The 72,089-nt window shown below is 37.9% G+C and overlaps 1 pseudogene; it reads right to left on the reverse strand.

Moving 5' to 3' along the window:
• Positions 1–24,963: 24,963 nt before the first annotated feature.
• LOC149236550 (BTB/POZ domain-containing protein At3g05675-like) lies at positions 24,964–57,154 on the reverse strand (annotated as a pseudogene).
• Between the last annotated feature and the right edge of the window lie 14,935 nt (positions 57,155–72,089).

Consider the following 72,089-nt stretch of genomic DNA (forward strand, 5'->3'; position numbering starts at 1 on the left):
AGTACTTTGTTCACATGCATGACATGTTCATCTTTGGATTTGCTGAATATGAGAATATCATCTACGTAAACAATGACAAAATCATATAGAAATGATCTTATTCAACATAATACTGTGGATAATGTGGATCATACTTTTCAAAAAATCTACCACAGAAGCTTAAAGTCTAACATAATTCCTAACTCTCATGAAAGTAGCTGGAGCATTTGTAAGACTGAAAGGCATAACAAGCCACTCAAACAATCTTTGTTTAGTTTTAAATGCAGTTTTCCAAATGTCCTCTTGAGCTATTCTAACTTGATGATAACCACTTCCTAAGTCTAACTTAGTGAAATACTTTGCATACCTCAACTGATCAAGAAAACCATCAATTATTGGGAGTGGATAACGATTATTTATGGTTATTTTGTTCAGTGCACAAAAATCCACACACATGCGCCAAGTCCCATCTTTCTTTGGCACCAAGATAATAGGTGAACCACATGGTGAAGTATATGGGTGTATGATACATTTTTTTTAGAAATTCTTGAATTTTCTTCTTGATTTCCATTCTCTCCATAATCGACATGTGATACATGCCAATGTTTGGAAGTGTAACATCCTGCTGCAATTGTATCTCATGTTGAATTCCCCTCTTGGGAGGTAACCCCTTTGGTTCTTGAAACATTTCGCCATGCTTTCTTACCACATCACACAAATAAGATTTTAAGTTTTCATCACAACCTTCAAAAGATTCATAATCAATAGCGTTCTTTTTCTTGATCGTGAGAAGCACAAAAGTTTTACTTGCATTTACTAGTCTCTTCATCTACCCTGCATTAACCAGAGAAATGTTTAGCTTTTTGTGATGGGATTTCACAATGTATTCCACTCCATACTTGAGCAACAGATATTTTTTCTCATGGAAATAAAACATTGCTTTCCTATCATACAAATAAGGCTTCCGAAAATGATTCCTGAGCTGTCAAGTGGAACTACATCTAACTCAACTTCATCAATGAACTTTTCAGTAATGGCAAACTTGAATAAGCACTTCCTTGTAACCTATAAATTTTCATTACTAACTATCCAACCTAATGGACATGCCTTATAATGAGGTACAGTTTCAAGGTTAATATTTTTGACCAAGTCTTCTGAAATTAAGTTTGATTCTGACCCACTATTAAATAGTACATCAATCTTTGTATGATTTGAAATTACCCTTACATGAAATGACTCTATTCTTGATTCTTCATCTGGAGTGTTGTTATGACTATGTGAGGAACTAGTGCTTGCAACAACTTGTTTTACTTTTGTAACCATGGATGAAATCTTGGTTTCATCACCAGAAACTGATACAAGATCATGTTTTGTGGTAACATAATTCTTTTTTTTTGCCTTATTTTTTGGTTCCATAGGCCTTAGTTCGGGATGTAATTTCCAACAATGGGTTTCATCATGCCCAACTTTGGAACAATGTTGGCATATAGTTTTCTCCTCTTTGTTCTTCACACTTGCATTGTTCTTTCCCTTCCATTTTCCACCCTTCTCTTTCTCCTTACCCTTGAATGGCTTCTTCTTACCACCCTTTGCCTGAATGTTCTTTCCTCTTGATTCAAGGTGCATGGCTTGTGCACATACCTCATCCAAATTCTTGGATTGAACATAAGGATAATATGTTTTAAGTAGGAATGTAAACCCCCAATATATTTCAACTATGTATCATGGGAATTCAAGTTTACTCTTAACAAAAAATCCCTCTTCCTAAACTCTTGGGTATATTCTTGGACTATTTGGCCCTTGAGTTGTCTAAAATTCTGCCAACTCATAATGAATTTTTGCATATAGACTAAAGGATAAAACTTTCTTTTAATTGCATAAACAAATTCAACCCAAGAAATGGATATCTTACCATGAATTTGAATTTCCTCTTGAGTATTTTCTTCCCACCAAACTAATGCTGCTCCTTCTAGCCTCAATGAAGCCAACTAGATCTTTATGTCATATTCTTGAAGGTTCTGAATTCTGTAATAAATCTCCAATTGTCAAATCCAATTGTCTAACCTTTCTGCATTCACGTCTCCATTGTACATGGGAAGTTCAAACTTAATGTCCAATTTGAGTAAGGGAGCTTTTTCCTTCGGTGTTTTTGAATGAGTACGAATATTTTTGTGGTGGAAGTGGAAGATGGTGTTGTTTGAGATGTTAGGGATGATGAAGATGATTAGGAAGATGAATATGGTGGAGATGGAGGAGGATTTCCTCCATTACCCTTTGAATCCTTCTTTTCATCCTTTTTTTATCTTCTGAGCTTCCCTCTCCATGTGGAGGCTTAGAACTCTCTCCAGCCATTCTAGTATTCCTCTCTTCATAGAGGACTCTAACCATGTCAGTTAAGTCATAGAAAGCTTTCGTGAATGCTTCCTCTCCTAACAGACCTTCAATCTCTCTTGCTCTAGACATGATGGCTTTTGATTCAAGCTCAACTTCTGGCACTGCTTGTACCTCCTCAATCTCAATTGAAGGTAAAACTTGAGGTGCTTCAAGTGCAGTTGGAATTGGAATTTTGGGTGGAGATTATGGCCTTTTGGATCTCCTTCTTCTGGGCGTTACCTTAGGAATTGCAACCAATAGTTTCCCTTTGCCTCTCTACAATTTTAACCTTGTAAGCATCACAAATTTGAAACCATTAAAACCCTACTTGCACAAAACTCAAGCAATCAAGAAAATAACCTTTTCTTTGTTACCAGCTTGATCTGTTATTGAATGTTAGTTTTGATGTGCTAATTTAACCTCCATATTTATAAACAAATGTTTGTCAATTGCTTCATGTGCATAGGTTCCCTTATGGTGTTCATGATTGAAAACATGTAAATTTTATCAGGTTTTATGCTATGATCATGAAAAAAGTAGCATGAGAAACAAGTGTTGAACAATAGATATTAAAAGTACAACAAACCATCAAATTGAACACTTAACACAGTGTTTTGATGAAGGAGTTCACCCCTCCTGGGCTACATCTCCTTAGTCTAACTTTTATGGTTTGGGTCTTTGTATTAGCTCAACAATGGCAAAAGTGATGTTTAAAATACTCTACTTCTCTTGAAAACTACTTTAATGTGTTCATAATGCTCAAATTAGCTAGGTACACCTTTTCCCGATCTCAATTTGGTCGAAATTTGCTCCAATTATGGTCAAAACTATTTTCCCTAGGAAAACTCTAAAACTGGAGGAACTCTAGTTAGTCTCGCTAAAAATGGAGTTAGTGCCAAATTTGGTGGTACCACAGAATTCTCCACCAAGTTAACTGCAGTTTAAATGTGAATTTAATTAATAATTACATATTTAAAGAAGCACTAATCATTCTTAACAAAAATCGTGCGTTGTTTTCATAACTGTTGACTTGGAGGTTTGAGTGGAAAGCAAACACATATTGCAATAAGTGTTAACGGTTATTGTTGGGAATGGGATCCTCCAAGGATAGTTTTGGGGTTAAAAGCCCATGTTTTGGGTCAAATTTTGTAATAAAGTTGTAAAGTCTCCACATTTTGTGGTCGCGGAGCGCGAAGATGTCATGAGTCATAAAGGGTTGTCCGCCCTTATTTTGTAAAGTAAAGTCAGCTGTAAAGATCTACCCATGGTCCACAGACCATGGGATTTTATAACAAAAGCTAAGTAAGCTCTAATTATTTTTTAGTCATGAGTAATAAGTTGTCGTAGAAGTCTTAAGTGATAAGGAGAGAAGTCTAAGTTTTGGGTCGTAGCGTAGGTAGAGGCTCTGTAGCTGAGTGCGCAGGGGCCTAGGGTGGAAGTCTGCAGCTGAGTGCGCGGACCCTTGCAACTGTGTGCACATGGAGGATATAGTGTGTAATCTTCTGAAGATATCAATAAAGAGAAGCATTTTCCAAATTCTCTGTCTTTGTTTCCTGTTAATGAATCTTGTCATATTGTGTATGAATTTCATTTATAATGCTTATGTAATGCGCAAATGTATGTAACTACATTGGATAATTGAATGCAAGTAAGGATTTCTGTTTACGTGGTGCTAACTATCACTGTTTAATAAGATAAGTAAGACACTTAAGCTATTTTTGAAATCTGCACGATACGTTGCCCTAGCAGCGTAGAAGTACTTGAACCACAGGTTAGGGCTGCGCGAAGCTCAATCGTACCATTTCGCTGAGGTATCTAAGGACGGAATAAAGGGTTAAATAGACAGAGCCATAGAACTTAACGATCTGTGCGAAACCATGAGCAGAAGGAATAAACCGAAATCACAACCATCTCAGGGTGTGGAAACTTGGTTCCAGCATCCCCCCATACTACTTTGGGTGAGACTTCGGTTCGCGCTTCGCGGGTTGATGCCGAAAGGGCCAGTAGTGTAGGGATTTTTTTGGCTAACTAACGCTGAACCTGGGTTAGGCCCCACGCAGCCAACAAATGGTTCCATTGTCAGGACCAGAATCCGCATAAGAGACGTGTGATGTCGTATCACTAGAATCCAATGAAGAAAGAGATCAGAGACTAGTTGGATAAGAAGATCCACAAATTCATGGCATATGAGAACATAAATCTGCAATTGGCAAAGAAACAACGGCTGTTCAGGTACCTATACACATAAATCCATGATATATTTTTCTATTCCTTTATGGTTGAGCTATACGAGTGGATGGCGAAGATAGTGGATAGCCAAGGAAGGTGGAGACTTGACGGTCCTATTGTCTGGACCCTAGAGTTAGTACAGAGATTGAAAGCCTTTGAGGATAAGATCACCTGCATGGTCGATCATTGGCTCGATTGCATCATAGGAGGATTTGTGACTGAATTCATAGCCAATACCTCAGTTAGTTATAACGAGGTGAATTGGCACTTTTTCGAAGGTCTGCGAGGTAAGTACTCGAAGTCTTTGAATACCTGGATTAAGATGTTATTGTGAAAAAAATGGGTTATGCAGCTACCTTGATGTTCAGAGCTACACAAAGCGGAAAGACTTACATGAATGAAGGGAGAAAGGGTCCTGAATATAGTCCATTGATTTCACCTCCATTGGGTGACAAAGAGGGAGTAGCGCAGGCTTCTCTGTGAAGTGCTATTCAGTTAATAAGACAAGGATTCCCGCAACTGCCACCTCCACCCACACCACCTCCAACTTCACCACCATCACCTATGACCTCACCCATACCATCACCAGCTCCACTGTAGTTCAACATGGCAAATTTATTGAAGCTGTCTTTGTTCAAAAGCTTGGGAAATGAGGATCCAAACCAATTTTGGTTCATTGTGAAAGATGTGTGGGAAGCTCAGGGCATTACAGATGATCACATGAAGAAAGAAACACTGGTTAGTGATCTATAGGATCACGCGCTAACCTGCTACATTAAATACTCTAATGATAACCCAACCGCGGGAGTGGAAAACATCCAGACTGCGCTGAATAAAGAATTTAGTAGGCCTAAATTTGAGGTAGAGTCAATTGTAGGGTTCAAGGAAATCATGATGAAAATAGGTGAGACACCTTGGGAATTAGATCAGAGATTGAAATGTAAAATCCGGGAAGCTAATATGAACTTAATAGATGGACTACACCATGAATGATTCGTGGCTTCGCTCCTACCACACCTAAAGGTTGCGGTATCACAATAAAAGATAACGACTCAGGTAGAGGCCTTGGAGATTGCAATGAGACTGCATGAAACACCGATGCAAGATTCGAATCTTGGGGTTCAATAGATCCATGCGCAGTTGCAAAATATTTGTCTTGGAATGAAAATTTTGAAGCAGGACAGGACAATTCGACCAGAGGTGTGCGAAGAGGTACGGTGCCTGAAGTGCAAGATTCAGGGGCATGACAAAGGCCATTGCTCGATCTTTGCGAACTACATTGCAGGAGGGGGAGTGATGCATTTGAGCCCATAAGCTCAGGTAGGACCAAGCGCGGGGCCTGCATTGTGGTGCGCTATATGTCAAGTAGTAGGAAAACATACGACGAATAACTGTCATTTGCTGCAGAAGTTTGTACAAACACCCCAACAATTGTTCTATAATTTCTATAGATCGGTAGGGCATGATGAACGCAACTGTAGAAGTTATGAATTGATGATGGATAGAAGAACCTTCTATAGGGTTCAGGCAGAAATGCGGCCCCCTGACCAGAGCGCGTGGATGGCACGAATATGATTTCAGGGTCATGGACGAGGCCGAGGCAAAGGAGGAGCTAGCAGAGGTCAGGGACATCTAATCTGCTACAATTGTGGAGGACCATGACACTATGCCCGTGATGGCACTAACTTGATGCATCCGTCTTGCAAATATTGCACTCTATTTGATCATGAGATCGAGGAATGTCTTACATTGATAGCGAGGATACCCGACAAGGGGCATTACAACCTCAACCGACTTAGACTCTACAGACGATGAGGTCTAAGCCTTGTGAAGAGGATCTGAATGTGAATATAATGCTTCGAAGTGGAGTTGCAACAGGGTATGATAAGGGGAAACAACCCAAAGACAATGCATGGGTTTGCAAAGCTCCAGTGAAGGAGGCTGAATTTGATTTGGAGCACACACGTGAAATGTTCATGGAAGCAAAGAAGAGCTTCGCTGAAGCCTCCACCGCAGGGAGCAAGGATAAGCCTGATCAAGAAATGGACCCTTCTATGCTTACAACCTTCCTAGAGACCTACATGAAGTTTCTTCGTGACAGCAAGGCTATGAAGGGATTATAGGAGCTTATGAATAGATGCGATGGAAACATTCTAGTGAACCACGTGTGGTATGAAAGATTGGTAAGCATAAAACAAGGATAGGACGAGAGATGAGGCTAACCACGTTGATAGGAGAATAAAAAATGGATCAGGTTATTTTGGATTTGGGGTTAGACACGAATGTCCTACCGAAGTAGAATTAGGAATAGATGGGAAGACCTGCACTGCAGTGGTTTCCGATTTAGTTAAGGATCAAAAATCAGCAGAAGATCATCCCCATGGGGCGACTGCAAAGGGTGAGTGTAGATATTGAAGGCGCGAGCGTGTTGGCCGACTTTGAGGTAATAAAAATTGTAGATGACAACAACCCTTACCCTGCGCTCCTTGGAATTGATTGGTCTACTGATATGAACGGGTTAATCAACTTAAAGAAGTGAAAGATGATATTGAGAAGAAATCGCTCCGCGTAATAGTATCTCTAGATCTTGTTGAGGGATCACGCTATACAAAACCCATTTACGATTATGAGAGTGATGACGATTTAGACTGCATATATAAGATAACAACGCGAGACCAAGATTGGGTGAATCCAACAATACATGGAAGAATTACATGGGATCACGAGAGTCCTGCACCTCAGACTCTGATGAAGAATTAGAGCGCTAGTAGAATCGGTTACATGAAGTAGCCACGCTAAGCTGTAACATGATGACCCGGTCGCTACACTGTGTGGTCAGACATGTTGTAGCTTATATGGTGCTTGAGGTTTATTTATCAGTTATATCACTATCGGGAGTTCAAACACAATAAAAATCCTTTATATTCTTTACCCTTCTCGAAAAGTCTAAAAGAAATGAAATATTTTGTTTGTTATATATTGACATCGCTAAAGGAAGAAATGTAAAAGAATCAGATATAAAGGGTTATATGGAGCTAGACCTGATATGTATATATATAAGTGCGTATCGAAACGAGAAAGAAATAAAGAAATATATCGGATTTACAAAGGAAACAAGTGTTAAAACATATATAGCCTGACCTGAAATATATACATTGTGTTTAAAAGTTCGGCGGGTCCGCAAGCCCTTTATATACATGCATACGGGTTCTGCTGATCGCGATTTGCGATGAGGGACCCAAAAAGATATATATTATATTTATAATACCGGCGAGTCCGCGATAACGATAAGTCAGACCCGATATTGATTATGCCATGATTTATAACTCTGTCGGGTCCGCGATCATCACATAACGTTTATGACTTATGCCAATTGCGATTTACGATCACGGGATGGACCTGAAAGCATATATATTATGTTTTATAATTGCGGTGGGTCCATCATATCACATAACATATATATATATATATATATATATATATATATATATATATATATATATATATATATAGATATATATATATATGGGAAGCGCCGATTGCGATGAGCGATGGGAATTTTGGACCCGATAGTTTATATGCTATATTTTATAACTCAACGCGTCTGTCTTATCGTGAGTTGTAAAGGTTTTTATTGATATATCAAAAAACCTTCATATATATTTTGTTTACACACTTTTATATGTATTTCTATTACAAAGAATTATAATAGAAAGGCCGGACCTACATATATATATATATATATATAGATATATATATATATATATATATATATATATATATATATATATATATATATATATATATTATGATTTATAAGCCTTGCAGGTATGAGAGACATACGAAAAGGCGGATTTTAAGCTAAAAGGTATAATTTCGAGCGGATGCAAAGGGGTAAGCGTTTTTAGTGGAACTCACCCAATTCCACTTATTGTTCAACACATAGTAGCTAGGTGGAGAGAGAAAACCACCCATTTCGGGTGAGTATTCTCCGGGCTTATGTCCCACCCAAAATCTTTGTAGACCGTCTGATCTGCTAAGTGTAGATCTACAATGGGAATCTATCGTGGGAAAGGTATGCCTTGATAGTTGTGCGGAGTCCGTATTAAAAGCGAAAAAAGCATGTTTATGGCATATTTTCATTATAAAAGGTATATAATAGAAAAGCGCAAATATGGAGGATTTATGCATAAGTCCAACACTTCCATAGTTATGTGGCCTAGGGGTGCGTAAGTTAAGTTTTACAGTGATTATCGGGCCGATTATGATTTGCAATGGAAGTCAAAGGAGCGCTGAACGGGTGAATTTGACAGGCTTATAAAGCAAGATTAACTCTTTTGAGTTTTGTATTAATCAAATGTTTGCGTTAATTTCGATGTGTAAAGTGGAAAATTAGGGCCGAAGCTAAAGAGGAAGACAATCCGACATGTTTCTTTGCATTCTGGCCAACAAGAATGCCCATGTAAGCCCAGGATTACACAAACTAAACATAATTTCATTACGGCTAAAGTGAATTAAGAATCATTAGGGAATTTACAGAGGAATTCAACAGCGGATCAACAAAGCAAGCCAACAATTATCATCCCCTTCTAAATCCAGTTATGTTTTTGTTATTTCATGTTCTTTGAGGTGTCTTTTACCCTCTGTAAAATTATGTAATAGGTTTTACTACATATAGTTAGAAAAGCAGTTAGATAATTTGGGCAGTTTCAGAAATCAATAACTATTCCACAATGTATAAAAAGAGGAAAATTTACTAAGAAAGGGTTGGAATTTTGGAGAACCTGGAGACTAGGCCACTGTATTCCTGATATCATCATTGATTAATGAAAGAATCAGAAGTTTCTAGGAGTTTTTTGGGTATAATTTTGTAACCTTCTCTCTTATGCGTCATGATATGCTTTCTTCTTTCAAGTATAATAATGAAGTTGCAGGTCTTTATTTTCTTATGTAGATAAAGTTAAAATTCCTTAAAATAGAACTCCTATACTTGAAGTTCCCACCTTCTTTTCTAAGTTATAGATAATAGTTTCTGTGAAAGACCAACATATTATCTTTAACTTCTCCCAGAGTCACAGATGGTAGTTTCTGTGTTAAGCAGCATATTGTCTACGATTCAATTCTCATTTCCATAATTTTTCTAAGTGATGGATAGTAGTTTCTATGAAAGATCAACATACTATATTTAGCTTTTCCTTCAAGCTTTCTTCATTCATCATTTATATCTAGCAACAAATGACATTTTGAGATGTTTTGGTCATACATGTACTGAGGGTTAAAGACCAAGTTTCCAGGTCCTTCATTTAAAGACACTACATATATCTAAGTGACAAATAAGTGACAGTAAATAATATTTATTAATATCTTAAGCACAATTTCCAGGGGCCCAGGAAATTGGTTTCTTAAGGTACAACATTAATTGGCACTATTGCTGGGGAGAGAAGAGAAGAACACTTTTCCCTGGGTTTTTCATGTTTTCCTTTGGTTGTTCAGTGAGGAGGAAATACTTGGCTGTTTTGAATAAAAGCAATAAAAGGTGACTCCATTGTAACAAATACCACAGTCTGAAAAGCATTAGAATAAGAACGCTTTTTATTAGATTCATTAAGTTTGAAGCTGATTCTTGAGAGTGACAAGTTTCAACAGTTGGTTATACATTCACACCTCTGATTTTCACTTACAACATTGATTGGAGACTCACTGTACTTTGAAGTTTTATTTTCTGGATTTTAATGGCTCTCCTTGCATTCTTAGCCCATAAATTTGATCCATTTGATTTTACTGGATCAGAAACTATCCTCATGGTGTGCCTGCATTTTATGTCTGGGATGAGTATCTTCCAAAATTCAGTAGAAAGGAATATGAAGATCCAGCTTAGCATCTCCAAGAGTTTCATGAATGCATGGAGTAGCAGGGCATTATTCATGAAGATATTAAGATGAATTTGTTTATGTTTTCTTTGGACCTAGAAGCTAGTGATTAGTTCAGGTCTCTGCCTTCTTCAATCATTTTATCTTTGAAAGATTTCCATTCAGTATTCAATTCTTCTTGTAGAATTTATTATCCACACAAGTTTATTTTTGAAGGTTGTTGTGAATATTATGAATATAAAGAAACTTTAAAAGCTCATGATAATCCTGTTGAAGAAATTGATGATCTCGTTGATGATATATCAAGCATTAAAAGAGATTATAGCCAGATTAACTATGAGAAAGTCTCTGAAAGTGAGGAACTATCATGTTCTCAAAACGATGCAGAGAAGTTTATAAAGAATTCTTCTTCAATGATCTTCCAAGCAGAGAATTGGTTGACTATGGTCCAAGCAGATCGAGCATCATTTACTCAAAATGATATGGAGAAGTTTATAAAACATTTCTCTCCAATAATCTCCCAAGAAGATAATTGGTTGACTCCGTTCCATGCAAATCAAGAGAGTATTCAGATGGAATAAAGTTCAAGCATGCATCAAGAATTTCTGCTCAGCAGTCGAGAGGAGGAAGAAATAATTAAGTTGCAAATAAATCCCCAGAGTTCCTATTTTGTTAATTTTGATGATTCTCCTATATATAATGAAAATGGTTTAAATGGCGAACAGGATGAAGCTCTTCAAGTTCATCAGTTGGGTGTTGAACATACAGGAAGAAACCAATAAGTGGAATATGTTGGACAACAATATATTGAACCATCTATCATAGCAAAAGAGGCTATCTTATGTACGGGGAAAGCTGATAAAGAGATGGTATATCAATGCATTGAAGAACATAAGGATGCCCATGGATCATAGGTAATTAATCTATTTGAAGTTGATCATATGTCGTATAATAATGATAATTTTTTTTTCTCCCTGAAGTTAGAACTACAAATTATTTTCAATCAAAGCTTAGAGATGAAAAGTGGAGACTTGAAAGTGACATAGATCATTTTCTTAAAGATGTTGCTGATTGTTCTATTGAACATATTATCCCAACAGAAGGTTTAATTGAGCAGGAACCTTCAGACATAGAGAATTTCTTTTTTGGAGCTGATCAAGAACATATTTTTTTCTCATATTTTCGAAGATCCTATGGCAGATTACATGGAATAATTTATCAGTAGTTTACACATATCATTTTGTGGATATACTGTTAATTTTAGTTGTGAGTTGCTTTTATGCATAATTTATCATTTGTTCAGGATGAATTGCATTTTCAAGACTCATTGGAAGAATGGTTATAGATTAAGCATTCAAATGCTAACCTGGTACCATTGGAAGATTGACTTCACCTGATGGAGATCAATCATGTACATATGTAGAACTTGTACATAAATAAGCTCATGTGTTGAGCATTTGGTTTTCTGTTGCAGTTCTTCTGTTTAATCATTAGTTGAGGAATAAGGGTGACTTTCCTAGTTGGAAACTGGTTTGCAGAAGTTTTAGACTTCAAGATTGTCAGGTTTTAGTTGTCAAATTTCAGGATTTTCACAGTTTTGGACTCCATGCCCAACTAAGGCTACTAATCTATGATTTTCAATATTTTGCTATCAAAGAGCAAGCATCTTATCACTGCAGATATCGGGGTGGGATCACAGTACAAAATTTCCACACAATTAAGTTTGGAGAAGCAACATATGACTCCATGCCCAATGGATAAGGCACTGATATGTGGTTCTTAGTGCTTCTATGGCCAAAGCAATATCCCCAGTTGGACCTAGATGTTGTAGCTTATATTGTGCTTGAGGTTTATTTATCAGTTAATCACTATTGGGAGTTCAAACTCAATAAAACTCCTTTAGATTCTTTACCCTTCCCTAAAAGTCTAAAAGAAATGAAATATTTTGTTTATTATGTATCGACATTGCTATAGGAAGAAATGTAAAAGAATTGGATATAAAGGGTTATATGGAGCTAGACCCGATATGTATATATATAAGTGCATATCGAAACGGGAAAGAAATAAAGAAATATTTCAGATTTACAAAGGAAACAAGTGTTAAAACATATATATATCCGTAACCTGAAATACATACATTGTGTTTAAAAGTTCGGCAGGTTCGCAAGCCATTTATATACATGCAGACGGGTTCCGCCGATTGTGATTTGCGACGATGGACTAAAAAAGATATATATTATATTTATAATACCGGAGGGTCTGTGATAACGATAGGTTAGACCCGATATTGATTACGCCACGATTTATAACTCCGTCGGGTTCGCGATCATCACATAACATTTATGACTTATGCCAATTGCGATTTGCGATTGCGGGTTGGACCCGAAAGCATATATATTATGTTTTATAATTGCGGAGGGTCCGTCATATCGCATCTCTCTCTCTCACACACACATAAACACACACATATATATATGGAAAGTGCCGATTGCGATGAGCGATGGGAATTCCGTACCCAATAGTTTAAATGCTATATTTTATAACTCAGTGCGTCTGTCTTATTGCGGGTTGTAAAGGTTTTTATTGATATATCAAAAGCCCTTCATATATATTTTGTTTACGCAGTTTTATATGTATTTCTATTATAAAGGATTATAATAGAAAGGTCAGACCTGAATATATATATATATATATATATATATATATATATATATATATATATATATATATATATATATATATATATATATATATATATATAGATATTATGATTTATAAGCCCCGTGGGTCCGCGAGACGTATGAAAAGGCAGATTTTAAGCTAAAAGGCAGAATTTCGGGCAGATGCAAAGGGGTAAGCGGTTTTTAGTGGAACTCACCCGATTCCACTTATTGTTCAACAGGTAGTAGCTAGGTGGAGAGAGAAAACCACCCATTTCGGGCGAGTATTCTCCGGGCTTATGTCCCAAATGAAATCTTTGTAGACCATTTGATTTGCTAAGCGCAGATCTATGGTGGGAATCTATCGCGGGAAAGGTATGCCTTGATATTTGTGCGGAGTCTGTATTAAAAGAGGAAAAAGCATGTTTATGGCATATTTTCATTATAAAAGGTATATAATAGAAAAGCTCAAATATGGAGGATTTATGCATAAGTCCAACACTTCCATAGTTATGCGGCCTAAGGGTGCGTAAGTTAAGTTTTACAGTGATTATCGGGGCGATTGTGATTTGTGATAGAAGCCATCGAAGTGCTGAATGGGTGGATTCAATAGGTTTATAAAGTAGGATTAACTCTTTTGAGTTTTGTATTAATCAAAGGTTCACGTTAATTTTGCTGTGTAAAGTGGAAAATCAAGGTTAGAGTCGAAGTTAAAGAGGAAGACAATCTGATATGTTTCTTTGCATTTTGACGAATCAAAATGCCCATGTAAGCCCAAGATTACACAAATTAAACGTATTTCATTACTGCTAAAGCGAATTAAGCATCATTAGAGCATTTACAGAGGAATTTGACTACGAATCAACAGAGAAAGCCAACAATTATCATCCACTTCTAAATCTAGTTATGTTTTTGTTATTTCATGTTCTTTGAGATGCCTTTTACCCTCTGTAAAATTCTGTAATAATTTTTACTTCATATAGTTAGAAAATTAGTTAGATATTTTGGGCAGTTTCAGAAATCAATAACTGTTCCACAATGTATAAAAAGAGGAAAATTTACTAAGAAAGCGTTGGAATTTTGGAGAACTCGAAGACTAGCCCACTGTATTCCTGATATCATCGTTGATTAATGAAAGAATCAGAAGTTTCCAGGAGTTGTTGGGTATAATTTTGTAACCTTCTCTGTTGTGTGTCATGTTATGTTTTCTTCTTTCAAGTATAGTAATGAAGCTGTAGGTCTTTATTTGCTTATGTAGATAAAGTTAAACTTCCTTAAAAGAGCACTCCTATACTTGAAGTTCCCACCTTCTTTTCTAAGTTATAGATAATAGTTTCTGTGAAAGACCAGCATATTATCTTTAACTTCTCCTAGAGTCACAGATGGTAGTTTCTGTGTTAAGCAGCATATTGGCTACGATTCAATTCTCATTTCCATAATTCTTCTAAGTGATGGATAGTAGTTTTTGTGAAAGATCAACATACTATCTTTAACTTTTCCTTCAAGCTTTCTTTATTCATCATTTATATCTAGCAAAAAATGGCATTCTGAGATGTTCTGGTCATAGATGTACTAAGGGTTAAAGACCAAGTTTCCAGGTCCTTCTTTTAAATACACAACATATATCTAAGTGACAATTAAGCGATAGTAAATAATATTTATTAATGTCTTAAGCACAATTTCCCTACAACTAGGAAATTGGTTTCTTAAGGTACAACATTAATTGGCACCATTGCCAAGGAGAGAAGAGAAGAACACTTTTCCCTAGGTTTTTCATGTTTTCCTCTGGTTGTTCAATGAGGAGGAAATACTTGGCTGTTTTGAATAAAAGCAATAAAAGGCGACTCCATTGTAACAAAGACCACAGTCTGTAAAGCAATAGTATAAGAACACTTTCTATTAGATTCATTAAGTTTGACGCTGTTTCTTGAGAGTGACAAGTTTCAGTAGTTGGTTATACATTCACACCTCTGATTTTCACTTACAACATTGGTTGGTGACTCACTGTACTTTGAAGTTTTGTTTTCTGGATTTTAATGGCTCTCCCTGCATTCTTAGCCGATAAATTTGATCCATTTGATTTTACTGGGATCACCGGCTATCCTCATGATGTGCCTGCATTTTATGTTCGGGATGAGTATCTTCCAAAATTCAGTAGAAAGGAATATGAAGATCCAAATCGTCATCTCCAAGAGTTTCATGAATGCATGGAGCAGCAGGGAATTATTCATGAAGATGTTAAGATGAAGTTGTTTATGTTTTCTTTGGACCTAGAAGCTAGCGATTGGTTCAGGTCTCTGCCTCATTCAAGAATTTCATCTTTGAAATATTTCCATTCAGTATTCAATTCTTCTTGTAGAATTTATTATCCACACAGGTTTCTTTTTGAAGGTTGTTGTGAATATTATGATTATAAAGAAACTTTAAAAGCTTATGATAATCCTATTGAATAAACTGATGATCTTATTGATGATATATCAAGCATTCAGAGAGATTATAGCTACATTAACTATGAGAAAGTCTCTGAAAGCGAGGAACTATCATGTTCTCAAAATGATGCAGAGAAGTTTATAAAGAATTCTTCTTCTATAATCTCCGAAGCAGAGAATTGGTTGACTATGGTCCAAGCAGATCGAGCATCATTTACTCAAAATGATATAGAGAAGTTTATAAAACATTTCTCTCCAATAATCTCCCAAGAAGATAATTGGTTGACTCTGTTCCAAGCAAATCAAGAGAGTATTCAGATGGAAGAAAGTTCAAGCATGCATCAAGAATTTCTACTCAACAATCGAGAGGAGGAAGAAATAATTAAGTTGCAAATAAATCTCCAGATTTCCTATTTTGTTAAATTTGATGATCCTCCTATCTATAATGAAAATGGTTTAAATGGGGAACAGGATGAAGCTCTTCAAGTTCATCAGTTGGGTGTTGAACATATAGGAAGAAACCAGCAAGTGGAATATGTTGGACAACAATATATTGAGCCATCTATCATAGCAAAAGAGGCTATCTTATGTAAGGAGAAAGTTGATAAAGAGATGGTATATCAGTGCATTGAAGAACATAAGGATTCCCATGGATCAGAGGTAATTAATCTATTTGAAGTTGATCATATGTCGTATAGTAATGATATATATATTTTTTTCTCCCTGAAGTTAGAACTACAAATTATTTTCAATCAAAGCTCAGAGATGAAAAGTGGAGACATGAAAGTGACATAGATCATTTTCTTAAAGATATTGCTGATTGTTATGTTGAACATATTATCCCAACAGAAGGTTTAATTGAGCAGGAACCTTCAGACATAGAGAATTTCTTTTTTGGAGTTGATCAAGAACATATTTTTTCTCATACTTTCGAAGATCCTGTGGCAGATTACATGGAAGAATTTATCAGCAGTATACACATATCATTTTGTGGATATACTCTTAATTTTCATTGTGAGCTGCTTTTATGCATAATTTATTTTTTGTTCAGGATGAATTGCATTTTCAAGATTCATTGGTAGAATGGTTCTAGATTAAGCACTCAAATGCTAACCTGGTACCGTTGGAAGATTGACTTCACTTGATGGAGATCAATCATGTACATATGTAGGAACTTGTATATAAATAAGTTCACGTGTTGAGCATTTGGTTTCCAGTTGCAGTTCTTCAGTTTAATCAATAGTTGAGGAATAAGGGTGACTTTCCTAGTTGGAAACTGGTTTGCAGAAGTTTCATACTTCAAGATTGTCATGTTTTAGTTGTCAAATTTAAGGATTTTCGCAGTTTTTAACTCCATGCCCAACTAAGGCTTTTGGTGGCCAACCCTCCATCAGGATTCAAAAACTTACTACAAAGTGTGTGATGTGTGTCAAAGGACTGACATGCCATCTTGGAGGGATGAACTACCTCTGAATCCAAAGATGACATTACAACCCTTTGAAAAATGGGTGATAGATTTTGTGGGACCCATTCAGCCGCAAGGGAAGAAGATGGGAGCGAGATAAATTATCACTGCGATAGAGTATTTGAATCGATGGGCGGAGGCACAACTTGTGAAGGATTGCACAGGCGTGATTTTTGCAAAGTTCCTCTTTGAGCATCTACTGACATGATTTGGGTGTCCAAATATTTTGATGAGCGATCACAGCATGCACTTTCTGAATGAGACGATCACTGTGCTGACAGAGGAATTTCAGGTATATTACCAGAGGAGCACACCTTATCACCCGCAGACTAATGGGATGGTGGAAGCATTCAATAAAGTATAGGAGAATGCATTGACCAAGGTTTTCAATGCTCAACGAAATGTTTGGGACCTGCGCATACCCACAGTACAATGGGCCTATCAGACAACATGCAAGAAGTTGACTGGACAAACACCCTTTAGGATTGTATATGGCGTTGAAGCAGTGATGCCCATGGAATAAATTTGCCTATTCTACGCATAGCGGCACTAACGGGCATGAAGGAATGCGAGCCCTAGAAGAAAGGCCATGCAACTGGCTGAGCTTGAGGAAGAGAGATTTCTAGCTAGATTTCACCAACATGTCCAAAATAAGTGCGAAAAAGGGTGGCATGATTGGCACATTAAGCTGCGCACCTTTAAGGTAAATGACTTGGTTTTGTTACGTGACAACAAGTTTGATAAATTTCCAGGGAAATTTAGAATGCACTGGTTAGGGCCCTATGTCATTAAGGAGATTACCGATGAAGGAGTGGTACAACTGGTCAAATTGAATGGAGATCCCTTCCCAAGAAAGGTGAATGGTAGTCGATTGAAGCCATACACCAGTGGTTCGGCCATGTGACTACATGGAGGTAGCATAGTCTTAGCACTCTAGGTAGTTGAAAGGAGGCGCGAGACTATAAACTATACTGGCTGGGTTGGGGAGTTGCGCGATTAGAGGATTGTGCAAAGTGAGGAAATGTCATAGGGTTCATGACAGCGTGAAGGGAGCTACACTACCCAAGAAGAAATCATGCAAGTTGGTCGTAAAGTGACTGTTAAAGTCACTATTCATGATTTGACGTAGAAATGTGGCCAAATGGAGTGGGCGACCAACATTTAAGACGAAATTTATGGGTCATATCCTTTAAAATCTACTGCCAATCCGACATTAATGAATAGAATGTGGGGGGAATTCAAAATGCCCTATAAATTACAGGTGGTTGCCCAACAAAAAACACTTGGCATTTTGAGCATTGAGTTGTTGAGCTCTCAAGCGCACATGAACCAAGAATTCTTTAAGGATCTGATAGTGAGTCCAACATTTGCAAACTTACTAGAGACGTCGCGAGCACTGTTGGAAAGCATTATGTCGACACTTTCAATAGCTATAGATACTGAAGAAGTGATAACAAAGGAGTTGGTGCTGAAAGATGTTATGGAGGCAGAAGAAGTTGTTCCAGAGGTTGCTGAAATATTAGTGGAAGTCGCCAAATCACCAAGGACACCAACACCAAAGCCCACCCCAACCAAGGAGAGCACGAAGGATAAGAAGGGAAAGCAACCTACAATACTGGTGAGCACATTGCCAAGAAGAAACCCACCAATGGACAAGGCCACCGCACACGAAAAGGGTAAAGCCATCAATCTGGAGCCAGAGGAGGAAGAAATCGAAGACATCCTGATGGATGATGAGGATGTGGGGATAGACGTGGAGGAAGTTGAAGCCCAGGGTGCTGACCCTATCACTCGATTGCCTGAGTACGTCCCTTTGTGCAAGGGAAAGGCCAAGGTACCGAAATATATCGATGAGAGCAAGGTCCCCTTGAAACCCCTCTCCTTCCAGATGAGATTGTTTTTTAAGGACTGCTCTTAGCGCAGGTTCCTCTATTAAAGCTTGAAGAGTGGGACTTAGCTAACCACGAGAAGTTCCCACACTTGGTGACTGAGAAACTGATGCACTATAACAGTCGTTCGAGGTCCTGAAAAGCTTGCAGGAGGATCCTAATGTACAATGACAAGAGACATAAGTGTGCGAGTTACAACAACGCTATGATGAGGTCAAAGGCACAATGCGACCGTTTCACTCACACAGAGACTGGAAAAGCTACAGGAGGCCAAGTAGCTGAAAGAACAGGTGGATGCAGTAGAGAAAAAGGAAGCAATGTTGAAGGCACACCTGAAGCCCTGGCTAGATGAGGCTTACATGGTTGCAACCTCTATTGAAGGAAAGCTTGCAAATTTGCAAACAACTTAGCAAAAACTTCAGGAAGATAGTTTAGGAGTAGTGATTGAGCATATGGTTGAAGATGTGAAGTAGGTAGCCGCACAATGCATTGTCGAGGTTGCAGTCGTAAAGGTCAAGTTGGGAGGTCTTCGCGCTAAGATCTCTGCGTCTACCGAGTAACTTGAGGGCGAGTCACGATGTTTGTGTTGCAGGCCTGTTGGGAATGAGATCCCCCAAGGACAGTTTTGGGGCTAAAAGCCCATGTTTTGGGTCAAATTTGTAATAAAGTTGTAAAGTCTCCACATTTTGTGGTCGCGGAGTGTGAAGGTGTCATGAGTCATAAAGGGTTGTCCGCCCTTATTTTGTAAAGGAAAGTCAGCTTAAAGATCAACCCATGGTTCGCAGACCATCGGATTGTATAAAAAAGCTAAGTAAGTAAGCTTTAAGTAGTTTTTAGTCATAAGAAATAAGTTGTAGTAGAAGTATTGGGCGATAAGGAGAGAAGTCTACGTTTCAGGTTGTAGCGTAGGTAGAGGCTCTGCAGCTGAGTGCGCAGAGGCCTAGGGTGGAAGTCTGTAGCTGAGTGCGCGGACCCCTGCAGCTGTGTGCATAGGGTGGATAGAGTCTGTAATCATCTGAATATATTGTTAGAAAATTATATATTAGAAAGCAATGGAACACATAAAATATTGCAGAAATATAAACACAGAAAATGCATAAAACAAGAGAGACACAGATATATGTGGTTCACCTAGTTTGGGCTACATCCACGAAGAAACATCTAGTCCTTCCTTTTATATTATCCAACAAATTGAAGAGATAAAAACTACAACAGATCCACTGTAATTCCCTCTTCACTCTCACTCTCCTCTCTCTTTCTCACTGAGAATACAGATCTACATAGACGCAATATAATTCCCTCATATATAGCGAGGGGGTGCCTTCTAGGGCAAAAAACCCTAAATCAAACATAACATCTACCATCAGATCTTCGTCTAATGAATGGCCCAGATTGAATACGAAATTACAACATTTTACAAGGTAATTTTACATCTATTTTTAGCTTCGGGGGCACTGCGTCGCAGCTACCCCCCCCCGGACCCCCCTTGCAACGTATATTTTACGGGCAGCGTTACCGCCCCATTACAAACTGGGTTCCAATGCGATGATACCTTTGAATATAGAAGATAATTAGGCTCCACACCCAACATATATCAATAAAGAGAAGAATTTTCCAAATTTTGTGTATTTGTTTCCTGTTAATGCATCTTGTCATATTGTGTATGAATTTCATTTATAATTCTTATGTAATGGGAAAATGTATGTAACTACATTGGATAATTGAATGCAAGTAAGGATATCTGTTTACGTGGTGCTAATTGTGATTGTTTAATAAGATAAGTAAGACACTTAAGCTAGTTTGGGAATCTGCACGATACGCTACCGTAATAGTGCGGAAGTACCCGAACTGTAGGTTAGGGCTACATGAAGATCAATCGTACCCTTTCGCGGAGGTACCAAAGGGTGGAATATAAGGCTAGAAAAATAGAGCCCTAGAACTTAACGACCTGCGTGAAATCATGAGTAGAATGAATAAACCGACATCACAACCATCTCAGGGTGTGGAAACTTGGCTCCAACATCCCCCCATGCTACTTCGGGTGAGACTTCAGTTTGCGCTCTGTGGGCTGATGCCGAAAGGGCCAGTAGTGTAGGGATTTGTTTGGCTAACTAATGCAAAACCTAGGTTAGGCCCCACGCAACCAACAATTATGTGTAGCACTGGTCGTTTAATAACCATAACTGTAGCCTCCAGAGGAGTGTTCACATGGGAGGGCTGGTCCTCCTAACCCCCAATCACCATTGCATTAAAGTTTAAATATACGTGGAACCAACACATGGTTAAGAAACACATTGGCGGTATAACAGTAAGTCGTTGTGTTTGTTTGGGCGAGGTCACGGGTTCGACCCCACTGACCTGCCCAAAATTTTACTACACGCTGATTATATGTGGTCCTTTGGGGAGGGACATGTGGCAGCCTCCAAGGTTGCTGGTTGTCCCCTCCTCATTGGTCCACTTGAAACCAATCAAAACTTGCCACATCACCATCCAAAAACCAACCAAAATCAGACATTTGGTGAAACCTGATAGGTAGTTGACCCAAATTTGAACCTGATTAGTCACCTTCCACGTCAGCAATACAAATTGCTGACTGTGCAGTGACTATACATTTTTTGTGCAAAATTTCTTCTGTTTGGTAAAGCGGACAAAAATCATTATCTTCCTCATATGAACTCGGTTTTTAGTGAAACGAGTTGTGCTGGAATCATTTCGCCTAGATGGACACAATTGTTTAGGTTTCGAGTAATTCTGAGAACTTTTATTTTTGAGCTAAATACTAAGCACTTGATCAGATATATACTTGGTAAAAGAGTTTGGGGAGCACCACCCCACCTACTCTGTATGTAATTAGAGAGGGAGTCATGTGGCCTAATCTCCGTGGATGAAGCCTATGATGTTAATTTTCTTGAACCCTTGGATTACCATATTCTATATTAGTCTATTTTAGTTGAAGGGGGTTTGTGCTCTAAGAATGCACTACTACATGATAAGTTGTTTTGAGACATTAATTTGAGACAAAAAAATAGTTTCATCTCAAGTTATCTTTTCTTGCTTTGTATTTATTTTAATTAATATTTATTTATTTCATTTCATCTCTCTCGCGACATTTTTTCTATAATGAAAGCAATGAGTGTGAGGCATGGAATGATAGTGCTCTCCAAAGGCCCTTCCTCCTCAACTGGTTTAGGTCATCTCCCTTACCATAGGTAGTTGGTAATGAGTGGGAGGTGTGAAATGATGGTGTTCTCTGAAGGCCCTTCCTCCTCAGTTGGTTTAGGTCATGGTCATTGTATTCTCTTCTCTAGCCATAGGTGGTTGGTAGGATCTTGGGCGGTTTTATTTTTGATGCATTGGGTATCACTAGATTTATTGGCTAGACGAGAGCTATAGTGAGGAAGAGTTTCTCGACATCCATGGTGTGCAAAGTATGGAATTAAATGATCACATAGGTAACCCAAAAGCTCACAATCAGGTCCCATGCACTCCTCCCTTTTCTTGTTTCTCACTTCAAACATGTCAAGCACTTAAATCTCTCTAAGGGCATGGATCAGTTGTAGGACCAAGATCTCTAATTGGCATTCAAATCTCTTAAAAACCTAGTTATTTCATGATTAAGGAACCTTGAACAACCATAGGAATGCATCTCAAATCTAGGGTTTGTAGGGTTTGTGAATAATTGTACTCTGTTGGAGGATGTTGCCTTCACTTCCATACCCAATTTATAGGATTTTGCAAGATTCAGGTGTTGATTCATTGACTAGGGTTTGTAAAGGGCTTAGCGCTATCAATCTTGCGAATTGTAGGAATTTGCCTGATAATGTCCTGGAAAGCCTTAAAAATTGTCCTTTCATAATGGTGCTTGGAAAATTTTGGAGGTTATCCTAATTGTGTCCCTTTTTCCTCTCTACACATCTTTGGAGCAGGCGGAGGGAAGGTTAATCCCTATGGAGCTTGGTGCAGGTCCAAGTCTGACTATATGGGAGTCCCTTCTAGGGGAGATGCTTCCATTGTACATTGTATCAAGAGCCTATTCTACTAGGTCATTACCCTAGATGTAATACATGCCTTTTAGATGGTAGAACATTGGATCCCTTCTTCATGCATTGATAGAGTTCATAGATCCTATGCTACCTATAACAGTACTAGTTTTGATTGCATGGAGGGTTAAATATTGCACTTGATGGAAAACTGGGAGTTGACACAACAAGAAATTGTTCATCTGGTGTTATCTCTGATTTCTTTTTTCACCAAGCAATCAAGTTTTTATAACTTTACATCAAGAAAAGTAACTCAACAAACTGGGAGAGAAAATCTCAACAAGATCCTAAAAATTAGCAATGAAGCACAATAAGAGAGATAGATAGATATAAGATCTCAACTAGTCCATGAGAATAGGAAACCAAAATGCTTTGTTGCATCAATCCACAATGATACCATCCCACCAAAATAATAATGAGAAATACATATGCTAAAAACTAAGAATTAGAATCTCTATCATTTCTCTCCACAATAGAAGCATTGGTATCTAATGCTTTTAGGAGAGAGGGAAAATGTTGCATTTAGTGTTGGGAAATCTAATGACCCTCATCTGCAACTAGTGGAACCTAAAAATCTAAAACAATATTGATAGGATCAATGATTAGGATCTTTGTGTCCAATGTTGACTCATGACATTTGTTGATGACATTATGGATGCTCATTTGATGCACACACAAAAATGCCAATGGAAAGCATTGTTATTTGGAAGGGAAGCTTAGGGTGATGAATGATGTTGAACCGGGTTGTAACTTGTGAACCAATGAGAAGAGGCCACCAAATCTAAACTTTAAAGTAAGGAAAGATTTTTGTAATAGGCAAGAAACTTTGAAGTTTGTAGAATGTCCTCTAAGGTGGTGTCTTGTGGAAACTGAGGGTGATACAAAGCAAATGATGGAGGAGGTTTACAAGAATCCTTTAAAATTGTTGATCGAACCTTGGATTGCAATTGTAGAACATAATGATGTTGTGGATAGGGTTGTTGGATAAAAGTGAAAGAATGCTTTTAAGCTTTAGGATCAACCTATACTTGATGTTATCTATATTATCTATATGAAATAGGTAAGTGTTGTTTAATGCATCATATTAGGCACGGGTTGATTTAAGTTCCTATTGGTGAGCTAGAGGAAACAATAAATTGTTTATTTCCTATTCTACAGTAGGTGTGTAATAGATGCAAACATGATCATGTTGTGTTGCTGAATTAGATTCCTTTATATATAATGAATCTCAGTTGTCTTGTTGTGCTAAGAGAAGCAAGCTTCTTTATAGCTTAGGTGGGGGGAATGTGTTTGTAGTTGTGTGTGTATATAACACTTAGAGAAACAAAAGACAAAAATAATATTTGACATCAAACTCAAGTAGAAAAGGAAAATTTTAAAAAACGGATCTCCAAGGTGGTTTTCATGCCCCCTCCAAATTTGGAATAGGTATAATCCAAGCCTTCCCCAAGCTAGATTACTTACTACCAACTAGATTAATATTCCAAACAACCCTCCATTGCTCACTATAGTAAGTATCACAGACCTAGGGTTTTGGGAATGTAACTAGACCTACCCCTACCACTGGGATACTCTACCATTCTACCAATTCTATTTAATGAATAATAGAGCTACATGGCCAAGAAGATTTTTTTTTTTGGAATGACTAGATGGGGATTGGTATTCTATTCTAACAACAAATGAATTCTTTCCTTCAACTTGGTAGGTTGATTAGAATGTATGGTGTAGTTTTCTCTGAACCCTACATTTAATTCCAGAGATTTATTGATTCCATTTAGTATGAGATTAGTCCTCCATTTGGGTTAATTGATTGGATCCATTTCTCAGTGAATTGATTGGTTTAAGGTGTATTGTACACAATATTATATGGTCCTTTATTTATCTGCTTGGAATCATGTAATGAGTGCCCCAAATTTCTATCAATGTATATAAGACATCTCCTCTTTGTTGCCTTGCACCTCTAACACCACAATTCAAAAACTTCACTTAAATCTGGATGTCTTGCTTGCTATGTTTGAAGCCAATTATATTAATGGCCAACATTGGTAGCGGTAGAGGTATTGTTGGTATTAACACCAATCAAACCCAAAGATAGTTTCCTTTCTTCTATTGTGGATTAATAACACCACACTCCAAAAGCTTCACTTAAATCTAGGCATCTTTCTTGCTCTGTTTTAAGCCAGTCACCCAAATTTTCAACCCGATCACTAGAAGGAAATGACAGAACCAGGGAAATGAGCACATATTCTATGCTTTGACAGAGATCATTATCCATTTGGTAAGGCATTTTATCATAAAATTTTGTAGGTCAAGTTGTGGCTTTGTCTCCCTTATAAATGGTAACCAAAGTTTCACTGGATGTGTTTGCCTTGGAGAAGAAAGGGTTACATTTTCATTCCCAACTGCCTCCAAAACCTTTCTTGTAACTTCAATCAAGTTCAATTTTGTTTCCCAGAGGCATGACCTTAATATTATATCCTTAATTGTGTAAATAAATTTATTTGAAGCTTCTATCCACTTGCTCACAAATTCAGTTAAAAGATCCATCTTAGGTAAAATATGACACAACCATAAGAAGTTAGCCAAAAATCTTAAAATGTGATTTTGGTGGTCTTCTAGGACATCTTTTGTATGAGATAACAAAGATGCCATTTTATTTTCGAAAATGGAAAACAACTCTCGTAGATTATTTTTTACTTCATATTTTACATTGTCATCTATTCTAAGTAGAGGTTGTTATGGGAAATTTTGGTGTTTCTACAAACGACTAACCCCTAGACCTAGTAGCTAGTCTAGAACAACAACCAAAGTAATTCCAATGCTTTTCCTATAGCTAACAGATAAAAGAAAGAGGAACAAAATAACCAACCTGTATCTCTCACTCAATTCCTCTTCCCTTTGACTGCTTTCGCCACTCCCTTCCGTACTTAACTCGCTTGTAAGGTACCTACACACAAGCCGAGATAGAAAACCATCAAAGCATACATAATGATATGCTAACTAAACATATTATAGAATCGAGAATACAATATACATCATGTAAAAACATGAATGGGAAAAAGCATAGAACTCTTTATTGATAAAGTAAAGATTATAACCCATGAAGTCATGTTTGATTCAACACTTTCCTTCCAGTTTCAAACCCTTCTCTCCTCATGAAGCAACAATTTGACATGATAACATTACTGTCTTGCAAGTCTCACTCAAACAACATTTCCTTAGCTCAAGAAGCTACAATCTAGACCAAACTTTGAGTGCTTGGTCCATTTATAGCTGAATGGAGGTGGTTAAGCCATTAATGGCCCTCATGAATGCTTTGCCAAAATTGGGAAGTGGTACCATGGAGGAAGATATAATGGATAAGGGTTCATTCATCCTCTTCCTCATCCAAAAGTGAGCTCCATCCATCTGGAGACTTCTAGAAGGATGGTGGGTTCCAGTATTGCAGCAATAATGCTGCAACTCCTAGGGCTCCCTTCTTTACTTTATCAACTCGGTAGTTCGTAAAAAACTTGGAAGCGACGGTGCTATATGCACTAGTACTAGCTCTTGCCGCGAGCTGTCACTTGATCAGCTGGCACAAGTCCGCTAGGAGCTTAAGCCAACTTCTATGAGCTCTTAGAAGAAGCTTTTACTATGATGAATGAAAACAAACTCAACCAGAGGCTATTCTACTTGCAGAAAGAAATTGAGAGCTAGAAAGGAACGTAAACCCTAGCAAACCCTAGTTGTATCGACTAACCCTACTGGTGCAAGTGGAAGGATGAAAGCTACAGAAATGGATGCCATTGACTTATAAAAAGATAAAATGCATGTGACTAAGCTACTTCTGAAGAGAAATCTGAAGAAAATATCTTTTTGCATTTTTGAGTAATTTGTCAGAATTATTTTGCATGTGATTTAACTGTTTTTGACTGTGCAGAGGTTGACTGGAAAAAGGAAATGGAGTAGGCACTTGCAGGAGGTTGGGAAGGTTAGAAGAGGGCCTAAGGGGTCCCTGGAACCCTTCCAGAGAGTTTCACAGTGCTTGGATATCAAGAAACTGCTTTCGTGAGCTTCTACAGGAAGTCTGCAGGGGTTCTACTGGATGTTCTGTGGCTTCTATAGGATGTTTCGAAAGGGAATTTTGAAGAGCTGATGGTGGGAAAAAGGTGAAGAAGTGGGTATGGAGGTGAGATGAGGGTGTGATGAGGTTTAGGACTTGGTGAATGAAGTGGGTGAGTGATGAGGATGGCTGGATTTGTTCAAGGAGAGTTGGAGCAATGTTGCACAAAAATATGGAAATTAGGTCAAAGTGAGGGAACGTGGCAAGTGTGAGGCAAGAATCAGAGTTGGAGGACAGAGCATGCTATATTGAGGTAGTAGGGATAGGTAAAGAGATATTACAGGTGCTCTGCAAGTTATTTTCCAAATTATTCAAACAACGTCTTGGAAAAACCAAAGATCTAGCTACTTTAACCTATTCTGACCTGAATATCAGCAAAGAAAATGAACAGAAGTTTATTGCAACAAAATCATGTGAAATAGCTATGAAAACTCAGCAATCATGAACTTGAAAATGTAGCCACAACTGGTATCACTTTCTGCAAATGAGAATTTAACACTAACAATTGCATGATGAAGCAATGACAGTGTTTTTGGGGGTAGCAAGGACACCTTGGTCTCAACTCATGGTTCCACAGAGGGAGAGGTGAGATCAGGGGTGCTTGATGGCCTTTTTTTGAAGATCTTCTCTGTTATGAACCTATCAAATCAATCTGAACATGAAAAGCCTTTCTAATCATCAACAATACTCTAGGTAACCAATCGAGACTGTAATCTACTTAACAAAAATTATTTTGCAAAAACATTAAAAACATATAACAGTACACAAGGAAGCCTTGGCACTTGGGTTGGGCCCAACCACAAGAGCTACAAGCTCCTAAGAAAAACTCAGAACTAATGCCAACTGAAACTGCTTTCCATTATTCAAAAATAACCATGTCCCAAAGAAAGTTGTACAACAGAAACTACAAAATGAGCTGAGAAACTAGCAGCACTATGGTGCAAAATACAACTGTTCAAAAAGTAACCTACAAGGGATGGAAGCCTTCCTATTTATACACTACGAGGGTCTCCAACATCCCTCCTTAACTCTAGGGGCTCGACTGCTCAAACTGCCAGTGACCAGTCACTTTACACAAAATTGCTCGGCTGCCCTTGGGAATCCTTTTCGGTGGCCTGCTGAACTCCGAGCTAAGGGTGGAGAATTCGAGGAAGGGGCCATTTAGTGCAGGAGACACCCTTCCTATGAATCATCACCCTTGTTCCTTCATGCTTGGCTGTCATTTGGCTCATAAATGCTTAGCTTTGGTCCAAAATTTGTAAAAAAATCTGCAATAACCACGTGTTAGCCTTCTTGATCAAGTGACTATCCTCATTTGTTCAACTAACATAAATATACTCAAAAAACATGCATAAACTATGAAAAATGGTGGATTGATGAAGAACAATAGGAAAAATGAGTCCAATAAGTTACCCATTTTTGGGGTTCATCATCACCCCCCTGCTAAATGGGTTGCTCATCCTCTGAGAAACTAATCTAGCTCATCATCCTTGATAGCTTTGATTGCCTCTCTCACGTCTCAGGCCTCCGAGGTGATGTCTTCTTCCCGGTCATGAAATCCTGCTTTTCTTTCCACTTCCTCCCACTGCCTGTTTTCCTCTTCTTCCTTAACTCCTTCCAGTAATCCCAAAAGTAAGGGAGGACTGAACTTCAGGCTGATCCAATTGGCTTGCATATTTTGCATTGACTACTTATAGAGGGGTACCCTTGCCAAGGCCTCCCTCATCCTGGTTGGAGAGTGGTATTCTCTTATATTCAAACTATGGGGCAGTGCATTGCACCTCCATGTGCAAGCATGAAGGCAGTTATCCCCCAACAGTCTCTCCATGTCCTCAAAGTGGGCAATAGCTTGAGCTTGTCACTCAATGTAATCTAGTAACTCTTGAGGGTTGTTGGCCAAGTGCTGGTGGGCACTTATCAATGCTGAGGGATCCTCTGGCTCTGCTATGATCATTAATGGTTCATTGAGTTCCTTGTTCATAATATCTCGGACCTCTGCTGCCCTTTTTTCCTCATGATTCAGCCAAGAGGCAATGGCCATAAGTTGGAAATCTCCTACCATAGTGTTGGGGTCCCATGAGTTCATATTTGGAAGGGCCAAGTTGTGCAAATAAAACTTTGATAATTTAGCCTTGTCCTCTGATGAGCTACTGTCACATGATAGTTTTGAAATGGAGTAGTGCCCCTTTGGGCCAAGGTGTTAATCTGGAACTGCAACCATTGATCTTTAAGGTACAAAGCATATGACTAGGCAGGCTGCCTACACTGTACAACCTCTATTTCCCAGCTGGTCATGCAGGCCAGTTGGGCTTCCTTCTCATGTACCTGTTGCCTTAGAGACTGTATCTCCTCTGGTGCCTGCAACTCCTTTTCCTGTAGCTGTTTTGTTAGTGCCTTGATCTTGGCCTGCAGCCCATCCTTTCTTTGATGTTCATCCAAGGTTTCTTTGTTTGTTGGAGGCTTTCCCCCTGCTGTTGTTCTCCTAGATTGGAGGGCCTGTCTTCCCTATGGATTCCCTGTAGCTGTAGTTGCTGTTTTAGCATCTCGTTCTCTTCCTGTAGTTTGGCCCTCTGAATGCTTTCCTTGAATCTCTGAGTTGTTCTTCTAGGGGGCCTATGTCTACCACACCCTTGGACTTGGCGATCCTCATCCAAGTATGAGTCCTAATCCTTTCTTCCTCCAGTGTAAAAAAATAGTGGCACTGCAAATTTCTGGGGAATTATTTTCCCAGCTTCTAACAAGTTATAGTATGTGCCCAAACTGGGCTTAGGACTTGGTTCCAATATTTCCTTTGTCCTTTCTTGTTCCTATGGTTGTTTGGCCACCTTTTCCTCCATTTTTCAGCCTCTTTTAGCTTACCCCGAGTTTCCTGTAGAGCTTTCTCAGTTTCCTGTAGAACTGTTTTTGAGTCCATTGTCTTTAGTCTTTCTCTCCAGGTGGAAGTATTTGGTCTTCCTCGCTCATAGGTGACATAAATATTTGAAGGAGATCCTTCCTTAGGTTTAGGGGTTGTGTCCTCAATTATAATTGGCTCCTTTGACTACGGCTGGGGTCTACTACTTTGATCCGTGTGCTCCTTCTCGCTTTAAAGTACATGGAGGTCTGTCTCTTTCGCTTCCCTTTTTGTTTTGGAGGTGTTTTTAAGGCGGCCAGCACAGTTGCGGCCTCTCTTGCCAATATTTACGGTGATTTTCCTATTGGCTGTTATGTTTCCATGCTTCTTGTAGAAGCTTCTGTGTCAACTGTTTCTGCCTGTATTGAGGTCATTTTCGGATCTGTCTTTGCATTTTGTTTTGGTGTGACTGCTGTGGCTGTGCCAAACTTTACTTGGGATGTTTCTGCCTTCTCTACCCTCCTCTGCAATCTCTTTTCCCTTGGTGTTTGTGTTGCTTTTCGTTGCTTTGTTTTAGGCTCAGCAATTTGTCCCTCCCCCTCTTTCTCTTTTTGTCCTGCTTGTGCTTGTTTATCCTGTGTTTCTTTACCCCTGGTTTTCTCTCCTGCTTCAGTGTGTTCCCCTTCTCCGCTGCTGGACGAGGTGAGCTCCTCAGCCAAAATTCTAATATCATCATCTTTTGTCATGTTTTAGAAAATTTCCCAAGAGAGGGGGACAGTGTAGGTGTGGAGGGCATCTTCCACTAAAAGTTTGATGAGCCCATGATGGGCTAACTGATCCGGTGTACCTTCCTTCAATTTTGTGCCACATTCACTTAATGACTGCAGAAGAAAATAAGGAATACTCAACTTCTCTTCCGGGGGTAAATCCATTCCATGTCTTAGTTCATTCAGCAACCTAAAATGATAGCCGTAAACAATGCTAAATCTCCCTTCACAGGTAATGTATTTCATGATTTGGAGACTAACTTCACTCCAAAGAGGAGGTAAGCTGGCTCTCCGGACCCCATTTTTGTCTTCTACAAGATGTTCTTCAGGCAGGAAGAATGCTTTCTTGGCTGCCTGGCCCAATGACCTTTCTTCTTTGCTCCAAGGGATCCCTAATGGGAGACCAGTAACACGACTGATGAGCTCAAGGGTAAATTCTAAGGTCAAACCCCTAAAATTCACTATGGCCCGTGTCTTTGATTCAGGTTCTAGGGACATTAAGAATTCCTCTATTATTTCATTGTCATGACCCTGAATTTTGTTGCAAAAGGACATCCAATTGGCACAGGTGAAGAGGTCTACCACCTCTGGATGCTCACGCAACTTGCTGGTATCTAAAGGTTCTCTCCTGATAAACCCTCCTGGCATGGTGAGAGTGCCCTGTTTTATGCTCTGTCAGAAAAGGGAACGTTATCTATGGGTTTTTCCTTGGACTCAAGGAAGAATTCCTCGACTGTTTAATATCAATGATCAACAAGTCCCTGGTTTCAAGACTGTTGTGACTCAGCTCTCAGCTATCTGGTTATGAAAGGAAGAGTTTTGCTTCTACAGACAGAGGATAGAGATCAAGTTTTCTTCTCAGGGCACATTCATATATGAAAATTTTAAAATTTTCATCCACAAGCTGGCTCTCACAACTGCATATGCCTTCCTTATAAGAGAATTTTAGCAACAGGAAATGTGGAGAAGAATTTCGATGCAGAAAACTGGGGAATATCGTTCAACACATAGGCAAACTGCTATTTTCAACTCACAGGCAGATTTTTCTCGGACTCCCCAATTTGAAACAGTTCAATTCACCACCTTTTCGAAACATACCATGCATGGAAGAGTGTTTTTAGAGCCTACCTCTCTTAGAACTCCAAATTCGACGAAGAAAAGTCCAGGCTTTTCTGCTCCGGAAAGTTGTGCCAAACTTCCTGTAGAGTTGCCTCCTGTAGAACTCTTTCCAGCTTCTGTAGGATGTCACTATGCTTTTGAAAGAGCCTGGTATGTGGGATATTTTTTGAACAGACCGAAAAACTCAGTGGAGGACAACGGGTTAATAGATTTCAAAAGCAGAAGACGGGTACTTCTGCCGAGGATGTTGCAAGTGCAAATGAACAGCGGGTGGTGAGATTCTTTAGTCGAGTATCTTTTAACTGTGGCACAATTCTTGGTGAGGGGATGAGGTGGCCAGACCGAACTGTTGATCCAATGTCACGACCATAATTTTTCTGCGTGTCTCTGACCGGCATCACATCCCCTTTGCCATTAACTGTCGCCACCACTACCAGTCCTGCTGATTTTCCCCGACTGGACACTCCACACGTGTCGGCTGCATGTCTCGGTGGCAAATTTGAATGTAACTGAGCTTGTTCGGATCCCACGAGGCTTTGTAACTGGCTGAGGGTGGCCAGTTTGACTGGCCACCGATCCCGTTCAATCCGAACCATTTTCACAGCCATGCAGTTTTTGAAATATAGTTTATGCAATTGACGAATGAGGTTAGACACTTACCTGCATGGCCATGGATGCGTTATGCAGACCTCAGGTCTTGGAACCACTGCTTCGCTTGCTGCTTCCTCGTGCACAGGTGTTAGGACCCATTCTTCCATTAGTTGATGCTGTATGTATGAGTTTTGGAACCCGATCCTTTGGTTGTCATCGCTGCATGCACAGGTTTGGCTTTGTTTCAGCTGCCAAGGATGTTTTCACGTTCAAGAGGAGCCTTCTGCATGTTCCCTTTATTGATTTCGGCTGTCCCTGTCTTCATAGTATGTCTTTCCAGAGGGATCAGCCGCTACAAGATTCCTATAGGATATCCTATAGCCGCTTCTCCTCTTGGAATGCAGGCTAAATGAGCAAGGCTATATTGCGGACGAGTGATTTGTTGATGAAGAGTCCAGATGAAGATTGACAGGTAGGGTGAGCTAGACATCATTGCTTAATTTGCCATTGAAAAATTCTTGCTGGCAATATGAGGAAAACAGGGTTTCTTGTATGATTGTGCAGGAACACATAACTAGGTGGGTGACGGAGGTGTAGAGAGATGGAACAGGGTGCCATATGGTGATGGGTGGAAACAAGGGTGGCTGTAGGTCTAACAATCAGATTCTCACCTTCAGATTCCATTCTAAGATCGATTTTGGCTTGCCCGAAGGTTCTACAGGATGTTTCCTGTAGAAGACATAAACTCTCTGTAGAATAGGCAGAACTTCCTGTAGAAGGTGAAATCTGCCCCCAAATGTGATCAAATCCTAGGAGAGGTGAGTGGTCATGGAGCAAGTGTCTGTGAGGGTGTCTTGTAGCATAGTGTGGACCCATGTCCTTGTTTTGCTTCCTAACCTGCAATATATTCCCTGCAACTTGCAATTATTCCACAGAGATTAGCCCTGTTTTTTTTCTTTTTCTTCCTCTTTTTTTTTTTTGAGAGACAACTGGGGTGCCTCCATGAGGTTTTCACCCTCACTGTCTGCCCCGGGTGCTTCTAAGAAGTTTTCACCCAGGGATCTTTTTATTTTATTTCTCTGTTTTTTTTTTGATGCTCAAGGTGTGGGTGGAGTAGAGTCAGGGCCCTGCTCCACTACCAGCACTGATTTGTCCAAAGTTTCAATGAACTCCTGCCTCGAAAGGGGTTACCTGTAGATTTTCAATCGATGCCCATTGACGAGCATGGGGATAGCTTCTTCATTAATGGTCCTGATAAGGACTGAACCATTGTCGTTGCATTTCTCCACTGTATATGGTCCTAACCACCTTGTCCTTAGTTTCCCTTTGAAATCCTTGTATCTTGACTCATACAGAAACGCCAAATCTCCTAGCTAGAATTGCTTTTCATTAAGGTGCTGATCATGCCATATCTTCCTCTAGAGTTGAACTACTTCTGAGTGGAGGAGGGATGCATTCTCTGTTCATCTAATCCATTCATCTGCCGTAATCTTTCCCGTTGTGCATGGCTGAGATCTAGGTCCAGCTGAGTTGCCATCCTCAATGTGTTGTACTCAAACTCTAGTACAGTAGAGCCTTCTTCCTGTAGACCAGCTCATAAGGTGTGAAACCTGTTTTAGTTTTCCACGTGGTGTTGTAGGCCCAGGTGGCCTCAACCAAGTGATTTGCTCAATCCTTCCTGCTGCTGCTCACTACTTTAGTCAAAATCTCTTCCAACAATCTATTAGTAACTTCCACCTGCCGATTAGCTTGCGGATGATAAGGGGTGGAAGTTCTGTGCTTGATCTTGTGATGAGCGAGTAGGTCTTCAATCAGGTTAGAGGTGAACTGACTTCCTTGATCGGTGACCATCTCTCTTGGGTAGCCAAATTTGTAGAAGATATTTTCCCTTAAGAACTTAGCCACTTTTCCTTTTGTCGCTTCCTTGATTGCCTTGGTTTCTGCCCACTTTGTCAGGTATTCTGTGCAGACTATGATGTAAGACCTTTGCTTTGAAGGAGGGTTGATACGACCCACAAAATCCATGCCCCACTTCTCAAATGGCTCGAAGGTCACTTGAGGTTGGAGGGGCATTTCATCCCTTGGAGTCGGTTTCCCCATCCTTTGACATCGGTCACATTGGCTGATGTATCTTTTGACATCTTGATGAAGAGTGGGCCAATAGTAGCCTGCCTGTAGAATTTTGAAGGCAGTCCTTTTCACTGCAAAGTAACCTCCACAGGGCCCATTGTGACAGGTCAGGAGGATGTCAAAAACTTCCTCCTCCCTAACACAACGCCTCAAGATCTGATCTGGGCCAAGTTTAAACAGGTTGCCCCCAATCCACGTGAATGGGGCGCTTTTCCTCACAATTTTGCTCTTCTCTCTTGAGGATAGGTGTGGAGGGAATTGCGCTGAGACCAAGTAATTTGCTATATCAGCAAACCATGGAGAGAGTATTGAAATGGCAAACAGGTGTTTGTATGGCATCTGGTCATCCACTGTCCCTTCTTCACCTACAGGCAAATCCAATCTAGAAAGAAAGTCAACAACAATATTTTCCTTACCTAGCTTGTCTACAATGGTCAAATCAAATTGCTGCAACAAGAGTAACCATCTAATGATACGAGCATTTACATCAGGCTTATTCATTAAATATCTAATCGCAGCATGATCAGTGTGTACGAATGTTTGATACCCAGTGATGTAGTGTCTGAACTTGTTTAGGGAATGGACTACAACCAAGAATTCTTTTTCGGTTACATTATAGTTCATCTCTGCCTTGGATAGGTTTTTGCTGACAAAGTATATGGAATATGGTAGTTTCTCCTCAACTTGTCCTAAGGCTGCCCCTATGGCTCTATTCGAGGCATCGGTGTGGATATGGAAAGGTAGGGCCCAATTTGGACCTGTCAAGATCGGGGCGGACACCAGCTTATCTTTCAACTCATCCAGAGCCCCTTGACAATCGTTAGCCCATTTAAATTCAACATCTTTCCCTAAAAGGCCAAACAATGGCGAGGCTAGCTTACTGAAGTCTTTAATGAATCTTCTATAATATCCTGCCAAGCCTAGAAAACTCTGAACATCTCTCACCTTTTGATGAGGTGGAACCTTTTGGATGATAGCAATCTTGTTAGGATCCACCTATAATCCTTGCTGAGAGATGGTATGACCTAACACGTCCCCTTCAGTCATCAGGAATTCACATTTTTCAGGACTGAGGGACAGGTTCATCTCGATACACTTGGTTAAAACTTTTCCCATGTTAGACAATGCTTCTTAGAAGTTAGACCCATAAGGAGTAAAGTCATCCATATAGATTTCCACCAAATCGTGAACCAACTCAGCAAATATGCTCAATACTGGTCTCTGGAAAGTGGCAGGAGCGTTGCATAGCCCAAAGGGAAGGACCCAGTAGGCAAAGGTTCCCCAAGGGCAAGTGAAGGTGGTCTTATCTTGGTCTTCCGGGCTAATTTGGATTTGATTATACCTACTAAACCCATCTAAGAAAGAAAAGAACTTCTTCCCTGCCAGCCCATCTAGCACTTGATCTATGAACGGTAAAGGGAAATGGTCCTTCTTGGTGGCTTTGTTAAGTTCTCGATAATCTACACAGATTCTCCACTTCCCATTTTTCTTGGGTACAATCACCAGAGGAAAAACCGATTCATTGTCCGAGATGGGGTAGATGAATCCTGCATCCAACAACTTTTACAATTCTTCTTTAACAATGTATTTAAGGGCTGGATTCATTCTCCTCTGAGGCTGCATGACTGGTTTACAATCCTATTTAATGTAAATGTGATGGGTACAGACTGACGGATGGACTCCTTTCATTTCCTTATAGCTCCAGGCGAAAGCATCCAAATGGTGGCTCAATAAGCTACATAGCTCCTTCTCCTGAGAGGAAGATAGGGATGAGCTGATTTTTAAGGTCCTTTTAGGGCCAAATTCCACATTTTTAACTCTGGGTGAGGTTGGATCGGCCACACAGAGGTCCACTAAAGCGTTGGCTTGGGTACCTTCCACTAACTCCTCTAATGATAGTGCAATGGGAGGTGGATTTTGAATCAAATTCTCGATCAAGTCATCCTCGGTCGGAGGACCTCCGCTGGTGGCTTCTACTGTGCACAATGGTGTCAAGTAGACTTCGTCCTCATCTTCCTCCTCCAACCAGAGCGGTAAGTCATGTTCTAATAGAGGTTGGGTAGGAGGGTATAGGATTAGCTATTTGGACATAGGCCCATTCTTGATGGTCATGCTTCCAGCTCGACAACTAATGTAAGCATCCGCGATAGCTAACCAAGGCCTTCCCAAGATGAGGGGGTATCCAGTGAGTTTTGCCTTTGGTTGAAGGACCAAGAAGTCTGCATGGTACTCCCAAGAATCAATAGAGACCAGGACATCCTCCACAATCCCTTCGGGAGTCACGGTGGAGCGGTCTGCCAACTGTAGTACTATCGAGGTTTTTCTTAAGGAACTCTGAAGGTTAAGTTTAAGCATAGTGTCCCTGGTCATCACATTAATGGCAGCCCCTAGATCAATCAAGGTGTGGGGGATTATGGTGCCATTGATGTGGACATCAACTACAGGACTCCCAGGGTCCAAATAATTTGGATAGATTATTTGTCCCAACATCAGATCGGACAGTTGTCTTATGACATTGATAATCGAGGCATCTCTCTTTCTCCTACCTGGGTGCCTGAAACACTTCTCCTTGATCAATTTGTTGTAGATTGGTACATCTTTTATGGCCTGGAGAAGTGGGATTTTCACACACAACTGTTTAAGTTCTCCCAGGAGTTCAGTCTCCTCTAGGTTTGGTTGCGTGGCTACTGTTAGTCTCTTAGGAAAGGGTGGAATGGCTTTGGGTTCACTTTCCTGTTTCTCTTCCTCTTCCTTTGGGGGAGGAGGCTGGCAATCTAGAAGGACCTTTCCATATCGTAGGTTGATCTCCTGAATATCCACAACATAGGTAGGGCATGTTGTCTCTCCATTGTATACCTGCTGGGCCTGTCTATTGTTGGGGTTCGAGTTCGGTTGAGCAGGCATATGGGGTTGTCTTGGAGGAGCAGGAGGTAATGGTTGTGGTTGAGTAGGAGGTGGAGTCAAAATAGAGGGAGGAGAGTTGTATTGGGGCCTCCACCCCGGTTGAGGTGCATTCCATTGAGGTTGTGGCTGGATATGAGAGTGAAACGAATGAGAAGCAGGTTGAGTATGGTACTGAGATGGATACGGCTAAGGAGGAGGTGTGGACCAGGAAGGATGAGCAGGGGCCCCCCAAGAAGGCATGTGAGTGGATTGGTTGGGGTTGTAATAAGTTTGGGATGTTCCTTGCATCCCCTGCTGGTAAGGTCTGGACCCATGCGACCTCCTTTGGTTGAGGAAGTAGAGTGGCTCAGTGGCCCCTTCAGCCCCCTGGTACATGGCTTTAAATCTAGGTAAGGTTGGGCACTGGTTTGTGGGGTGGTCTTCCTCACAAATGAAATATACCTCCACTGAGTGCAATGGACATTCTTTCTTAGGATGCTTCCTTATACATCTGGGACAGAAAATGGCCAAAGCCCTCTCAGCTTCCTGTTTCTTCTGTTGGATTCAGAAGGTATCCAGTTGCATAGAAATGGTCTGTCTCATCTCACTTTTGAGGTCTTCCATCTGATTAGAAAATTCATGCTTAGAGAAGGTGGTACTAGCTGAGAGTGAGTTCCCCCTACCTCGTTTCTGGGCTACCCTAGAGTGGTTTCTAAACACAGTCTTCATGTCCTCATAAGGTAGTTGGTAGATGTCTCCTCCAGCTAGCAGATGGAGGGTATCTAGAAGGTCTTCGAGGACTCCTCGAAGCAGAACGAGCTTCAGAGATTCAGGGTCAAGCGTGAACCTGGCCCGTTTATAGCTAAGTTGGAACCTTTCCTCGTAGTCTTCTAAAGACTCATCACTTCCCATGGTCATCCGAAAGATCTCTCCCTTTGTTTCCTTTGACCTATAATAGTCCCGATATTTGTTATTAAAGGCTTGTTGCATCTGAGCCCAAGTTGTGATACTGTTTCCAGGTAGCCCCATGAACCAGCGTAGTGCTGCATCCTTGAGGGTAGAGGGAAAGAGTTTCAACTTTTTCTCATCTTCTGCATAGTCATAAGTTCGACAAAGGACAACAAACTCAAATAGGAAAGTATCAGGCTCTTTAGTGGTCAATCCATGGAAATGAGGTAAGGCTGAGGGACTTATGTTTTTCATCTTCATGTCCCCGTTGGTCTCTCAGATGGGAAAGGCACCCTCTATTCTCTCTTCATCTTCTCTACCGTTCTTGTTTTCAGCCATGGTCTCAAAAGGAATGTTTTCTTGTTCTTCTTTTGTTATAGGACCTTCGTATATCTCAGGAGGTTCACCTATAGGTTCTTCTAGATCACTGCCACCAAAGAAGAGAGAAGGGTGACTTAGTGATGTGGTGGGGGTGTTGGGTAGGAATTTTTTGGTATTGTCTCTGTTCCTACGAGGCATGAAAATGGAATATTTTTGTTTGCTTTTTTGTTTTTTTCTGTTTGTACCTACAAAACTAAAATACATTGAATTGCAACTAGCTAAAATCTATCTTGCTGAAATGAAAATGCGGAATTGAAATGAAAGCAGGAAAGGACTAATGAAATTGCAAATGAAATGCTAGGCTACGCTTGAAGAATTGAAATTGCGGAATTGAAATGCTAATCTACACTTGTAGAATTGAAATGTTAATCTATGAAAGCAGGAAATGTCTACTCTACTTTTGCAGGACTGAAATTTCAGAATGGAAATGAAATAAACTACTTAGCAGAAGGTTGTAGTAGAAAATAGAAGAAAAGCAGCAATCACAAATGCTCTGACGCTTCCCCGGTAATGGCGCCAAAAAGATGGTGGGCTCCAGTATTGCAGCAATAATGCTGCAACTCCTAGGGCTCCCTTCTTTACTTTATCAACCCGGTAGTTCGTAACAAACTTGGAAGCGACGATGCTATATGCACAAGTACTAGCTCTTGCCGCAGGCTGTCACTTGATCAGCTGGCACAAGTCCGCTAGGAGCTTAAGCCAACTTCTATGAGCTCTTAGAAGAAGCTTTTAACTATTATGGACGAAAACAAACTCAACCAGAGGCTATTCTACTTGCAGAAAGAAATTGAGAGCTAGAAAGGAACGCAAACCCTAGCAAACCCTAGTTGTACCGACTAACCCTACTAGTGCAAGTGGAAGGATGAAAGCTACATAAATGGATGCCATTGACTTCTAAAAAGGTAAAATGCATGTGACTAAGCTACTTCTGGGGTCCCTGGCACCCTTCTAGAGAGTTTCACAGTGCTCAGATCTAAAGAAACCTCTTCCGTGAGCTTCTACAAGAAGTCTGCAGGGGTCCTATAGGATGTTCTATGGCTTCTACAGATGTTTCTACAGGTTGTTCAAAAAGGGAATTTTGGAGAGCTGATAGTTGGAAAAAGGTGAAGAAGTGGGTATGGAGGTGAGATGAGGGTGTGATGAGGTCTAGGACTTGGCGAACGAAGCGGGTGAGTGATGAGGATGATTGGATTTGTTCAAGGAGAGTTAGAGCAATGTTGCACAAAAATATGGAAATTAGGTCAAAGTGAGGGAACGTGGCAAGTGTGAGGCAAGAATCAGAGTTGCAGGACGGAGTAGGCGGTATTGAGGGAGTAGGGATAGGTAAAGAGATATTACAGGTGCTCTGCAAGTTATTTTCCAAATTATTCAAACAATGTCTTGGAAAAACCAAAGATCTAGCTACTTTAACCTATTCTGACCTGAATATCAGCAAAGAAAATGAACAGAAGTTTATTGCAACAAAATCATGTGAAATAGCTATGCAAAATCAGCAATCATGAACCTGAACATGTAACCACAACTGGTATCAACTTCTGCAAATGAGAATTTAACACTAACAATTGCATGATGAAGCAATGACAGTGTTTTTGGGGGCAGCAAGGACACCTTGGTCTCAGCTCATGGTTCCACAGAGGGAGAGGTGAGATCAGGGGTGCTTGATGGCCTTTTTCTGAATATCTTCTCTGTTATGAACCTATCAAATGAATCTAAACATGAAAATCCTTTCTAATCATCAACAATGCTCTAGGTCACCAAGCGAGACTGTAATCTACTTAACAAAAATTATTTCAATGCAAAAACATTAAAAACATATAACAGTACAAAAGGAAGCCTTGGCACTTGGGTTGGGCCTAACCCCAAGAGTTGCAAGCTCCTAAGAAAAACTCAGAACTAATGCCAACTGAAACTTCTTTCCATTATTCAAAAATAACCATGTCACAAAGAAAGTTGTACAACATAAGCTACAAAATGAGCTGAGAAACTAGAAGCACTATAGTGCAAAATAAAACTATTCAAAAAGTAACCTACAAAGGCTGGAAGCCTTCCTATTTATACACTACGAGGGTCTCCAATAGCCCTCCTTAACTCTAGGGGCTCGGCTGCTCAAACTGCCAGTGACCAGTCACTTTACACAAAACTGCTCGGCTGCCCTTGGGAATCCTTTTCGGTGGCCTGCTGAACTCCAAGCTGAGGGTGGAGAATTCGAGGAAGGGGCCATTTAGTGCAGGAGACACCCTTCCTACAAATCCTCACCCTTGTTCCTTCATGCTTGGCTGTCATTGCTCATAAAATGCTTAGCTTTGGTCCAAAATTTGTCCAAAAATCGGCAATAACCACGTGTTAGCCTTCTTGATCAAGTGACTATCCTCATTCGTTCAACTAACATAAATATACTAAAAAAAAATGTATAAACTATGAAAAATGGTGGATTGATGAAGAACAATTGGCAAAATGAGCCCAATAAGTTACCCATTTTTGGGGCTCATCAAAGGATCCATTGGATGAGAAATCCAATGGGTTCATTTAAAAAATTTGATGAATCTCACTCAGCGTAGGTGAAACAAGGGCTAGGTGCGATGCATAGCACTCAGACAGTGTAGTTCCTGCAATGCATTGCAGCCTAATAAAGGGCCATCTGCGCTGATCTCTCTAGGGGCATTTTTGGATGAATGGTGACATGAAACTCTTGGGAGGCAAGCATGATGTAGGTTAACTTCATTAGGAAATGAAAACAACTGAATTAGGGGTTGATGGACCCATGGAAAATTTTAGGGGCTAATGTTCGCCCAATGGGCTAATTTTCCATGATTTTTCCACAAAAAAGATTCGCCAATTTCCAATTTTATAAAAGACGATTTGCCCAAATTTTAGAATATAAAATTATTTTACCTTAAAAATCGCCAACATTATATAGAGACTATATATAAAATAATTATAAATTTGAATAATTTTACAAATATATCAATAAACATTTATAATTTGCATATTAGGGATTAGTGAGATTCGCCAAAGTTTTAAACTTCAAGAAAATTTTCCATGCTTAAAATTTTCCTTGGATGGACCCTAATAATATGGACCTGGAAGCTGGGGTTGATGTGCCCAAGTTGACCTACAACAGTTGCCCCCTAAAGCATGAAGTCGAAAATAAACATGTTGAGTGAGATGCTTTACCACTTGGAGAGAAGGTTTCTAAATGGAAGGAGACCTGCATCAGTTACAATACATATATCATGATACTTTAATTTTTTCTCACAAACTAGCTGAGGGAAGGCATACCGATGCTCAACTTATAAAATTTCATTACATGTACAATTATAGTCATCTACAGGTATGGACCCATGAATGGTTGACCATGGATGTAAGGCCATTTGTAAATTTGATATGGTACTCCTGAAAAATATATCGTAGCCCAGATGGATGAAACTAGATCTAGGGTTTTCAATCTTGTCCAATCTTTCGCTTAAGTACAAGTCTAACCATGTGAATAGATGATTTGAAATAGAACATGGAGAGACATCATCTGATTACCAGCCAATGATGTAAGCTGTTAATAGACGTGAGAGGAATCACCAATAATGATAATGACCCTCAAGGTACCGCAGTACATTTCGCATGGTGTGAATGAATGATTAGATGTCGAAAACCATACAAAGTCTTTCGGTCGAAGGCCATTGATGTCAACATATTGCTGGAAGCGAGAAACCTGCCATTGATGTATGCAACCCTCAAGGTAGTGAAGGGTTGTTTCTAAGTCAACTTCTTGGATGATGTGCTGATGTCAACAAGAAGCGACTCATCACAGGATGGCCTTGATGTATCCCACATCAATGACACAAAACAAAGTAAATGATTTTGGAGATGAAATATAGACTGAAGACACAAGGTTCAGGAATGGAGGGCATGAAAATGAAGGTTTATTGTATTTTAAAGGATGAAGTTTTGAACTGAATGACTTCTCTTGAACATATCAGTGACACTGAAGTGAATTCGTAGCATTGACTCAAAACAAAGCAATGGATGGTATGATAGACCAATGGTGTGATAACCATCAAGCTGAATGACCCAACCCACATAGTCACGGTGATGAGGTGAAAGTGTCATGTTCAAGAGTGACCTGCTACCATAAAGTGTTCCCAGCATTTTCATTTTCGCCAGTCATTTCTGACCAGTGCCTCTTTATTTTTAATCAAGCTTGAGGAGGATAACATATGATTGTTGTATAATTTCACCCTTAAGGTGAATCCATCTCTATTTGATGTTTTAACGAGCCTAGCAAAGGTGAAACTCGGTCTTGTATAGATGGATAATTTTGTTGCTATTTAATGTTTTTAACGAGTTTAACGACAAAGTTAACTCAGTCCTTTTCACATTTAGAGAGTCTGAAAAGGGACTAAAAGGAAACTCCACAAATTATTTTTTGTACATTTGTCTCTCAAGCCTGAAAAAGCATAAAACAATACAAGAGAGAACCTATTGATCATGTTTGACCAACGAGTACCTTTTTCATATTTAATCTATCTTAGCCCGAAGAAGGGGTAAAACTATACTAAGTAGATATTGATTCTAATCCATTAACACACTAGAAATGATAAGAGCTCGAAAATCTTTTCATGTTTAGATAGTCTAAAAAGAGCTTAAAAAGGACTCCAAGGGGGTTCCTTTTTAATTTTTAACAAAGCTCGAAAAAGCGATAAAAGTTTGCTTTGTGGTCAAAGATGTTCAATTTACATGTAAGCACACCATAACTACTTGCCAGTTGTTAATCCTGCTCAAAATACCATCAAAAGATTAAACAATACATGTTCGTTGATTAAATAAATGAAAACCAATGTTTACTCGATTAATGTGCAAGAAATAAACATAAAAACTGGTTCTTACCATTCATTTTCACCATCTTGTTGTACCTTTTGAACTCTGGAGTAGTCTTTCTCGAAGTTCACTAGTTGATTACAGAGGATTAAAGGGGTCATTCCTTATGCAGTTTGGACGAGGTAGGAACTAACTTAGTTCTATTTTATTTCATTTATCAGTTAGAAAATTATATATTACAGAGCAATGGAACACATAGAATATTGCATAAATATAAACACAGAAAATGCATAAAACCAGAAAGACATAGATATATGTGGTTCACGCAGTTTGGGCTATGTCCACCCTGAACAGCTAGTCCTTCCTTTCTATTATTTAGGAAAATGAAGAAACACAACCTACAACAGATCTGTTGTAATATCCTCTGTTTTCTCTCACAGTCTCACCTCTCTATTTCTCGCTCGGAGAATACACATCTATTACACAGCCTCAAATACAATGCCCTAATACAAAGAGAGGGGTTTCCTTCTAGGGCAAAAAACCCTAAAATAAACATAAGTTCTACCATTAGATCATCCACCTAATGAACGACCCAGATTGACTAGAAATTACTATACTTTTACAAGGCAATTTACATCTGCTTTTAGATTTGGGGGAACTGCCCCTGAAACCCTCGTTGGGGGACTACTGGCCCCCAGACCCCCCAGCCGGGGGGGGGATTGGCCCCCCCGAACCCTCGCGGAGGGGTACAAGTCCCCCTAGCACCCCCTCGCATGGAGGGGTGTACAAACTTCCTAGAGTATACATCCGGCTAAACAATGACCTCTAAACAATCATGCTCCATACTCAACATTATCTCCTGTTTTAGTCAAGAACATTTTAGGGTTTTGAGGTCCCTAAGTTTTATTTTTCCAACTCAAGAATTTGAAATGGTAATCATATGGAGAGAACGAGAGCATGAAGAACAAGATGTCATAGCCTTGAGTAATCAGGAAATAGTTGAGGCCCTAAGAAATTGTGGATTACTAAAGTATTTTAAGCTATCCAACATGCGACAACAGATGGATCTTCTATAGTTTCTTATTCAATCATGGGATCTGACTGATCAGAATTTTCACATTCAAGACAAAGAAATTTCTTTTACCATCGATGATATATACTTCCTAACTGGACTGTCGAGGCAGGGTGCGCCCATTTCACTAACAGGACTTACCCTCGGGGGTAGACCAGTGAAAGATTATGTTCAATAGTTCTGTAGTTATGGTGCTCAACCTAGCAAAGATGGAAAGATAATTATCAAGGATGTTAGTGATTTACCGCTAAGGACAATCCTTTTTACCATTGCCAGAGTGGCTGGCAGTTCCGTGCTTCATTTGTCCACCAAATCATACATGCAGTATGCCTTAGAATGTTTAGAGCCAAAAGTATTCAACTGGTGCGGGGTTTTCTTTTCATCTGTGAAAGAGAAACTGAACAAGGTGAAAAAATGAAAGATCAAAAATTTCGGCTATGGATCAATCGTGATTTATTTTTCCTTGGAGAGAATACCTCTCTTGCAGCCATAGCTCATTTCATTGCCTGTATCTGGACCAAGAAATCCACGGATGCAGAGGTGGATAGATCTAATGGTTAGGCATGGTGCCCACTCTACGATTTTATTTACCTCTACATTCTTTGAATGGTTCAATTGATAGGAGATGACCTTCGTAGAATATCCATATTCAGGAATGGATTTTTGTGGTGATCTAGATTTACCATTACTAGATGGAGCCATGTGGGGTGCTATTGGTAAACTATTTGACCAAGTGATTTTTAGATTTTTTAAAGTTTTTGCATTTTTTGTGTTTTTGATTATTTCCAAGACTAAACAAAATCAATTTTTATGTACATAGATGTCAGACCTGTTCAACCTGTAGGAAACCCACGAGATGTAGCTGGACCAGCATAGATAACTATAGGGAGAGCAATTCTCTGAGACTTGGATTTGGTCGAGACTCTGGCTGAATTTCAAAATCACATAGAGGGTTTAACCTTGGGTATTTTAGATATCCAGATGGAGGAGCTACCTATGCAATTACAATGCCACACCATCGGTGTGCCGGGTCGTTGGATGAGACTTTTGCGCATGATAGCACAGGCAGTGACCTGATATCATGAGCACCATTAGTTTACTAAGATACATTTTCCGCATACATTTAGTTTTTGGGTCAGATGACCAATTTTTGTCTTGGACACAAACTATTTGTAATTTTTTTTTACAATTTACTTTCAGGGTTTTATTATGGTTGAGTGATGCAATCCTATTCAACTGATGATGCTAATTGAAAATATTTACTTTACATATGTTGCAAATGTCTATTTAACACATAATTTTCTAGAGAGTCGATTAATGTGTTTAGACTTCTGGAAATATGTTGATATTGAATAAATTTGAAATACCTTTCCAAAATAAGAACTCTAAGGAACATATGATGAATTACTGGGTTTCAGATAGTATAAATGCCGATAATTCGTAGCACGACGAGTTGCATGTCTAACCTAATTATTATTCAATGAATTCCAAGTGAAATGGCATCAGAGAGAAGTTCAATCAATGCACTATAATCAGCAATATTGTTTGTTGATCGACCAATACAAATCCCTATAAAACTCACTAACTCACTGCTCGGAGCGAAAATGGCCCATGCTGCAAAAGATAGGTTCTGCGTGCTATGACTAGCACCATTGGCATAACCAAAACATGGTTCCGAAAAGTTTGACATCTGCAATAAATGCAAAGTGGATTACTTAACCAAATAAAAACCCTTAAAGAAACACACTCACACATGCAATCCAAGCATATTTACATGAGTTTTACCGTACTTACTTAAGCATAGTAACATTTTAAATACAACCCATTTCTGGGTTTAGACAATGGAATTCCTTCATAATCTACTAACTCATTGGAAACTTTCATCAAAACTTGCTTAACAATATATGGGCCCATCCAAAGTGGTTTGAATTTTCCTACACCAATTTTATCTGACTCTTGATCATAAAGCAAGACCCGGTCACCTTCTAAGAAGACTCAAAGCTCGACATTTTGATCATATTGTGCCTTTACATGTTTCTTGCGTGCTTCATTAGCTAATGAGGCATCATGATGGGTTTCATCCAGATGGATTAATTCCAAGAAACATGCTTCTTCCTTAGAAGTGTTAGGTTGTAGGTCAATTGCAAGTTTAAGTGATGAAATTTCACATTGAATTGGCAAGACAACTTCCAAACCATACACCGGCTGAAAGGGTGTGAATCCGGTAGCATTTCTCACTGAGGTTCGATATGACCAGAAGGCCAAGTAGAGGATTAAATTCCAATTTCTTTTATGCACTCCAATCACTCGTTGTAACATGCGCTCAAGGACCTTGCTGATAGCCTCAACTTGTCCATTAGCTTGCGATAATATGGAGTAGAACTATCATGCGACAATCCTAGTTTGGCAGCTAACTCAACCATCATGTGATTGTGAAAATGCGACCCATGATCTGTAACTATGGCCTGTGGTACACCAAACCTGGCAACTGTGTGGTTGAAGAAAAATAATGCAGCTGTTTTTTTGTTGTTGTTTAATGTAGGCATCGCCTCGGCCCATTTGGTAAAATAGTCAACAAAGACTATTATATACCCATGCCCCCCGGTCGAGGTGGGGTTACATGTCATGAAATCAATGCCCCATTTAGCGAATGGTCCAACAACAACGATTGGATGCAAGGGTGCAGGTGGTAGTCTAGCTTCCCGATCGAATTTTTGACATGCATGACCTCGCAACCACAAGTTTTGAGTCAAAAAACCTAAACTTCTTAGGCTGTTATGCAACAATCGCTTGTTTCTAGGGTACAATTACCTCAGGTTAGTCTACCATTATCTAGAGTGACTCAAGTTGCTACAGGTTTAGTTTATTCTCAGCCTGGTTAAACTGGCATTGGGGGGAATATCAAATTTCACAACCGATACCCCAACAACCTTGGTAGCCACAGTAGCCACAGTATCCACAACCTCCTTTTCAGAATGTCCAACCTCAGTATGGGCTTGCTTTCCAAGCTCAACCTGGGGAAGGACAATATCAAGAATATCAGGGTCCTATGTATCAAGCCCAACCCCGTTATGGAAAAATGCAAGGTCAACCTGATTTTAATCCATATACCGAATATGTCCCACCGCCTTATCAAGGATATCCTCCTTATGCGGGTATGCAAAGGCCTATGGCACAGGCAATTCCATCTTATCCCGGATATGCTCAACCTAATTTGAATTGGCAGTTGCCATTTGTGGCAACTCTAGAATTACCAGATTTAAACTAGCTTACCAATGATCCAATTCTGTATGCACCATGGTGGTCGGTAATTCCTCATAAGTTGCCTTCTAATATTCCAAAGTTTAATGTAAATCCTAGAGAAGACCCATCAAATCACGTTATAACTTATCATTTGTGGTGTTCTTTGAACTCTCTGAATGATGATTTGGTAAGACTCCGTCTTTTCCGAAGAATGCTCATTGGTTCGGCTGCTAAGTGGTATATTGAATTGCCGAGAGATTCTTTTAATAATTTCACCATTTAGCCACTACCTTCTTAACCCACTACCAGTTACCCATTAGATATGAAACTGGAACGAAACTTTTGACCAACTTTAAATAAACGAATTCTACCTACATATCGGATCATATTCATGAGTGGTGTCATCGTCGTTGCATGGTTAAAACCTATGTTCCTGATCAGCTTTTAGCTGAGTGGTTCATTAAGTCCTTATTGCCATCTATCACTGAGGATGTGGCTAAAGGTGGAGTTGTTACAGAAGAGCAAGTGATTTCTCGTGCCCAATACTTGGATTTAATTTACACACAATCTGGCACGCTCTATGACAAAATTCCACATGCACCGCGCCTAAATCAATCCATTCCACCTCCATCATCGAATAGGGACTCTCATGCTGGAGACAGTGTGATTGGTTCCTTGAGCACGCAAACGGCGAGTGGACCATCTGGTCAATCAATTACCACGAATCAAACTGTAAATTCATATGAGTTTCCTGCTTCCGAGATTAATACCGTGTCATCTGACAAAGGTAAGAATCCAAAGCAACTAGGATGCAAGAAGAAATGGAAGAATAAGAAGAAAATTGAAAACCCTCCTCAAGAGAAATCATCTGATTCCTCTAATATGGGAACGAAACTTCATTATCCATGTCTGATATGTAATGATGAGCATTTTACAAGATATTTTCCTCACTGCTTGGAAGTTTCTAAGTTGTTATAAACTTCTACGACATCTGTAGTGTTGACAGATCCATTTCCAAACCCGGATACTAATATGGTTTCAACTGAAAATTCTTCCACATCCTAGGTATTAATGATGTCCATTACAAAACCTAAATATGAGATTATGGTTCAGACACGTAGTAAAAATTATGGTAATCTGCCATCATCATCAAATAATCAGGCCACTGATCAACCTGGTTCTTCAACTTTGATCGCATCGGAAAATATTCCACTGCCTATTGCACTAGAGTTAACAATAAAGCCACCTAAGGGAGTTGTGCATAAATCAACGTTTAACCCTTGAGCTCGAGCTACTCAAAATTATAACATAGTAGAAGATCTTGCTCAGTCTCCTTCTGCTATGTCAACGCTTGAGGTATTGCAGAATTTCCCCTCCTAGAAGCAGGATTTACTGTCATCAATATGTGGAATAGATCCAGTGGATTCTACTCTTGTGTTTTTTAATCACTCAGGATATAAACCATAGTTACCAGATCAATTAGCCTTTCTAATTCGGGTTAAAGCTCTCAACAAAAATATTCATCGAACAATCATAGATGAGGGAGCTTCTACCTACATTATGTCAATGAGCTGTTGGAAAACAGTGGGGTCACCTACGTTGTCAAGATCACCAACCACATTGAAGGCTTTTGATGGAAGGACTTATACTTCATGTGGGATTTTGAATAGCTTGCAAGTAGAACTAGGGGGAAAAATGGTAACTGTTGAAATTGAGGTTGTTGATGGAAAGGGAAAATTTTAAGAACCACCCTAAATTTATATGTATAATAAATTGGCTAATCCCCATGATACATAGGAAAAATGGGAGGTGATTTTATCAATAATATAATATGTATATATAATTTTTTTGGCGAATATCTCACTAGATTATATTATCTTGTACAGTGATGGAGAATCTTTCACTGAATTATAAAATCTTGTAAGATCTTGGCAAATCTTTTATTGAATAATAAAACATTGTGAAGTCTTGGAAAATGTTTTGTTAAACTATGAAACTGTATATGATAATAAGCAAACATATTCATTAAACTATAATATACTAACATACATGTTTGGAAAAAAGAAACATAATTCTCTCTTCCTACAAACAATGTTCCATGTTTCATTGGCCGTGTTTGTCAAGGTTCTTACAATACACTCTTTCATATCCTTCTATTAGTTTTGATAATATTCCACAAAAAAGTTCTTGTAGGTTTTGATATTGACCACGAGTTCTGTCAAGGTAGGAGAGATTAATCTTTTCTCTACAACTTTTGTCAAGTTACCACTTTTTTCAAGTTATCAAATTTCTTTCTTATTCCATAGACTCCAACTGTGAGATAAAAACAAACACATCAAGTTTGTTTACCCCAACACGCCAACAAGTAGCAAGCCCCAACTATATTATATAAGAAAGTATTAGGTATTTTAAAGGCTTGAAGGAGATCTAATTGAAAGAAGTGACCATTTTGAGAAGCCTTCCAATCAATATATGAATATATAAATGTAGATTTATTATTATTTTAATTGGAAATCTTCAATTAAATAATAAAATTTAATTATGTCTCTCCTAATCTAAATTTCTTATTAGCATAATTCACTACCCTCATACGTCTCGCATTTTTTAACAGCGTTGCAACATGTAGATTAATTTTCTTTTTGGTGAACAATCTCCACCTTTTAGAAAAATATGGTGCAGTGGCTCCAACCCCTATAGATCATTAGGACAAACTAAGAATAACATAGAAGATGAAAGGTTGTACAAACTAGCTTATTTTTCAAATACCTAATCTAACATCAGTACCTAAACTTTTTCATGAAGATATCATATTGAGAATGTTTGAAAAATGGTGGGAAATCTTCTGCGAGGGTGATGGGGAAAGAGTGATAAGGTTTCACTGTTTGAATTTTTTTTGTTAAATAAAAAAACCAATATTAATGGAGATATTGGTATTTTTTACTAAATTTTGTGAAGTGACTAAATGTAGCTTTAACCATCCACCTTAAGATGTTTTTACAAAATAAATTCCTAAGTCTATTTAATATCTTCATTATCATAAAAACCAACCTATATCCATCTTAACTCCACATCTACCACTCTTAGAGGGATCAAATCTATTTATCCCTCTGAGCACTTGGTTGACCCAGAATTAAGATGGATCTAATATGATAGAATTTCCCCTTTAGATAGTCTATGCTGACATGAATACCATGGTATTACCATGGGTCAATACCATGGGTTATCACAAACATGGAGCTTAAAAATCACTATTAGTAATTTATAAAAATTAATAAAATTAATAATTGAATTTTATTTTATTTTTTATTTTAACCAAGTTAAAATGTTTAACATACATTAAATTACAACATCCATTTTTACTTTGATCAACCAAGCCCCGAGAGGGATCAAATATTTTGTCACTCTATGCTAGTTTTCATATCACGATATTTGATCCCTCTTGGGGTTTAGTAGATCCAGAGTAAAGATGTATCTATGCTGGTTTAATTCCCCCTTTAAATAGGCTACATTCCATGTGAATACCATGAGTCAATACCATGTGCCATTTTTATTTTTATTAATACTAATATTAGGGTTAATCATGTTTTTTGCATGGTATTAATAATAATCTAGCCCATGGTATTTGGCCCATAGTATTTTTCCCATAGGTTTCACCTAAATATAACCCATTTTTTGAGTGTTCGTAAATATAAGTCGACTTATGGAGTAAATATATATAAAAAAAATGTTTTATTTATTTACCATGCCTCTCGTTTATTTATATTTTTTTTTTATTTACCATACCTCTTTTACAAATATGGTATTTGGCCCATAGGTTTCACTTAAATAAAACCTCTTTTTTGAGCCTTCATAAATAGAAAGAGGGTTATGGACTAAATATAAAAAGAGATTTTATTTATTTACCATACCTCTAGTTTATTTATATGTTTATTTATTTACCATATATCCACTTTATTTATATTTTTATTTTTTTTACACCCTTGCATGTATATAAGGTGACTTATGGAGTAAATATAAAAAATGTTTTATTTATTTACCATACCTCTCATTTATTTATATTTTTATTAATTTACCATACTCTTTTATAAATATGGTATTTAGCCCATAGGATTCAATTAAATAAAAACTATTCTTGAAAATTAGGGCAAATGGAAGGTTGTAACTCCTAATTTCAAGGGCTAAATTTACCTTTTTTAATCCTCCCCCTTAAAATAAGGTGGGCTAACCTCCATACGTAATTTTTTTATAAAATAAATTTGAGGCGATTTGTAAAAATGTACTATGATACAAAATATTCGCCAACTAAAAATTTAAAACCCCTTAATTTCCCCTAAGGGCGAAAACTTGCCCCTAAAATTTTCCATGTTGACGGACTCCTTGATTACAATGTTTTACTTGGACAACCATGGGTTTATGCTATGGCTGTTGTTGTTTCCACGTACTTTTGTACGATTGCATTTCCTCATAAAGGTGGAATAATAGTTATCGACCAAACCTCATTTTTTGCGTCTAGTTCTCAAGTTATGGGTTCAAGCATTCTGTTTGTTAACAGACCCCCGCTTTCACTTCAATTTGTTGGTGTAGGTATTTTCAAAGATCCCTCCTGAATGGGTACTTTCACACTTCCTCCACCATCTAGAACTTTGGAAGTTGTGAGAGTTGAGACATGTAATATGTTATCCTCTACTTCATCTGATTTAAAGAGGATCACCAATAGTGTTGAAGACGAGAGATTTATTGAGGTTATGTTGCTAAGTCCCATCGAACTCGCATAGAAATCAATTTTTCTTGCTTGTGCGCATTTCTGGATCCATAATCACCAATTGTATGGGTAGATCACTCACTTGAATATTGTACTTCTTCCGATCCTTTTGGTTGTATATATTCTACAGATGAGGAAATCATCCAATCAATGATGATAGGAGAAGAACCTTGGGAATATTATCATCATCATTCCTTTCTTCCAGATTCCAAGGAAGATTATTCAGAGGAACTAGTACACCCTTTGATTGTAGATTTCTCTTCGAATTCCGTTAGAATAGATTCGGTAGATTCTGAGCGTAATTTGTCTAACATAGAAGAAACCATTTCTATAGACATTTCGACCAAGCCAAACGTTGTAGAAAACATTCATGTTGGTAAATATTGTTCTTCTTTGGAACTCGATATTTACCATGCTCTATTTCATGAGTTTAGAGATGTATTTGCATGGTCTTATGAGGAGATGCAGGTAAGATTCCTGATGACGACATGGGTGATGACCATGGAAAAGAAGAAACCCCTGAGTGGATTCCAGACATAGACTGGTAACCAGCCGGGACAGATGATTGTCCATATAAATGTGACTCAGGTGTGGTAGTAAACATCGAAGTGGTATATCAACTGACCCAAAAGTTGACCTAATTAATCAAGTGGTATATTAGAGGTGGCTGCAGATTGAGGAAGAGATTGAGAATAAAGATACAAACTAGGTCCAAAATGATGTGGAGTCTCAGGGGTAGAATCTTCCTCAGATTCCTCCTCTACAACAATTAATCCAAGTGGAAGGATTTCACCATCGGGTCCGAAAAATATTTCTAGTGTTAAAGATGGAGTTTCAGGAACTACAGATGACTGAGGTATTTCAGTAACAACTTCAGAATGTTCAAGGTAAAAAGTCCAGATGTTCTAGTAAAAGAAATTTAGTTTCAAGAGAAGGTTTTTGAACAACTTTAGGTTCAAAAATGTCTTCGATTTCAACTTCTATACGTTCTGGATCAAATTCCAATTGAACAGGTTCAATTTCTAAAGAAATTTCTGGTTGATTAACTTCAAGTTGTGGATCAACTTCAGTTACTTGTTCACTTGTTTCTGTTATAGTAGTCTCAGGTAGTTGAGTAACTTATTCTTGTGTAACAGATGTACTAGAAGTAGTTGGAGTAACTTGAGGCTTAGTACTAGCCATGATAGGTGGCTCTGGTAATTTAGATGAAGTACCAGAAACTCTTGAAGTACCAGACTTAGTTTGACGATTCCACCTTGACCGGATGGGTGTCGCTTCTGGTGGCAAGGGTGGTTTGCTCATAACTCTCCTCGAATGATGGAGTGGAGGTTGATCTTCCTCCAGAATTGCTGATTGTTCTTATCAACCTAAAATCAATGAAGGAATAAGGATGTTATTCGCGATCAATTAACTTTTACAACACTAGAACATAACTTTGCTTTTTCATTTTTAAAGAGTTGAGAAAAAACAAAAGATGACTCTAGTCACTTTCGATGTTTAATGAGCCTGAAAGGACAAGTGCTCAAATGGACCTTTTCTTTTAAGGAGTCGAAAAGGAAAAAAAGTGACTGCTACGAAGATACTAGACAAGATGGTTTACCAAACTAATCACAAAACTGCAATATACACCTTGGTGGTAAATGAAAGAGAAATTGCCAAGGATTTATCGTACGTCAGTCAGTCTTCTTGAATGCTGTGTTCGGTGCATTGTGATCGGTAAAGCAGCAGACTCAGCTTCCTAGGGATAAATGATCTCAACCTATTAGGGTCTCCCACTATATACCCGACGGAACAGGGAGCACAAGTTCGTACTAGTACTTATCGAATTAGAGAGGAGGAATCACCCAACCTAAATGAAAACGACAACCACTAGGTTTTAAGATGGAACATGTCTCTAGCCTAGACACCTCTAGATGTTTGTGTTAAGTTCTAATGTGTTATTAGGTTAATTTATGTAAATTTTAGGTTGATCTTGCTTAAGATTTTCCTTTGAGGGTTCACCACGAGATGTTTTTCGAAATTCCTAAAAATGCAACTAGAATGATAACCACCTTTTCCATTTTCTTTCAACAATGAAAATCCTAGCTGTGAGGGATAGAGCATACATGTACTTTGTAGATCAAACAACAAAGAACACAAACTAATGCAATTCCCTAAAAAATTCCTTTTGAACACACAAAATCAAACTCTAAAATGCAATTGCATGTATTTATTTTCTTTTTAGTTCCTCTTAATGTGAATGATGTAATAAGAAAAAATAATGCACAAATGATTCAAAAACTCTTTTCACAAAAAATGTCTATTTATGACAATTTCTCTCAAAGGGAAAGGAAGACTAAACGACACTTTCATCTTTCAAAGAAATGAATATTTCGACACTTTTAATGAAAACATGAATCAAATGCACAAATAGATCAATCGATTATTTTATGAAGGAAGACTTTACGACACTTTGTTTTTGACAAAACGATCGATCGAAACTACTTTTCGACAATGGACTGCAAATGATAAAACAAATACATAAAAAAAATTCAATAATCCAGTCTAAATCAGGTTGAAACAAGGAAACACAGATTGCTTTTAGAGAGAAGACCTCATCTATATCCAAAAGGCAATTCAAACAACTGAAAATTAACTAAAGGTCTTAGTTCCTAGATGGGAAAACTGATCATAAAGGGATCAACGGAGGGCACATTTAGAGACAATGCACTGAATCAAACCATGTCTATGCATAAGATGCACTACAGCGTACTGTGTCAGTCACAGAGCTATGATGATTACAGTAAGACAATTTTATGCTCAAAACTGACTCAATTTTCATTGAATTGACCTTGAATTCGATGAAAAATAGAAAGTACAATATGTCAAAGTGTGTTAAGAGATTGCTAAGCTACTATAAGGGATAGGATCACTCCCCAGCGGAGTCGCCATTTTGTTATGGGAAATTTTAGTGTTTCTACAAACGACTAACCCCTAGACCTAGTAGCTAGTCTAGAACAACAACCAAAGTAATTCCAATGCTTTTCCTATAGCTAACAGATAAAAGAAAGAGGAACAAAAGAACCAACCTATATCTCTCGCTTGATCCCTCTTCCCTTTAACCGCTTTTGCCACTCCCTTCCGTGCTTAACTCGCTTGGAAGGTACCTGCACACAAGCCAAGACAAAAAACCATCAAAGCATACATAATGATCTGATAACTAAACATATTATAGAATCGAGAATAAAATATACATCATGTAAACACATGAATGGGAAAAATCATATAACTCTTTATTGATAAAGGAAAGATTACAACCCATGAAGTCATGTTCGATTCAGCGCCTTCCTTCCAGTTTCAAACCCTTCTCTCCTCATGAAGCAACAATTTGACATGATAACATTACTCTCTTGCAAGTCTCATTCAAAAAACATTTCCTTAGCTCAAGAAGCTCCAACCTAGACCATCCTTTGAGTGCTTGGTCCATTTATAGCTAAATGGAGGAGGTTAAGCCATTATTGGCCCTCATGAATGCTTTGCCAAAATTAGGAAGTGGTTCCATGGAGGAAGGGATAATGTATTAAGGTTCATTCATCCTCTTCCTCATCCAAAAGCGAGCTCCATCCATATGGAAACTTCCAAAAGGATCCATTGGATGAGGAATCTAATGGATTCATTTAAAAAATTCGATGAATCTCGGTCAGTGCAGGTGAAACAAGGGCTAGGTGTGATGCATAACACTTAGACACTGTAGTTCCTGTAATGCATTGCAGCCTGATAAAGTGCCATCTGTGCTGATCTCTCTAGGGGCATTTTTGGATGAATGGTTACATGAAACTCTTGGGAGGCAAGCATGATGTAGGTTAACTTCATTAGGGAATGAAAACAACTAAATTAGGGGTTGATGGAACCTAATAATACAGACCTAGAAGCTGGGGTTGATTTGCCCAAATTGACCTGTAACAGAGGTGCATCATCATATTCAACAAGCATATACTCTACCTTCTCTTGTGCAGAAGCTTTGAGTTCATATGGAGAAGAAGGTAAATGAGAAAATTTTATGTCAACTTGAATTGTAGCATGTGTGGCAGAGAGAAACACATTTCTTGTTGCTTCTGAGTCAACTAATTGAAGTCTAGCAAGGATGGGAATCACTTTTGAACCTAGATATGGAAGTGTTGTTATAATTTCTTTCTTTTCATGCTTTTCCCAAGGAACTATCTCTAAATATTGAACACACTTTGAAATTATCCAATCAACACCAATTTTGGTGGCTGCTTTCAAAATGCCAAGTGCCATTTTTACATGCTACCATAAAGCTATAACTAGATTGTTGTACACATAAAAAAAATCTTTAAAATGTTCATATGATGATCATATTTAGATTCACAATAGTAAACTTCTACATAATTCTAGAAATTAGCATACGGGCTAGTCATCCGAAGGATGCTCTGCAAAATATTTTCTCTGTTTTACAAAATTTTCTGAATGGTAGTAAAACAATCTTCTCTACCATCATTTGTCCTTAATCTCACATTTACATCACTCGTGGGATGATCCCAAAATTTTTTCAATGCAATATTCTCTTATGCCATGGGAAAATGAAAGGCATTCAAGATTCATACTAAACAAAAATAGTAACTTGAGGGGAAGTTGACACACTCCATCCTCATCCAATGGAAAGGTATCTCTTTAAATATCTTGTCCCAAAATAAACAAGTATAAGAATTATCACACTATCGCTCTTGCCTCTAAAGTTTTCCTCAATCAACTCTTTAGTGCTTTGTTCGCAAGAGGTCTAGTAAGAATCTTCCTAAGGAAAAAAATACAAGTAACTTGAAAGAAAATTACAATGTTGTTTGTGATCTATGACCTTCTATACAAGTGTATCATTCAAAGTGCGTGAATGGTATGGCAACATCAGTGTAGAGTATTGAATTTCATGTGAGATGAGAGAAGCCAGATGAACAATAAAACATTAATTAAAATGGCTAAAACCTTCTCCAAGTTTCCTACAAATTAACATGTTAATGCTTCATCTAGGGATGTCCCTTAAAAATGGTATTTCGAGTTTGAGGTGAAATGTTTTTATATGAAATATGCAATCTAGATTGTGTAGACATGTTGTTGTTGATTTCTTTTGTTAACTAGATTTCAAAGATAATCATTTTAAGGATTTTCCTTGCTTTACCAAGTTGCAGAAAATTTCCTTTCTTATCTATTTTCAATATAATTTTGTAACCAATGGTGTGGCCAAAGAGGAACTAGACAAAGAGATCAACAATGGAAACACACTAAATAGAAACCATTCAATAGTTGTGGCAAGATATTAACAACTTGTGCTAATTCTAGTTACTTTTTTGTATTACTAGATTAATTTGTTTGTAATTATTGTTGTGTGGGTCATGCCACATGGGTGTGATGTTGAGCTAACTCTATTGAATTATGTTTTATTAAGTTAAAAATAAGGGCTGCATATATCAAGATTTTTTTAAAAATCAATGCCTATATCATCACATAATTCTTTAAAGGGTGCTAGTTCAATGGAAGAACACTTGCCTTATAAGAAAGAGGTTGGTGGTTTGATTCCACTGTGCCCTAACATGAATTAATCAATGATATTGTAATTTATTTTTAATTAAATAATTTTTATATTGATTCATTTCAATGGTGTGATATTTTTGTGGATTCACTGTTTTATATTGTCTCTAAAGAGACAAAAGTGATGTGATACTGTATTGTCTACAAATATAATTCTTTATTGTTTCTATAAAGACAATAGCTAGGATTAAAGACATTGTGTTGTTTTTTTATTGTGTTTAAGCGGGTGTCTTAAATTATTGTCTTAAAGACAATATTTAAGACAATACAAAAGTTTTTTTTTTTTGTCTCATGTTAAGACATTTTACCCAAAAATTGTCTCAAATATTGTCTTAAAACCCCTCTATGTGTTGTAGTGTGAGAGTACATTATAAAAAGCAATTGAGGTACATACTTTGACAAAAAGTCATGGAAATGCAACCGTATAAGCTTAGTGGCTATCCAAACACAATGTGTTCCACAGCTGGACAAATATAGTTGAAATAACCCATTGCAAGGTTGTCACCTACACTAGCCCTAACTAAGGCAAAAAAATAATATGGTAAAAAGGGCAGCCTTAAGGCACAAAGCCTTTGCCATTTCAACACCCTAAAAATTGATATGATAAGAACAACAAAAAATGAAGTCATTTCGATCATTAATTTTCTTATAAATATAAAACCCAAAATCGTCCATCACAAAGCATGGCTAACATGCAACGTTGGCCTAAGATAGTTATGGAAGAGGAATTAGATGGCAGAAAGAAAATTTTGATGAAGAAAAACAAAAAGTGGTTGAGTAAGTGGGATATCAAACTACATGAATGTCCTAGCACAAATGAAGAAATAAAAAAAATTGTGATGGAAAAATTTAGGACTACCATGTAGACTAATCAAATGGCCATAAATGAACATACTACACGAAAGAGTTCAATCCAACTTGTGACCATGGGGAGAAAACATATTTAGGGACAGGTGTTAAAAGAAAAGCAAGGGTGCTAGTGGTATAGTTGAGGACCCATGAGCTTATCTCGATTGTTGATTCGCTAAATATTAGGCCATCAGATGGACATGGGCGCAGTCAAAACTGCGCCCATGTCTGTTTGATTGCCGAATATTCAGCGAATCAACAATCGAGATAAGGATGCCCAGTTGAGGACACAGTCGCATCACCTTAATGTGAGGCTGCTAGGTGGAAGATTCCCAAAGAGGTTTGGGAAGAGAGAACTTGCATTTTCTGGAATAAGGGTGTGGTGGAGATGGAATGACACTTTATCATGGAGTGTGCAGCCTATGAAAACAATCTAAAGATTGACAACATGCACTATCTATTTGAGGAAGATAAAATCAATTAGATTGCTAGCCTTCTAGTCAAGACTCATAACAGAAAATCCTACATCTAAAAGAATATGAAAACGAGTTAAGATTGTTACTCTCTTGGTCCCTTTTGCTGTTCAACCTCGCATTAAAATCATTCAGTCATTTATTCAAAACCTAAAAGATTATCTATTGGCATGGAAATTCTCACCTTGGATGACTGGAGGGAGTTGATCCTTCGCAGAGCTAGTACTCGAAATCCTGAGTTGGGAGATAACAGGAATCAAGTTCGTTACTGAATACGTGAGAATCATCTATGTGAAGTAAGTATTTATAGATTTATATACAGAATCTGTGTCCGCGAATCATGTCAGCTCTCTTCAAAATATACATATTTGTTAAACCTACTACACGGTTTTTCTCACGAAAAGTTAGTCGGGCTGTCCTGTCGTTGACAAAAAAAAAATAACCTCCAGTTTGTATCAAAGATATTAAAAAACTATTGCTTTATACCCAAGATAGAACGTGGTTTCTCTAATTCTCTAAAACTATTGCTTTATATCAAAGATATAACGTGACCATGAGGTTTTTCTAATTCTTTTGGAATACACGTCACAGATTCTTATACTCTCCTCTTTTATCGAAATTAAATAGACACTCAAGGTGCCCACAAACTTTTCGGAGTTGTCAGGTTCTCCCATCTCTGTCATTCCTTCATAATTGAGCTGATTTTGAAATATTTTGGTTCAGTTCACTCTTATTAATCAATTTTTTCAGAATACTATTCTGGAACAGGGAATGCAAAGAAGGATGGCCCCCCTCTGTCGAGGGAACAAAGGAAAACCACGACTTTGTATCTGCGATATAACGTGACGAAACGTGACGAAACAAAAGAACGGTGCAACTTTGTGTAGAGATATAACGTGGCGGGGTGGCTTCTATAATTTTTTTCAAGCGTCACATATTCTTGTTGTCTGTCATCGAAATTAAATATGCATGTTTGGTTGACTTAGGTTTAGTAGATTATTTTATATTAAACGTCACATATTCTTGTTCTCTGTCATCGAAACTAAATATGCATGTTTGGTTGACTTAGGTTTAGTAGATTATTTTATATTATAGCGTGTGATTAGTTTGAAGTGTTTATCCAAAGCTGTTATATTTCTGCCCCTAATTTGAACGCCCATTGTTATCTTCTACTGTGACATATACTAAATATATAGTGAAACGTTCCATGTATTTGTCACGTTTAACGAGGCTGGTGAGATATTTAGGGTCAAGAGTATATATTTAGTATATATTAAATATATTGAAATATTTCATGTATTAGCTAAAGATTAGCGTCACAGTTTTACCAACTCATCCCAAATTTCTTTAAGAACAAATACAAATCTATCTATTTTAGGCTCAAGTGTATAGTCACAGCCTCACAAAATTTTCTTAATAACAAATGCAAATCTTCCGATTATCCGTTAGAAAGGAAAATAATAAAAGTTGTTCAAATTAATGCCTTCCCAGTTTAAAAAAATTAATTGATATAACTTGTTCAGATTCAAGGCCCAACTAAGAACTTGCCATGTTGTGGCCATATTATCAGCAAATACCATCGTCACGTTGTATTTTAGTATTCAATGTAATACAGTTTGTGGCCGGTCTAGTCTTACCTATAGATTAATCCGGGGAGAAGAATTGAACGGGTCAAGCTGCTACTAAATCAAAGCTCCATACTAGCTTCTCGTTTTTATTGATTATTGACTTGAGAACTATGCAGGCTGCTCATTACTGCAAGGCTGGCAGCTGACTAAATAATCGTTATTTTTAGATGGCTTATTCTTGATAAAGAAGGTATCATCGCGCAGGATTATAGAGAATATGAGATTTATGAGATATTATGAAATGAGTTGAATTTTATATCATAAAATGATATAATAATACACTCTATCATTATCTATTTCATATATTATAAATATTATAATTTATATTATTAAAAAATACTCTAATATTGGGAAAAAAAATTCTTAACAAAATTAAAAAACTAATAAAATATTCTATATCAACACTCATCCAATAGTTCGCTTCACTTCATTATAAACATATTGTTTAACAGGGTTCATTACATATATTTATTAAATACATGTAAAATAGAGTAAGAGGCAAACAAACTCCGTAATTTTTCTCTTACTTAGTTTAAGTATAAAAAAATTGCATTGTTATCATGAACTCACTTAGAAGATATATGAATAAAAATAGTTATATTACGTTGGTTCCTACATGGATTACACGATATTATATTTAACCACTTGTGGATGATATTTTTAAAGGTAATTTTTAATAGATTTATTAATCACAATGCTGCCATTATATTTGGTTATTTGTGGAGAAGAAATTCTCGTTAGGAAATTTTTCATTGATTTATTGGCCTCTGGAATTATCATTTTCTACGTCACTGAAAATAGAAAATGTGGAGTTCTATTTTACTTTGTTTCCTAGCTTTTATTTCCTCATAGTTATTTTAATCATTTTTGAATATGGCATTATGGTTGGTTATTCTGTAAAGTTCAGATAAAGATTTGTGTTTGAATCTAAAATGGAAGGTTTTAAGTACAAGGTGACTTCTTCTTCCTTTTTTTTTTTTAATCAAAATGCAACTATAAACAGATTGCTATAAACCTTAAAAAAAATTGTAATATTTTCAATTTAATTAGATTTTAGGTATTTCTTTGAATAATTGCAATTTTTTAATGAATTCATTTTTCTATAGTTGTAAAAACATGTTTAATAGTTTAATCAATATGAAATCCAATGAAATTGTTATGGTCATTTGAACGAATTTTAAAACCAAACAATTAAAAGATAATCATTATTCTTTATAATTATCAATTGTTTTTCATGTTTTTATAATTTTCAAAATTAATTTAAAAAAATACAATATACAACATTTAAATCTATAGAGGTACAATAACTAAGTTAATTCTGAAGAATTCGATATAAGTAAATAGGATTTTGAAATCCACAAAATTAGATAAAAATATGTTATCTCTATAAATATTGTCTTAAATGAAAGGGTTCATGGCTAAAAAAATATCCCTCCTTTTATTACATGCATTTTTTTTTTAGGGAATTCAACTTTATGAATCGATTTGGGATAAGGGGGCCTTTTCCAATATATATTACATTTTGATGGTGTTTTGGGCAGTGTGTCTTTTTTGGATAGGAACATTTAAACAAAAATCATTAATTAAGTAAAATTTGAACTTAGTGAATATTATTATCATAAAAATTAGGTTTTGGGGAGTGTGTCTTCGTTATATAGTATAATTTCAAAGAAGTTATTAATTAAGTACAATTGGACTATAGTGAATATGAGGATGATTAAAAAAATAGGTAGTAGCAACAACGAGAATTGGAATTGATTCGATGCATTAACTTTGAATTAGAATGATGGAACATAAAAAATTTGTCATATTATAAGAGGTCTAATTTAAAGAGATTAATCCAATACACAACTCTTGAACATCCAATAGACGACCTATAACTTAACTTGATTATTTTTCTAGCCACCCAATAATAGAAAATACATGAACTTATAATGTATGAAAAAGAGAAAACATGCATAAAAGACAACCCCTAGTACCATTCAATGATGACATAACCTAACAGAATTAAAAACACCACTAACAACCCAACAAATGCAAATAAAAAAAGAAAGCATTAAAATAACTATTGACTATAAGATATATTCCATTATAATTTATGGGGACAATGACTAGAAATCAATCTTGGGGCTTTGTCCTAATAATCTTGGAATCTGTCCTTACATAAGAATTGAACTATAAGTCAAAATTATTAAAAACAAAAGCAATACTATTCATCCACTCTAATTTGAAAATATAATACTACTCACTCCCATGAGATCTCAATATTTGACGAGCTATGACTATCATTATGTAACAGAGGGGAACAACAATGTTACCTAAAACAAGGGTTGATGAAAACTATCTCTATTCACTAAGCTTAGACCAAACGATAAATTTTGAGTGGTGGAGGCACTTTTGTCACAAAATGAGTGGGGGCTACCTTAAGCTCTTTCTTCTTGTGCCATTGTAAAGCTCTACCCCTGCCTCAAGAGATGTTCCATCCTCTAGTCCATGTTATAGTTCAATTGGTCCCCATTGTTCTTTTTCTAAGATTGTGTTTCAAATGAAGGTAGGCTGTGTTTCCACATAAAAGTGGATGAACCATTGGGGTAAAACACATTGATCGAGTGAAATAGAGGTCAAGGCCACCTAAATATATATGTGTTGAGACAACCTTTGGGAGTCATACTGAATGGTTCAACACTTTAGATAAGTACAAAAGAGTGTTATAGGGTCGTGAGGGGATCAAGAGAATTAATTTGAATGGGCAAAATCCTCATCATTGTTTCTAATAGATTTTGTGCTACACCAAGCATCAAGAAAAGGACACTTAAAAGTGGGGAAATTAAAGTGGAGAAATTTCATTTCTTAAAATTGAGAGCAATAAACATTAATAAAATAAGCACAAAAATACATGACAAAATATAAATTGTGTTACATAGATATATTCCTTATAGCACAATATAAATACATGTTACAACTTTTGTACAATGTTGCAATTATAAATAGAAGGATAGCATACAAGTTGAAATCACTAAATATAAATGGGTTACAATATTTGTGAGGTTATGATTTATTCAATCATCATCATCTACTAAAGCTCATTTGGGGAAAAAAATGTTTATAAAGTAATTAATACCATCCTATGATATTGAAATTTATATTTAAAGGTAATCTCAAATTGAATATCAACACATGTGCGTTCAATGCCTGTGTGCTTTTGGTTGTCAATTTAAAACAATTATAACTAGCACAACCACATTAGAAAATATGATTGATATACACCAACCAACATCATTTTTTTACACCAATTGGCATATAAAAGGTGGAAAATGATGCCAATTGATATATATGCACCACATTTACTAATGTGGTTGTGCAAGTAGATTATTGATATGTGTGGGGTAGATTCGTAGAGCATGATTTGTTATGGCTCATGTTGGTTGACTATGGTTAAAAATGGATGTCAAGAGTTGACCATGGCTGACAATTGTTAACCATGGTATCCAAGGGCTGTTGATGGTTGATGATGGTTGACCATGGTTGAAGAGAGTTGATGAGGTTAATCATGGCTGACAATGTTGATTGAGGTTGAAGAAAGTTAATTAAGGTTGAACCTAGTTGATTGATGTTGGCAATGGTCAACCATTAATTTAAAAATGTATTTGTGTTACATTAATCTAACAATGTCACATTAATTTTGAATATTGTTACATTGTTACATTGTTACATTGACATTACATTAATGTTGACCATGGTTGACGCTTGTCAACCATGGTTGATGTTACATTAATGTTAATGTCAATGATATAGTATTGTTACAATAATGGATACATTAATGGTTGAATAAGTTTGATGAGGTTGACCATGGTTGATAAGGTTGACCATGGTTGATCAAGGTAGACTTTGGTCAATTGACGTTGACCTAGGTTGAGTAAGGTTGGTTATGCTTGACATTAAATCACCATGGTTGAGCAAGGATGTAGATTATATATTATGGTGGATTAAATGTGGCAATTAATAATAATGTTGACCATGTTTTACCATAATGACCATGGTTAACCTTGTTTGACAAAGGTTTACTACAGATAACTATCAATGACCATAGGGAACATTGCTGACCATGGTTTTTAATAGTTAGCTATAAATGATTCTAGTTGACCAAGTGGGCTAGAGTTGGCCATGGTTAACCATGAAGATCACCCACCCATGTTTGAACATGGTCAATTATGTTAGCCACGTTGACCATGGCTAAGCATAATTTAACCAAATTCATCATGGTTGACCATATTTCTTTTGGTTATTTATGGTTGATGGTAAATGAAAACGTTGACCATGTTCATCCACATTAGTAAATGTAGCTGACCATGGTTGACCAACTAAAATATGTATGGCTATGATGGCTATGGTTTACTATAATTAACCCAGTTTGAGCATGGTTGACTATGGTTTAACTTATTGACTTAGGTAACCCTAGTAAACCTATTAAACCTAAAAAATTTAGGTAAATCTATTAAATGTATATCAACCTAGGTCAACCTAGTAATCCGAAGTTAACTAGGTAAGCCTAGTCACTTAGGTCAACCTAATAAACCTAGTTGACCATGGTTGACTATGATTGACCTAGTAAACCTAGTAAAGATATATCAACCTGGTAAACCCTAGTTAACATAGTAAACCTAATAAATCTAGGTCAATTTAGTAAATCCAAGTCAACCTAGTAAATATAGTAAACCTAGTATATTTAGGTGAACCTAGTAAAACTAGGTCAACATAGCAAATGTAGGTCAACCAACTAAACCTCGGTCTACCTATTAAATCTAGATCAACCTCATAAACCTAGGTCAACCTAATAAATATAGTAACCCTAGTTGAGCTACTAAACCTTGTAAACCTAGTCAATCTATGTCAGCTTATCAAACTTAGATTAACCGAGTTAATCTAGTAAACCTAAGTAAACCTAGTAAATCTAGTAAACCTAGGTAAACCTAGTAAATCTAGTAAATCTAGTAAACCTAATAAACCTAGGTTAACCTACTTTCGACTTAGTTACTGGAGAATCCACAGCAAGAACCATTTTCTGCCAACATTTCAAATCCCAACCAGATCCATCATCAGGACAACTTGAATGCTTGATAGAAGAAGAGCTTAATTCAGGGATTAAATAGTAATGAGGAGAGAAAAAAGAGATGAATGTCGGCTCTCAATTTTTGAATAATAATTTTTGATGAGATGTCGGCTGTCTTTGATTAGTTTAATTAATTAAATAATTTTAATATTAATTTTTTTTTATTTAAATTAATATCAATTATTATTAAGATTGATCATTATCATAATAAAAAATTATTAGTAATATTAATTTTAATTAATTAATTATAATCTTATAATAATTAGTTACTTTTAATTTAATATGATAGTTATTATTTAATTCTATTGTTAATTATTATTAATATAATAATTAATAATAATAATAATTAATATTATAATAATTAATAATAATTAGTATTAATGGTATTATATTGATCATAATTAATGTTAAAAAATATTAATCCTAGTATATTGTATTAATATTCAATATTTATAATAAATAATTGATCATTAATATTTATTATTAATATTAATTGTAATTATTATTATTATTAATATAGTAATTAGTAATAATAATTAGAATTATAATAATTAATAATAATAATTAGTATTAATGATATTATATTGATCATAATTAATGTTAAAAATATTAATCCTAGTATATTGTATTAATATTTAATATTTATTATAATATATGTTGGTACAATTTTTTATTGATAAATTTTTAAGAATAAGTTACTATTTAGCTTAATAAAGAAATTATTGTTAATTGTAAATATTATTGTTATTAATAATTATTATTTATTAATATAATAATTAATAATAATAATTAGTATTAATAATATTAATATGGATCATAATTAGAATTGATCAAATTAATCCTAATATTGTATTAATATATAATATTGATAATATTAATCCTAGAATATTGTATTTAATATTTAATATTTATTATTTAATATTAATTATATATCAAATATGACGGGAACCCTAAGAAGTCCTTGTTTGGGACGAGATGGAGAACCCTAGCTCTGCTGCCGCCGCTGCCTTGCCCTCGGCCGCCATCAGCACTCGGATCACCCCTGCTGCGGATGGAATCGAGACTCGCAGGCTCAGATCAAGGGATTTTGCCCTCAACGCAGAAGATCAGGAGGCTCATTTCAGGATTGATGCTGCCGCAAACAAGGAAGATCGCGCGGATCTCATTTCAGGAAGCCCTGGGGTTGTTCGGCCTAAGCTCCCCGCTTTTACAAAGAAATCATGGAGCCAGCCTCAGACAATAGGCGCAGTAGCCAAAGGCGTTCCAGCAGCTCCCCACGCAGCTTCCACGGCGCGACGAAGCAGCTCCCTTTCGACTGCTGAAGCAGTGGACAAGGAAAATCGTGCGGCTCCCTTAGCCTATCCTCGGACCAGCGCTTCCAGAAATGAAGGGACGACACTAATCAGATGCATGCCGCCCCTGCACACTAGACCAAGGCCGGATTCGAAACTCTATCAAGGCATCTGCCTTCCCGCTCCTCAGATTGGTTGGGGAAAAAGGCCTTCAGAATCATCCGCAGCCTTCCAGATTCAAATCAGGCTTCTTTCAGGAAAAACTATGCTTCAATGGGTTTGCCAGGCAGATCCAGTGCGGAATCTCAAGCATGCATTGGACATCAAATTGGGAATCCCTTTGGCAGACCAACGGCTTCTCTACCAAGGTAAACATCTTGAGGATCTCTTTCCTATTTCTTTTTATGGCATTGAGAAAGATGCATCTATTATCCTTTCCCTTCGTCTTAGAGGAGGAGTTGTGGGAGAGCCTTCCTCAGCTAAGGCTTTTTCGTACAAAGATGCAGTCCATGGCAAGCAGACTGAAAAGACAGAGCCACCAATACAGACTTCACCCAAGCCCTTTTTGGTTGACAAAGTGGAGGAGATTCCATCAGTTGAAATCTCCTACCCTGAGCTTGAAGACGAAACCCAGAAATTTGCTGAAAGAGCCATCATTTGCAGATTCAATGGGCTCTGGCCGCGCTCACAGGATCTTTATGATTGGATCAAAGACAACTGGACTGATCGTTGTAAGGTTTATTTCTGCGCAAAAGGATATTTCATAGTGCTGTTCGATGACCTAGAGCATTGCTACAATGCCCTAGACGAAGGCCCTTGGTTCATGGGTTCAGCTGGTCTCTTCCTAACTCCATGGTTTCCCGACTTTGACCCAGCTTCAGCAGTCATCACCAAGGCTCCGGTATGGATCAGGCTTCCAAATCTCCCAGTTCACTTGTGGCGTACAGAAGTATACAGGCAAATAGGCAATGCCCTGGGTAGCTTTTGGAAGGGAGACTACCAGAGACAGAGGCAGGGTCTCTATACATACGCCAGAGTTTGTGTGGAGCTTGATTTAAGTAAGGGATTGCCAGAGTTCATCAACCTCAAGATCAAGGACGCTATCTGGACCCAGTTTCTAGAGTACGAGAATACTGCCTTCAGATGCCGTCATTGTCACCAAACAGGGCACCTACATATCTCTTGCCCATCGCTGTCAGCAAAAGCAAAAAAGGGCCTCTTTGCTCATACTAAGCCCAAGCGCTGGGCTCCCTGCCCACCGCCGCCAACCGGAAGCTCCAGCCCCCCTAGTATGGAAAAGGTTCCAAGTATGGAAAAAGAGGAAAAAAAGTCAGAACCAGATCAGATGCCGCAGACGATGGATCCGCCCACGAACATTATGGAGCACACCCATGTCTCAGCAAGTTCCCAGAAACGTCCCCATGAGACTTCCTCCTCTGATTCAGAGAAGGAGTCCCCAATGATAGAGAACTCCAATCTCCAAGTTGTTCTTGCCCATCCTCCTCATGAGGGCTGGACAAAAGTTAACAAAAAGAAAGGGAAAAAACAGTGTGGTGTAATCACTGTGCCGCTGGGGTAACAGCCTGACAGTTAGTATTTGCTATCAAATCTTCAGGTGTAGCAGAGTTTGTTTCTTCCTTCCGAGACCGAGGTTGATGAATTTATCATTTCCGGTCTGTCGGTCTTTTTGTCTTTCCTGTAGCTCTGTCTTTGTATCTCTCTTCCGGGACCGAGGTTGATGTATCTATCATTTCCGGTCTGACGGTCTTTTGCCTTTCCTGTTTGTACCATATTGATTTCTCTTAATAGATTTAGTCTTTGCCGAGAAAAAAAAAATTATATATCAAATATGTTAGTACAATGTTATTTTTATTTTTAAATAGAATTATTATTAATATATTTTGATATTTTGGGAGAAGTATTATTAGTGTAATGGGTTAATATTAAAATTAGTTAAAATTATTTAAAATGTATAAATATGAATAATAATTATTATTATATTAAAATAGATATTTTAAAATTAAGAATCAAAATAATTAATATGGATAATTAAAATAGTAAATTTTTTAATTTTTTTTAATTAATTAATGATAATGGTCATTATCATAATTAATATTGTAAATGTTTAATTGTGTACTTATTATTATTATTATACTTAAATTAATAAAGCGAGTTAATTTCTCTGATTAGGGGAAGCCAACTTCCACTAATCTCCATACCATTGTCTCTGTTGAGATTATGCGGGTGTTTGATAATTTCAAGAGCTTCTCTGATCTTTCGCCTATGGTGTTGCTCTTCCCTAGCGATAATTGAGGCGCTTTCCAAGCAGACATGGTGCTTAGTTTTTGAGGAGTGTTCTGCCAGGGCGGAAGTACGAGACCTTTCATTCTTAATATCAGCTCCATGTTCCTTGAGTTTGGTCTGCAATGAGCGACCTGTTTCACCAATGTAGCTTTTTCCACATGAGCAATCAATTTTATAGACCCCTTTAAGTTGATGTCTATCAATATTATCCTTGACAGATCTCATACCTTGCCTAATAGTTCCAGGTGCTGAGAATTGCGTGCTTATGTTTTTCCTTCTTAGGATTTTCGCAATCTTATCTGTAACTCCATGAATGTAAGTTAGAAAAACCTAGTTAACCATAGGTAAACCTAATAAACTTAGGTCGACGTAGTAAACCTATTAAACCTAGCAAACCTAGGTAAACCTAGTAAACCTAGGTAAACCTAGTAAAACTATTAAACATATGTCAACCTAAGAAAATCTAGTAAACTGTTGGTCATGGAATCCCACCCAAGGTAGGTTTTGGGGCTTAAAGTCCAAGTTTTGACCTAATATTATTGTAAAGACTCCACGAATTACGGGCGTAGAGCGCGAAATATATGATAGAGTCATAGGGTTGTCCGCCCTAGTTTTGTGAGGTAAAGTCAGCTTGCCCGTGATCCGCGAACCATGGGATTATATAAATAGAGTGAGGCTCTAAGTTGTAAAGAAGTAATAGATAGAGAGAAGTAGTAGAAGATCTGAGAGTAAAGTCTAGTTATGGGTCGTACAGTAGGAGAAGGCTCTGCAGCTGAGTGCGCAGACCCTTGTAGCTGAGTGCGTAGGGTGGAGTCGAGTCTGTAATCGAAGAAGCAATTAATAAATAGAAGTTTGAATATAAATTGGTGTATTTGTTCCTGGGTTAATGCCTGCTTGACATAAATTGCAAATCTACTGTTTGTTTACTACACACACTTGTATGAATGATTTATGTTGATTAATATAACCTACAACATGCAAGTAATAATCACCTAACAATAGACTTCTAGTAATAACTGAGGTAATAATAGCATTCGACCCCCGAGTAAGGCTGTGTGGAGGCAGCATCTCAAGCTGCGAGGTATGGGAAAGTGCGCGTAGCAACATGCGCGCAGGGTCGAACCGCTGACCACTTGAACCCATCAGACATCTTAAGGGTGTGGAAACTTGGTTCTATCACCCTCCCATACTACTTCGGGTGAGACCTCAGTCTGCGCTCTGCGGACTGTGGCTGAAAGGGCCAGTAGTACCGGGATTTGTTTGGCTAATTAACTTTGAACCTAGGTCAGGCCTCGACAAGCTAACAAATGGTTTCGTTGCTAGGACCAGGATCTACATAAGAGATGTCTAATATCGTGTCATTGGAATCTGACAAAGAAATAAATTGAAGAGTGGCTGGACAGAAAGATTCACGAGTTCGCGGTGCAGGAAAACAAGAATATGTGAGTACTGAAGGAATAGTGGTTAGAGCGTTAATTATATATGAAAATTCATGAAAATTTCTTTTTATCCTTCCCCTCTGAGTTGTAGAAGTGGATCGCAAAGCTAGCAGACAGTCAGGGAAGGTGTAGACTCGACAAAAATATTGTGTGGACTCCAGAGTTGGTGCACAAATTGGATTACATGCGTTGTGAACCATTGGCTCTATTGAATTGTCGGAGGGTTTATCACCGAGTTCGCAGTAGACACGTCAGTCAGCTACAACGAGGTAGAATGACGCTTCCTCAAAGGACCGCGAGGTAAGTACATTAAATATTTGAACACTTGGATTAAAATGCTACTGTGTGAAAAGTGGGTTATGCAAATAAATTAACGTTTGGGGCTATGCGAAGTGGGAGGATCTACAGAAATGAAGGTAGCGAGGAATTAGAGACTAGTCCCTTGATTTCACCTCGCAGGAGAGCGAGGAGGAGCTTGCAAAAGTTTCACTAAGAAGTGCGATCAGTCTAATAAGACAACGAATTCCACACATACCACCTGTTGGGTTGTGTTATATTATTTCCACGACTAACCTACATAGTGAATTGGGGGGTTGGGGGGGGGGGGGGGGGGGGGGGGGGGGGGGGGGGGGGGGCGGGCGGAGCCCCCCCTTCGTTGTGCTAATTGCGCAGCGGGGGGGTCATGGGGGGGCAGCAGCCCCCTCGTCTAGGGGATTTGAGGCGGGTGGGTAGCCCCCCTCTACGAGGTCTAGGACAGTGCCCTGGGAAAATTTTTTTTGGACCCTATATTAGGTTGGGCGAACCTACCTATGGTTTTCGGTCCATGGTTTTGGA

This window comes from Pinus tabuliformis, chromosome 8 (assembly GCF_031772625.1).
Source record: "Pinus tabuliformis cultivar Carrire ecotype Pingquan chromosome 8, CPIR1, whole genome shotgun sequence".
Taxonomy (NCBI): domain Eukaryota; kingdom Viridiplantae; phylum Streptophyta; class Pinopsida; order Pinales; family Pinaceae; genus Pinus; species Pinus tabuliformis.